Below are 72,089 nucleotides of genomic sequence, written 5' to 3' on the forward strand. Positions count from 1 at the left end.
GTTTCTGGGTTGGTTGTCTGCGGTGCCTACATCATACAACCACATCCTGGCATCACGTACACTACAAGGGATTATACTACCATCTGTCCCTAGGCTATTACCACCTGTCTCTTCTAATACCTGCACTACACCACCCGAGTACCACAACATTTTTGTCGTCACAAACAGGATACGGGTGTGAGCCATTGCCACAAAGCCACTAGTCCTCCGCCCTGCCAGCTCTTCACAGTCAAGCCTCTTTAGCCTGCAGGGAGTAAAGAAAAGTCTACCCCATGTTGCAGTGGGGAAGTATTTCTTAACCGGATCCAGCCGGAAGTTCCCCAGGTGCAGCCATCTTAAAGGCTTCGGCGGCTGCGCCCGGATCACTGTATCAGTCCACCTCTGCACAGACACTGCAAAAGTCAGCAGGGGATACATCAGGGGACCCCAGCCAAAGGTTACCCAAGCTCCTGCAGCACATCACTGGATTTCTTAAAGCGACAGCGCATGCAAAACTTCTTAAAAGGCCAGCGCGCTCAAAACGTCTTAAAGGGCCAGCGCACTCCAGACTTCTTAAAGCGACAGCGCACTCAATCAAGCCTGCAAGATTTCAGCACCCAGTTCTCCAGGACCACCGGACGAGGTTGCTACTTCAAACCCATCATCTACCCTCTCCACCTCCAGTTCAGTGCAACAGTTTAGGAGTTCCTGTAGCCGCACCAGTCTTCTTCGGGAAACCCATTCTTCCTACCTACAATGGGGACTCTTTCACTCTGTGAGATTTTAAAGAGAATATCCAAAGCCTTTTTGTTTTTTATTCTTTTCCCCCTAATCAGCAGGTGCAGTTGCTTATTGGACAGCTACAAGGACCAGCAACTCGAGAAGGCAACGGTAGAGCAGAACTTTGAGGGACTGTACCAAGTGTTTGAATCTCATTCTCCGTCAGAGGTACGCCTCCGCCTGTATGAGAGATGACAGAAACCAGGTGAGACCCTCCAGGTTATGCTGTAGCCTTACAAAATGCCCTAGAGATTGTCCAGAGACTAGATGTATAACTCCCGAGCAGGGCAACAAGGTATTAATGGAAATATTTATTAATGGGGCTCACAACAAATGGGACAAAGCCCAACTTAGAATGTTAGCGGTACAGAACCCTAGTTTGTAATTTTCCACTTTTAAGAGACTGGCCATAAAAGTTATTGAGTCTGGGGCTGAGTCCGAAGAAGATAGCACCTCTTCCTCAGAGACACTAGGGGCGTCCGCTGGGTCAGTGCCACCATCACCACCTGCCCCATCAATCCCTGCGGCCTCAGAACTTCAAAGTGTTAGGCAGGACATGGATCCTGCTAATTCCCGTAATTTTCCCTCTAACAGACCTTCAGGGACTCAGAGGCCCTTCTGTAGCCATTGTAATAAGACTGGACATTGGAGAACACAATGTTGAGATTTAAACGGGAATCCCATGAGGTCGAGGACCGGCCCTCAGGAGAATCCTCACCAGGTCCAGATTCAGCATGTTCCAAGTCAGGACTCTCCCTTTACGTCGCCCCATGCCCCTATATAAAAATTGTTGTAGAAGGGGTACATCTCTGTCCATTTCAGGAACTGTCCAGAGAAGCATATGTTTGCTATGGGGATTTTCTCCTACTCTGGACAGTTCTTAAAAGGGACAGAGTTGTCAGCAGAGAGCACTGTGCTCGTGATTCAGCAGAGAGCTCTGTGTTCCAAAAAGAAAATAATTTTCTCTGTAGTATTCAGCAGCTAATAAGTACTTGAAGGATTAAGATTTTTTAATAGAAGTCATTTACAAATCTGTTTCACTTTCTGGCATCATCAGTTCATTAAAAAAAAAAGTTTTCCACCGGAGTACCCCTTTAACCCCTTAAGGACCCTTAATGTACGCGTACGTCATGACACCCTGGTACTTAAGGACCCATGACGTACGCGTACGTCATGTAGAAATCCGGCCTCCGCCGCGCTCCGGGCGGGGATCGGACCGGGATGCCTGCTGAAATCATTCAGCAGGCATCCCGTGCAAAGGCCCAGGGGGGTCATCAGACCCCCCCATGTCGGCGATCGCGGCAAATCGCAAGTGAATTCACACTTGCGATTTGCGCGATTCCGGGTCATTACGGGTCTATGGTGACCCGGTGACCCGGAATAGAAGGGGGATCGCGGACCACCAATAGCAGATCGGGGACGGGGGGGGGCGGGGGGGGGGGTTTAACTTTCGTTTTCCCCATCCTGTCCACCCACAAAAGGTGGGGCAGGACGGGGAAACCCGACAGGGACTGGCGACGAAGATCCACTTACCGACCCGGAGGCTGCAGGCGACGGAGATCGGCGGGCGGCGACGTCGTGCGGCTGGATCCTACGGAAGCCAGTGAGTTGCCTAGCGACATCTGGAGGGTACAATCTGAGACCACTAGATAGTGGTCTCTAACTGTAACCCTCCAGATGTTGCAAAACTACAACTCCCAGCATGCCCAGACAGCTGTTTGGGCATGGTGGAATATGTAGTTTTGTAACAGCTGGAGGGCTACAGTTTGAGACCACTATCTAGTGATCTCTAAACTGTATCCCTCCAGATCTTGCAAAACTACAACTCCTAGCATGCCCAAACAGCTGTTTGCTGTCCGGACATGCTTGGATTTGTAGTTTTGCAACAGCTGGAGGACCACAGTTTGGAGATCACTTTGCAGTGGTCTCTAAAACTGTAGCCCTCCAGATGTTGCAAAACTGCAAATCCCAGCATGCCCAAACAGCATGATGGGAGTTGTAGTTGCGTACCTCCAGCTGTTGCATAACTACATCTCCCAGCATGCCCTTTGGTGATCAGTACATGCTGGGAGTTGTAGTTTTGCAACAGCTGGAGGCACACTGGTTGGAAAATAGGTTCTGTTATCTAACTCAGTATTTCCCAACCAGTGTGCCTCCAGCTGTTGCAAAACTACAACTCCCAGCATGCACGGTCTGTCAGTACATGCTGGAAGTTGTAGTTTTGAAACAGCTGGAGGTTTGCCCACCCAGGTGAATGTACAGGGTACATTCACATGGGTAGGTTTACAGTAAGGTTCTTGCTTCAAGTTTGGGCTGCGGCAAATTTTTTGCCGCAGCGCAAACTCCTAGTGGGAAACTCACTGTAACCTGCCAGTGCGAACGTACCCTAAAAACACTACACTACAAAAACACATAATAAAGAGTAAAACACTACATATACACCCCCTTACACTGTCCCCCCCAATGAAAATTAAAAACGTATTGTACGGCAGTGTTTCCAAAACGGAGCCTCCAGCTATTGCAAAACAACAACTCCCAGCATTTCCGGACATCCACTGACTGTCCAGGCATGCTGGGAGTTTAGCAACAGCTGGAGGCACCCTGTTTGGGAATCACTGGCGTAGAATACCACTATGTCCACCCCTATGCAATCCCTAATTTAGTCCTCAAATGCGCATGGCACTCTCTCACTTCAGAGCCCTGTCGTATTTCAAGGAAACAGTTTAGGGCCACATATGGGGTATCTCCGTACTCGGGTGAAATTGCACTACAAATTTTGGGGGGCTTTTTCACCTTTTACCCCTTATGAAAAGGGAAAGTTGGGGGCTACACCAGCTTGTTAGTGTAACAAAATAAAAACATTTACACTAACATGCTGGTGTTGCCCCATACTTTTTATTTTCAAAAGCGTTAAAAGGAAAAAAAGACCCCCAAAATTTGTAACGCAATTTCTCCTGAGTACAGAAATACCCCATATGTGGGCGTAAAATGCTCTGCGAGAGCAAAACATGGCTCAGGAGTGAGAGCGCACCATGTACATTTGAGGCCTAAATTGGTGATTTGCACAGGGGTGGCCGATTTTACAGCGGTTCTGACATAAACACAAAAAAATAAATACCCACATGTGACCCCATTTTGGAAACTACACCTCTCACGGAATGTAATAAGGGGTACAGTGAGCATTTACGCCCCACAGGTGTCTGACAGATTTTTGGAACAGTGGTACGTGAAAATGAAAAATTAAATTTTTCATTTGCACAGCCCACTGTTCCAAAGATCTATCAAATGCCAGTGGGGTGTAAATACTCACTGCACCCTTTATTAAATTCTGTGAGGGGTGTAGTTTCCAAAATAGGGTCACATGTGGGGGGGGGGTCCCTGTTCTGGCACCACTTTCTCCTTCTCTTCTGAGCATTGTAGTTTGCCAGCAGAGCACTTGACGTCCACACATGGGGTATTTCCATACTCAGAAGAGATGGGGTTTCAAATTTTGGGGGGCATTTTGTCCTATTACCCCTTGTAAAAAAAATTTATTTGAGGGAAAACTAGCATTTTAGTGAAAAAAAAAATTTACACATCCAACTTTCACGAAAAGTCGTCAAACACCTGTGGGGTGTTAAGGCTCACTGGACCCCTTGTTACGTGCCTTGAGGGGTGTAGTTTCCAAAATAGTATGCCATGTGTTTTTTTTTTTTGCTGTTCTGGCACCATAGGGGCTTCCTAAATGTGACATGCCCCCCAAAAACCATTTCAGAAAAACTCACTCTCCAAAATCCCACTGTCGCTCTTTCCCTTCTGAGCCCTCTACTGCGCCCGCCGCACACTTGACATATACATATGAGGTATTTTCTTACTCGAGAGAAATTGGGTTACACATTTTATGAAGATTTCTCTCCTTTTACCCCTTGTAAAAATTCAATAACTGGGTCTACAAGAACATGCGAGTGTAAAAAATTTCTATTTTGAATTTTTTCCTTCAATTTGCTGCTATTCCTGTGAAACACCTAAAGGGTTAACAAACCTTTTGAATGTCATTTTGAATACTTTGAGGGGAGCAGTTTTTATAATGGGGTCATTTGTGGGGTATTTCTAATAAGATGGCCCTTCAATTCCACTTCAAAACAGAACTGGTCCCTGAAAAATTTCGATTTAGAAAATTTTGTTAAAAATCGGAAAATTGCTGCTATACTTTGAAGCCCTCTGATGTCTTCCAAAAGTAAAAACATGTCAACTTTATGATGGAAACATAAAGTAGACATATTGGGGGATATTTATCAAAGTTGTCTATGTCCCGCATCAATATAGACCAAACTACAGAGGGTTTGGCTGGTCTATTGTGCACCTAATTTATCAAATGGCGCACAGCTCTTGATAAATTCTGTGCACAGACTGCATGATCTATGCTTTAGTCTATATTTAAACCTGCTCCAACATGGTCTGACATTTCGGCGTACTTTCAGCCTATGTGACTTGTCGCTGATAAGTCGCTTTTGATAAATTCAGCACCAATGCATTTTTCAATGCATTTCAGTCTAAAATAGACTTGCATGCATCATGTTCTAAAAATCCTCTAGAGCAAAAGTCGCAGAAAAGTCGCACATATTTAGACTGCGACTTTCTGTGCGACAAATTTAGACAAGAAAAAACTGTCTAAATCCTTTGATAAATCTCCCCCATTGTATATGTGAATCAATATATAATTTATTTGGAATATTCATTTTCCTTATAAGCAGAGAGGTTCAAAGTTAAAAAAAATGCAAAATTTTCAATTTTTTCATCAAATTTTGGAATTTTTCACCAAGAAATGATGCAAGTATCGACAAAATTTTACCACTAACATAAGGTAGAATATGTCATGAAAAAACTATCTCGGAATCAGAATGAAAGGTAAAAGCATCCCAGAGTTATTACTGTTTAGAGTGACAGTGGTCAGATGTGCAAAAAATGGCCGTGTCCTACAGTGAAAATTGGCTGGGTCCTTAAGGGGTTAACCTGTTGGGGACCAGGGGCGTATGCAGCGGGAAACTCACTGTAAATGTCCTCCTGTGTGAATGTACCCTAAAAACAATACACTACCCTAAATAAAGAGTAAAACACTACATATACACTACACCCTTACACTATGCCCCCCCCCTAATAAAACTAAAAAGCTTCTTGCATGTCTGTTTTTCCAAAACGGAGCCTCCAGCTGTTGCAAAATAACAACTGTCCAGGGAGTTTTGCAACAGCTGGAGGCACCCTGTTTGGAGAAACTGACATACAGTATTTTTGGTGGAGGAGGCAAGTGTAACACTTGCATCCGGGTACACCCCTATGAAAATCCCTAATTTAGGCCTCAAATGCGCTTGGCGCTCTCTCACTTCAGAGCTCTGTCGTATTTCAAGGCAACAATTTAGGGACACACATGGGGTATCTCCATACTCGGGAGAATTTGCGCTACAAATTTTGGGGGGCTTTTTCTCCTTTTACCCCTTATGAAAAGGTAAAGTTGGGGTCTACACCAGCATGTTAATGTAAAAAAAATTAATTTTTTTACTATAACATGCTGGTGTTGCCCCATTCTTTTCATTTTCATAATAGATAAAAGGAAATTAAGACCCCCCAAATTTGTAACACAATTTCTCCCAAGTACGGAAATACCCCAAATGTGGATGTAAAATACTCTCCGGGCGCACAACAAGGCTCAGGAGTGAGAGAGTGCCATGTACATTTGAGGCCTAAACGGGTGATTAGCACAGGGGCGGCTGCTGGTTACAGCGGTTCTGACATAAACACAAAATAAATAAATATCCCCATGTGACCCCATTTTGGAAACTACACCCCTCACAGAACGTAACATCCACATATGTGGATGTAAAGTGCTCTGTGGGTGCACTAGAGGGCTCAGAAGAGAAGGAGCGACAATGGGATTTTGGAGAGCGAATTTAGCTGAAATGGTTTTTGGGGGGCATGTCACATTTAGGAAGCCCCTATTGTGCCAGAACAGCATAAAACACCCCACATGGTATACTACTTTGGAAACTACACCCCTCAAGGAACGTAACAAGGGGTAGAGTGAGCCTTAACACCCCACAGGTGACTGATAGATTTTTTAAACAGTGGTCCGTGAAAATGAAGAATGTAAATTTTCATTTGCACAGCCCACTGTTACAAAAATTTTTCAAACGCCAGTGGGGTGTAAATACTCACTGCACCCCTTTTTAGATTCCTTGAGGGGTGTAGTTTCCCAAATAGTGTGCCATGTGGGGTGCTTTTTGCTGTGACATGGCCCCCAAAAACCATTTCAGCTAAATTCGCTCTCCAAAATCCCATTGTCGCTCCTTCCCTTCTGAGCCCTCTAGTGCACCCACAGAGCACTTTACATCCACATATGAGGTATTTCCTTATTCAAGAGAAATGGGGTTTCAAATTTTGGGGGACATTTTCACCTATTACTACTTGTGAAAATGAAAAATTTGGGGTAACATCAGCATTTTAGTAAAAAAAATAAAAATGTAAATTTTCACATGCAACTTCAATCAAAGTCGTCAAACACCTGTGGCGTGCTAAGGCTCACTGTACCCCTTGTTACGTTCCTTGAGGGGTGTAGTTTCCAAAATAGTATACCATGTGGGGTGTTTTATGCTGTTCTGGCACAATAGGGGCTTCCTAAATGTGACATGCCCCCCAAAAACCATTTCAGCTAAATTCGCTCTCCAAAATCCCATTGTCGCTCCTTCTCTTCTGAGCCCTCTAGTGCACCCACAAAGCACTTTATATCCACATATGAGGTATTTCCTTACTTGAGAGAAATTGGGTTACATATTTTGGGGGAATTTTTCTCCTTTTACCCCTTGTAAAAATATAAAATATGGGTCCACAAGAACATGTTAGTGTAAAAAATGAAGATTTAGAATTTTCGCCTGCACTTTGTTGCTATTCCGGTGAAACACCTAAAGGGTTAACAAACTTTCTGAATGTCATTTTGAATATGTTGAAGGGTGCAGTTTTCATAATGGATTTTGACAGATTTTAATAGATTTTGAAATTTACTTAAAAAATTGGAAAATTGCTGCTGAACTTTGAAGCCCTCTGATGTCTTCCAAAAGTAAAAACATGTCAACTTTATGATGCAAACATAAAGTAGACATATTGTATATGGGAATCACTGTATAATTTATATGGTATGTCTATTTTCCTTACAAGCAGAGAGCTTCAAAGCTATAAAAATGCTAAATTTTCAAATTTTTCATGAAATTTGGGAATTTTTCACCAAGAAATTATGCAAGTAACGACGAAAATTTACTTCCAACATAAAGTAGAATATTACAATACAGAAATGTAGGTGCACTACTGTGGTAGATGTATACAATGACATTGGCTAATCCCTCAACACTGATGTTAAAATTGAGACATTTGCCAGTGTATCCTTATATTAAGGACACACCAGAGCCCGCACACCAACGCCAAGGTTTCTCAGATGGCACGGGACCTAACGCTAACCTACCTGCGTGTAATAAGCAAAAAACAGGGGCCAGTGGGCAATTACAGCAGCACTAGGTCGACATGTAGCCTGCTCCCAGTTCCCTCCAGCGTGACTAAGCACACATACAATGGAAGGGGGGAGAGAGGATACAAGCCCCACCCAAGTTGGCTGATATAGGTGCATGGCCTCACAGGTGCAACCCTAATGCTGCCTGGAAAATGTTCAAGGCGCATTAACATATGGAGTTTACACACCTCCACGTATAAATTTACAAACAACAACAAAAAAACGTGGTCTCAAATGGCTGGAGGTGCTCAACCCCAAATGCAGTTGTGCATATATACTGGGGGAGCAGATCCTGCCCTTGTAGTCCGTTGCTAGGGGCGATCCCCAGCATAAAAATGCATACAATGGAGGATGCCTGCAGCGGACTACAAGTGCCACAATAGAATCCTACACCAGATAAACGGTGTGGATGTGTAACAATTAGAATAATACAATACAGAAATGTAGGTGCACTACTGTGGTAGATGTATACAATGACATTGGCTAATCCCTCAACACTGATGTTAAAATTGAGACATTCGCCAGTGTATCCTTATATTAAGGACACACCAGAGCCCGCACACCAACGCCAAGGTTTCTCAGATGGCACGGGACCTAACGCTAACCTACCTGCGCGTAATAAGCAAAAAACAGGGGCCAGTGGGCAATTACAGCAGCACTAGGTCGACATGTAGCCTGCTCCCAGTTCCCTCCAGCGTGACTAAGCACACATACAATGGAAGGGGGGAGAGAGGCTACAAGCCCCACCCAAGTTGGCTGATATAGGTGCATGGCCTATCCCAGAGTTATTAAAGGGGTTATCCAGGAAAAACTTTTTTTTATATATCAGCTGGCTCCAGAAAGTTAAACAGATTTGTAAATTACTTCTATTAAAAAATCTTAATCCTTTCAGTAGTTATGAGCTTCTGTTGTTATTTTCTGTCTAAGTGCTCTCTGATGACACGTGTCTCGGGAGCCACCCAGTTTAGAAGCAAATCCCCATAGCAAACCTCTTCTAAACTGGGCATTTCCCGAGACACGTGTCATCAGAGAGCACTTAGACAGAAAAGAACAACCTTAACTTCAGAAGCTCATAAGTACTGAAAGGATTAAGATTTTTTAATAGAAGTAATTTACAAATCTGTTTAACTTTCTGTAGCCAGTTGATATATATATAAAAAAAAGTTTTTTCCTGGATAACCCCTTTAATGCTTAAAGTGACAGTGGTCAGAATTGCAAAAAATGCTCTGTTCCTTAGGGTCAAAATGGGCTCGGTTCCCAAGGGGTTAAGCAGGCACCCCACCGACTTCGGCCATACTACCATGATAAAACAAAAACGTACAGTATGCCAATCAAGGAGAGGCACTGCCCCATAGCATCGGGCATGTACCAGACGGTCAAGAAGATGTTGGCTGATATGAAGGACTCTGACATCATCCAAGAGAGTCAGAGTCCCTGGGCAGCTCCTCTGGTCCTCATTAAAAAATGAAGGATGGGACTATCCGCTTCTGCGTGGACTATCGGAAATTGAATAATGTCACGCATAAAGATGCCTATCCTCTACCCCGGATCGAAGAGTCCTTAACTGCTTTAGGATCAGCTGCATACTTCTCCACATTAGATTTAACCAGCGGATACTGGCAGGTGCCAATGGCTGAAGAGGACCGATAGAAGACTGCTTTCGTGACCCCAATGGGGTTGTTTGAATTCAAAAGTATGCCCTTCGGGCTATGCAATGCCCCTGCTACTTTCCAACGTTTGATGGAGCGATGCCTGGGACATCTCAACTTCCAAAGTGTCCTGCTATATCTAGATGACGTCATCGTATACTTCAAAACTTATCAGGAGCATCTTAACCACCTGACAGAGGTATTTCAAGTCTTGATCTGTCACGGGCTGAAGATTAAACCCTCTAAATGTCATCTGTTGAAACCTCAGGTACACTACCTAGGTCATGTTGTCAGCTCAGAGGGAGTTCAACCTGATCCACGAAAAGTGGAGGTTGTCAAAGACTGGCCTACCCCACACCCACAAGGACATCAGGAGCTTCCTGGGACTTTCCGGCTGCTACCGCCGCTTTATTCCCCACTTCGCTCAGATTGCTGGACCTCTTACAGCTCTCCTCAGGGGTACCGCGAAGGAAAACTATAATTGAAGACTACCTGTCAAGTGGGCCGAAGAGCAAGAGACAGCATTCCAAGCTCTTATACATTTGTTGACCGTGCTGCCTATTGTGGCGTATCCGGATTATAGTCAACCCTTCTGGCTATATACTGATGCCAGTTTTGAAGGTCTTGGCGCTGTCCTGTCCCAAGTCCAAGAAGGCAAAGAGCGGGTAATAGCCTATGCAAGCCGACATCTGCGAGGAACGGAGAAGAATGACTCAAACTACAGTTCCTTCAAGTTGGAGCTCCTCGCCTTGGTCTGGGCCGTGACCGAAAAATTTAAAGACTGTATGAATGCCACGCCTTTTACAGCCTAGACGGACAACAATCCGTTGGCCTCTCTGAATACTGCTAAACTGGGGGCCACTGAACAGCGTTGGGCCTCAAGATTGGCCAGCTACAACTTCAGCATCAAGTATCGAAGTGGCAAGCCCAACGTAAATGCAGATGTACTGTCTCGGATGACCCCCGGCAAAGAACCACCTGTCAAAGACAAGTAGGAAGACTTGGAGATGCCCCCACTTTACCAGAGGTTCGTGAGTCAGAGTATCATGACTACGCGAGATGACAGTGAACCCAGGTCCGAAAGGGTTCAGGAAGACCTCTACATGTGGAAGACTCTGCAAGACTCCACTCCAAGTGGGTAGTAGTTGTGCCTGTCAAAGACCTCATGGCCAAAGTAGCTGACCAGATGTTCTACTCCAACTGGGTGCAGATCCTGGGATGTCCAAAGTCGGTCATCACAGATCGGGGAACATCCCTGTGAGGCCCAACTGTACCAAGAATTGTGTCGGTTCCATGTCTGCAAGAAACTCCCGACTACAGATTACCACCCCCAGGGGAATGGATTATGTGAGCGCATCAATCAAGTCTCCATCCACATACTGCGAGCAGCATCTGTGTCCAAGCATGAAGAGTGGCCCCGGCTGTTGCCAGAATTGTTGCAGCTCTATAACAATACCATTCATTGTTCCACTGGGTACACCCCGTTCTTCCTGATGATGGGTCGACATGGGCATTTGCCGAAAGATCGGGCATTTGGACTGCAAGTGCCCTTTAACAATTCTCCGCAGGCTTCCCAAGACTGGGTCTCAGACCATCAGAGAAGAATTCAAGAGGCGAAGAAGATTGTTGGTAGAAGAATGGGTGAGGCTCAAGAAAGATAGCAAAGAGACTATAACCGTTATGCCTCTGCCAAGCCTATACAATTGGGAGACAAGGTTTGGCTGCGGAAGTTCCCAAGGACACATAAGTTGGACTCCATTTGGGAAACGGAGCCCTACACTATCACCGCAGTGCCCTATCCAGACTCCGATGTCTATGAGATTAAGAAGACTGGTTATGAACCACAGGTGGTCCATCGAAATCGCATAAAATTGTGCCCTTAGAAAAGATCTGCCTGAACCTCCTGCACCTCTTCCAACAGCTGCTAGACCAGTTAGGGAGTATGTACCTGGAGAGGGGATCCACCTGTCCATGGATGTCCCTATGTTCTCTCCTAGTCAGCCTGCAGTCTTCTGTGCTATGCCGTTCCTTTTCTGCCTCCCGTGGCATCAGCTTGTACTCCCGATTCCAGTCACTCAGTATCACTTTTAAACTACGTGGATCCAGCTAGTCCAGGACCTATTTCAGTTCCGGAGTTCAGTCTCCAAGAGTGTACTGCTACTCCAGAAACACCAGAGTCCCAAGAAGTGGTGTTGCGTCGGTCCCAAAGGTCAGCACAAGGACAACTGCCAGCCAGATATCTAGACTGACCTAAATAGTGTACACACATAAATTCAGCACACATAAGTCTAAATCACAAAAGACAGGTACATCAGTCACAAACTTCAATCAAATATACATTAGGGACTGTAGCATTCTTATATCAGTCCACACCCCTGTTAGTCCCTAAAATGTCATATAACTATGTCATTTCTTTTTGAATTTGTGTGCCCAGGGTACTTTACTGGCCAGAAGGTATTCCTGTAGCTAACCAAATGCACGTACAAAAAGTAAGGTAACAGAATGTCAAATGTTATCAAAAGTAAAGTGTTCTAGGGGTAAGTGTGTAATGCTGATAGACCCTAGTAGCCAAGGCATTGAGCAGAAAGCCTCTGGCAACCCAATCCGCAACCAGTGTCTAACAGCAAAAATAAACAGTGGTATAATGTCAAAGTGTATGTATAAGCATTGCCATCACCATGCATACCAAGTCTAATAGTCTGATCTCAAGCAATCAGGAATTAGCCTGATAAGTGGAGAAAGAGGATTTTTTTTTCATAAGATACATTACAAAGTTTCTTAAATCTACTTGTACTATTGACTTACACAACCTTTATTAAAAGGTTAGTAAGTGTGACCATTTAAAACTAACACACAAAGTTCAATAACAATAGGCCACACAGACTATGCTTTAATGCTGGAGACTGTTCAAAAAAAGGCATCTAGTTTGAAGGTATAGAAGAATTTGACAATGAAAAAACAAAACGCTAAAAAGCATTATGCTGTTTCAGAATAGGACATTTCAGCCTAAGCATTCATGACAGAGCCATGTGCACAAAGCTTGTATGACAACACATACAATCTCTGTAGTATGGTGCTGGTGGAAACCCATTTGCTCCCCTATGGTGCCTCCATATGATAGCATATTAGATTTGTGGTCCATGTAATACCGCTGTAATACAGCACCCAATGGAACATGACACAATTTGTTTCTGACTGATTCCATATGTTTCTCGCAGTGTAAACCTCTGTGCGCCTCTGTATGGAATTGGACGTACAGAAAAGTCCAGGAGCATTGATAGCATCGAGTATACAGAGCATATGCTCTACATTTTTGGATTGGTGCCCAAGATTCCCTGGTGACAGCCAAACTTGATTGTATTCATGTCCACTGAATGTGACTATGAATGAATATTCTGTCTTTTTTACTTCACAGGCACATTTTGTGTGTAAAGGCCAACACAGGCAGTACAATACATTCACATTGCAAGTTCACTACATAGGAGTTTAAGCCACTACACTAGATGTGGGAATTGGGGTAGGTGAGTATAAGGTTTTTTTAATGACAAAAAATGGCAGTATTGTGTCCGTGTATTTGCACACTATTACTGTGAAGCACAAAGGGAATGTGATTATTTGGGGCACAATTACTTTGTGGGAGCAACTAAGAAGGTACTATTATTTTGTAGGAGCAAAGAGGGGGATTATTACTTTCAGGGGCACAAAAAGTATTACCATGGGGGCCAACTGGGGTTTTTTAATACTGTGTGGAACATAAAAGAGGGCACAAATAATGAGCAAGTGGCAATGTTATTGTGGAGCACAAAGGTGGAATTATTACTCTGTAGGGTCAACACTTACTGTGTGGTGCACAAAGGGGGGAACTATTATTTTTTGGGTGCACAAAAGGGTACAAGTTCTATTATAGGTATGCAAGCTCCAATATTTCGCAATATTTCATAAGCCTTAAAACTGTGCATTTAGTCACTAATTCATACAGTGTATAACATAACATTATAACATAAACTCTGATTGTGATGGTAAAAAGCCACTGTGGCAAAACTGTTACCCACTACAAGTACCTAAAAACAGGGATTTCATCAGTGTTCATACTGGCCAGATGACCAAAACATAAATATAATTTATAGACATTTTCTAAATGTACATTCATGAATAAGAAAGATGCTTAAATAAGAGGCTTATTTTTACTGCTTATAAATTACTCAAAGAAGTAAAAATTTCCATGCTTTGACAAAGTAGTCTTTAGCTATGAAACAGCTGTTGGCATTTCACTTTGACCAGTTATTCTCTATCCATGAGTCAATGTAATACTGTAGATCTGTTTGTTTTGCTATTAATACCACAGAGGAACATTGAATATTAATGTGTTTTTAAATGCACTGCATTTTATATTGTGGATTTTATTGACTGAGAATTTATGAAGCAGATTACCGTAAATGAAGAATTACAGTTTTTGTGGCACAGGAACACACCTGATATCCAGAATAAATTATAACCCTTGACACATTTTAAATTATGGTTAAAAAATCATAAAAAATGCAGAGTTCTAAGTAGTTAATACCTTTTAATGGCTAACTGAAATTACTTTAATAAATTGCAAGCTTTTGAGACTACTTAGGTCTCATCATCAGGTATCATTTACTACAATATCTAAAGAGTCACATAGTTATACCTCATCACAAAAAGGCAACAAGTATACCCAGGCACTACAGTCCCACTATGGCTCAATAAATTCCAGATATTTCTGACACTTCACTTGGCTACTATGATGACCTCTTTAAATTAGGAAGATGGTGTGGTGGTGCTACACATAGCAGTGTGCATGGAAAAAATCCACTTAAACAATAGCAAAAGAACGGAGCACTCACCAGTAGTCTTCAAATCACTTCATCTTTATTTTCCAGTAAGACGTTAAAGAAACATGATATGAAGAGTAAGAGAGGGGAGTGGGGAAACACGCAAGGCAGGGGGCAGACACATGGGCGACTATTGTTACCAGTTTTATGGCACTTCATCTGGCCCTTATGACAATTGTTTTGCTCTTTACGGCACCTTGTCTGGTTCATATGAGCCAGACCAAGTGCCGTACAGCCAAAACAATTGTTGCCCCCATGTACACCCCTTCCTCGTGTGTTTCGCCGCTCTCCTGTTTAACCCACCGTATCATGTTTCTTTAAAGTGTTGCCGGGAAATAAAAATTAAGTGATTAGAAGACTACTTACACGGCGAGTGCTCCGTTCTTTTGCTACAGTTCAAGTGGATTTTTTCACATAGTTATACACAGATAAGTAACTCTTCTGACATTGTGTTAAACTATTCCTGATGTAGAGATCTAGATAGTGTAGAACAATTACTATTTTTTACAAACTTTTCATCGTTTGGATGAATTGGAATTTCTTACAGTATGTGTGGACACATTAGCCTCACTCCCTTGAGAAAGTCAGCGGGAGCTGACAAAACGTTGGGATGCAAGTGGCTAACCGAGATATGGTTTTAACAGCAGCCAATTGTCAGCATAAGAAAAAACATATAACAAACATCCCTAGCAACCATAGCATATGGTGCATACAATGGCGATTTTGCTAAACTATGGGATGTAAAGAGAACATAATCTGAATATAGGCTGTGTTTTTAAGTGACACTCACGCTCAGTATATAAGACACTAATTGTTTTAAAGTGATTAAATAAAGATTGATATTTTAGGGGGGGGGGGGGATTTCTAGTTTAGGGCTTATCCCTTTGGGGGTGACCCCTAAAGGTTGTTGGTGCATTAGCTGCAAGCATTCAGTAGTGGGGATCGGCACAGATTGAAATACATCTGTAGGGGGGATTGGGGACAAATGAGTACCAGCAGAGGCATAGCTTGTAGCTTTTGGGTTGCAACAGGGCCCCATATGCCAAGTAATAATATAATACTAGTCTTTTATGGGGCAGTTGTGCTTTGGGGCTCCTTTAGGCACCAGGGCCCCGATGCAACTGCTACCTCTGCTACCTCTATAGCTACGCCCCTGAGTACCAGTGTTTATAGCCCCCCCACACACCTGGTTATAAAAAATATTTATCCTGACAACCCTACAATACTACTGTATCTATGTGTGCCATTTATTTCATATAGATATTTTTGGGTTGCATTCCATATAAACCTTGAAAAAGTTGAAACGTTGCATGCTCCATCAGAGGCTGTATGTTCATAGTTATTCTTGTCTAAGAGCATTTCTTTTATGATAATAGAAAAAAAAAACATGATTCGGTCTTGCATGGAGCATCAGATATAGACATACTGGCCCTGATTTACTATTGTAAACCTGACTTGTCATGTTTTGTGCCAGTGCGCCATAATCTGGTGCATTGCACCACAAATTGTGTCTGCGCCAGAATTTGTGGTGCAGTCTGCCAAAATAAATGTACAAATCCGACAAACCCGAAAAAGGGGTATGATCTACTGGGAAAGGGGCAAGGACGGCCTGAAAAGGAGGCATGGTTTCATAACTCGACCTATTTACTATTGAATTCACAAAAAATCTTGTGAATATATGGCTGGAAATTTCCACCATGAAAAAGCTGATACAAAATTTTTCCTTGTAAATCTGTGAATCCCCATATTAAACAAGGTCATGTGGGCCTCCACACAATCTCCTGCGCATGCCCCCACCCTGTTCATTAGCCTTAACCCCTTAAGGACTCAGGGTTTTTCAGTTTTTGCACTTTCGTTTTTTCCTCCTTACCTTTTAAAAATCATAACTCTTAAAATTTTCCACCTAAAAATCCATATTATGGCTTATTTTTTGCATTGCCAATTCTACTTTGCAGTGACATCAGTCATTTTACCCAAAAATGCACAGCGAAACGGGGAAAAAAATCATTGTGCGACAAAATCGAAGAAAAAACACCATTTTGTAACTTTTGGGGGCTTCCGTTTCTACGCAGTGCATATTTCGGTAAAAATGACACCTTATCATTATTCTGTAGGTCCATACGATTAAAATGATACCCTACTTATATAGGTTTGATTTTGTCGCACTTCTGGAAAAAATCATAACTACATGCAGGAAAATGTATACGTTTAAAAATGTAATCTTCTGACCCCTATAACTTTTTTATTTTTCCATGTACGGGGCGGTATGAGGACTCATTTTTTGCGCCGTGATCAGTGTTATCGGCGCTTGACTGCTCCTGCCTGGATCTCAGGCACGGAGCAGTCATTCGCCGATCGGACACCGAGGAGGCAGGTAAGGGCCCTCCCGGTGTCCTGCAAGCTGTTCGGGACGCCGTGATTTCACCGCGGCGGTCCCGAACAGCCCGACTGAGCAGCCGGGACACTTTCACTTTAGAAGCGGCGGTCAGCTTTGACCGCCGCTTCTAAAGGGTTAATACCGCACATCGCCGCGATCGGCGATGTGTGGTATTAGCCGTGGGTCCCGGCCGTTGATGGGTGCCGGGACCGACGCGATATGATGCGGGATCGCGGAGCGATCCAGCTTCATATCGCGGGAACCGGCGGAGGACGGAAATATACGTCCTGCGTCGTTAAGGGGTTAAAGGGGTACTCCGGTGGAATTGTTTTTTTTTTATCAATTAGTAACAGAAAGTTAAACAGATTTGTAAATGACTTCTATTTAAAGGGGTACTCCCGTGGAAAACTTTTTTTTTTTTTTTTTTTAAACAACTGGTGCCAGAAAGTTTAACAGATTTGTAAATCACTTCTATTAAAAAAAATCTTAATCCTTCCAGTACTTTTTAGGGGCTGTATACTAAAGAGAAATCCAAAAAGAAATGCATTTCCTGTGATGTCCTGATCACAGTGCTCTCTGCTTACCTCTGCTGTCCATTTTAGGAACTGTCCAGAGAAGCATATGTTTGCAATGGGGATTTTAGTTCCTAAAATGGACAGCAGAGGTCAGCAGAGAGCACTGTGGTCAGGACATCACAGGAAATGCATTTCTTTTTTTGGATTTCTCTTTAGTAAACAGCCCCTAAAAAGTACTGGAAAGATTAAGATTTTTAATAGAAGTGATTTACAAATCGGTTTAACTTTCTGGCACCAGTTGATTTAAAAAAAAAAGTTTTCCCTTGGGAGTACCCCTTTAACAATCTTAATCCTTCCAGTACTTAGCAGCTGCTGTATGCTCCACAGGAAATTATTATTTTTTTTTTTTTTTTTCTATCTGACCACAGTGCTCTCTGCCGACACCTCTGTCCATGTCAAGAACTTTCCAAAGCTGAAGCAAATTCCCATAGCAAACCAATCCTGCTCTGGACAGTTCCTGACAGGGACAGAGGTGTCAGCGGAGAGCACTGTGGTCAGACAGAAAATAAATAAAAAAAGAAAAGAACTTCCTGTGGAGCATACAGCAGCTGATAAGTACTGGAAGGATTAAGATTTTTATATAGAAGTAACTTACAAATATGTTTAACTTTCTGGCACCAGTTGATTTAAAAAAAAAAAAATGTTTTCCACCGGAGTACCCCTTTAATTTTTTTTTTTTTTAGAACTATTTCAAATATGGAAATAGCTATTGAGTTATCAGCTCCACTACTCCCATCTCTTCATACATATTTTATTCTGTGACAGGTTCTCAAACAGATACTAAGTAGAATTTTCCTACAACTGGAAATACTATAGAGGTAATAAAGAGGACTCTTCTACAAGTTGCTAAAGCTAGAAGTATTATTGGACAGGCTGTAACATTCACTGTTAGGCCTCATGTATGCAACCATATAATAAACTGATACCATTCAGAACATTGCACAGATGCACAAACTGATTGTGAACGCTCGTTATAATTTCTCTCAAATAACAATGTCCTGAACTAACAATATTTTTAATATACAATGGTCTTTCTTGACCCATTGTGACTTTATACTCATTGGGCCTCATTTACTTAGAATGGAGTGTAGTTTTCTTTGTGGGTTTTTGTTTCCAACAGGTATTTTTCCATGGAATTTGCTATTGTTTCACAAATTTGGCAATTTCCCCTACATTTCGCGCTTTATACACATGCTCTGAGCTGTTGGGTTTTCTAGAGCTCAAATCCACTACATTCATTCGTAAATTTGTAGGTTTCTTAGAAAATGTATGTTTTTTGGAGACACAACCCCTTTTTCTGATGACCACACCCCTTTGCAGAGTAAAGTGGAGAGTTAGTAGGGATTTTTAAAATTTTTGACAGAAATTCTGGTGCATGACACATTCGACACAAAAAAAAACCCCTACAAAAACTCTGAAAAGCCTTTGTAAATGAGGCCAATGGTGACCTTAAACCCTTAAAGGGGTATTCCAGGCAAAAACGTTTTTTATATAGCAAATGGCTCCGGAAAGTTAAACAGATTTGTAAATTACTTCTATTAAAAAATCTTAATCCTTCCAATAGTTATTAGCTTCTGAAGTTTTCTGTCTAACTGTTCAATGATGATGTCACGTCCCAGGAGCTGTGCATGATGGGAGAATATCCCCATAGGAACTGCACAGCTCCCGGGACGTGAGTCATCAGAAAGCAGTTAGACAGAAAACAGCAACTGAACTTCAGAAGCTAATAACTATTGGAAGGATTAAGATTTTTTAATAGAAGTAATTTACAAATCTGTTTAACTTTCCGCAGCCAATTGATATATAAAAAAAAGTTTTAGCCTGGAATACCCCTTTAAGGACCACGGGTTTTTCCGTTTTTGCACTTTTGTTTTTTCCTCATCACCTTCTAAAAATCATAACGCTTTCAATTTTTCCCCTACAGACTCATTTGATGGCTTATTTTTTGCCCCACCAATTGTACTTTGTAATGATATCAATCATTTCATCACAAACAGCGAACTCAGAAAAATAATATTTGTGGGGCAAAATTGGAAAAAAATGCCATTTTGTAAGTTTTGGGGGCTTCCGATTCTACGTAGTGCAGTTTTGGGTAAGGATGACACCATGTATTTATTCTGTAGGTCTATACAATTACAATGATACCTAATTATAGGTTTTTATTTATTTTACTACTTTAAAAAAAATTATAACTACATGCACATATTTAAAATTGTCCTCTTCTGACCCCTGTAACTTTTTTTTATTTTTGAGTATACAGGGTGTTATGAGTTCTAATATTTTGCGCCGTGATCTGAAGATTTTTTCGGTACCATGGTTGTTTTGATCAGACTTTTTGATCACTTTTTATAATTTTTTTAGGGTATACAAAGTGACCAAAAATACATAAATTTGGAATTTGGATTTTTTTTTTTATGTGTACACCATTGACCATGCAGTTTAGTTAACATTATGTTTTTATAGTTTGGACATTTATGCATGCGGCGATACCACATATGTTTATTTTTATTTACATTTTTTTTAAATGGGAAAAGGGGGGTGATTCAAACTTTTATTTAGGAAAGGGTTAAAGGGGTATAACAGGCAAAAACCTTTTTTAATATATATCAAATGGCTCCGGAAAGTTAAACAGATTTGTAAATTACTTCTATTAAAAAATCTTAATCCTTCCAATAGTTATTAGCTTCTGAAGTTTTCTTTCTAACTGCTCAATGATGATGTCACGTCCCGGGAGCTGTGCATGATGGGAGAATATCCCTTGCATGATGGGAAAATATCCCCATAGGAGCTGGACAGCTCCCGGGACGTGAGTCATCAGAAAGCAGTTAGACAGAAAACAACAACTCAACTTCAGAAGCTAATAACTATTGGAAGGATTAAGATTTTTTAATAGAAGTAATTTACAAATTTGTTTAACTTTCCGGAGCCAGTTGATATATATAAAAAAGTTTTTGCCTGGAATACCCCTTTAAATCACAGTTAATCCCTTTTTTTTTTTTACTATTTTAAATTTTTTTTTGCCTCAATAGGGGCCTATTTCTTGCAATACTTTAATTGCATACACTGTTCAATGCTATGCCATAGCATAGCATTGGTCAGTGTAATCTGCGCTTGTTGCTCAAGCCTGGATCTCAGGCTTTGAGCAATCAAAGGATGATCAGATAGCGTGGAGCGAGGTAAGGCAGCTCCTGTTGTCCTCTCATCTGTTTGGGATGCCGCAATTTCACTGCAGCGGTCCCGAACAGTTCAGCTGAGCTAACTGGCAGTGATTTCTCCTGGTTTAGACCCCGCGATCAACTTTGAGCCACATCGGCGATGTCCGGTATTAGCCACGGGTCCTGGTTGCCGATACCAACCGGGACCCACCAGATACGATGCGCGCTCAGCTTCTGAGCGCGCTTCACATTACGGGAGCGGGCCACAGACGTAAATATACGTCCGTGGTTGTTAATGAGTTAACTATACTCAGCATACATTGCTACGGAAAGTCCATACTCCTGGCACATATGATGGCTCAAAGATCTCACCAATCAGATTGGGTATTTTACTGCTAAAGCACTTCTATTACTGAGCTGCATGCACTAATTGGCTGACTAGTAGCAACTGCCCTCTACCTGTGATGGATAAGCTGATCCTTTGGAAACCAGGTGTTTATAAAGAGTTTTACAACTTTTAGAAGAAGTTTCTCACTTTTATAAATAAAGACTTACTTTAGCTATATTATATTCCTGCCTTATTTTCTTAAATCTTTAGCATCTCTTTTTTGGGTTGACATCAGAACCAATTACTAGTTTTCCATAGAGTTTTGGTCACAGTAGTTTCAACTTACAACCTAGAACCACTTACTTTTTGGTCTTTATGGTGTTTCATATGGGTACCATATAAAAGGGGTACTATAAGGGGAAGTATATATAAATATATAAAAGCAAAGCTCCAAAGCCACCACACTTCCTGGATATGTTCCCTGTAAACCCTCCGGCCTAATATGCATGGCTCCTGTTGTCTTATCTGACTGCTCAATAATCCTATACATCCTTCTCTTCCCCTTCCCTACATCTCCCAGCAATCATTACAGCTCTGCTCTGCCAGCCACCCACCCTCCTTCTCTGAGCAGCAAAGATAGATTCAGTGTCTGATTTGCTGAGGCTACACACACCTCCCAGATCTCAGCACTAAAGGGAGCATTACATATCAGTGCAGGGCAGAAACAATGTGGTCTGGATGGGGGCTGCTTTCAGAGAGGGATTTGGACAGATACAGAGTGGATGGCTGGATGATGTCATTCTCTCACTCCATGCATGTAAGGGACAACCAAAGAAGTGATACTGCTCTATATAGCTAATAAATAATATTTAGACAAGTAAATAGGTTGATGAGTGGGAAAGGATGGGCTATGGGTTTAGTTCCCAGGACTACCCCTTTAATTCTGTCTACTTCTATATGAGTTCTAACTGGTGTTTCATACAGTTAATTAAGTAGCTCTGAAGTATTTTCTGCTGCTAAACTACTCTGCTTGCAGGTAGTTTAATAAAGAAAATGGCCCTTATTTACTAAGAATAGAGTGTAGGCTTCTTTGTGGGTTTTAATTCCCTACAATTTATTTTCCACAGTATTTACTAAGGTTTCCATACCTTTTCCACTTTCCCTACACTTTACTTTTTTTTTTTTTTTTACACATGCTCTGATCTGTAGGGTTTTCCTCAGCTAAAATCCACCACATTTTATGTGGAAACCTTAGTAAATATGTTGGGTTTTTGTGAAAATGTCGGGAATATGCCCCTTTTTGGAGACCACGCCCCCTTTTTCAGGCAGGTTTTCTTAGCAAAATGGAGAGTTAGTCGGGTTTATTTATTTATTTTTTAATTCTGACGCACATTCTGGTGCAAAATCTGATGCAGACAGAATTTCTGGCGCAATGCGACAGAATCTGGTGCACAACCCGACAAAACATGTCGGGTTTGCAATAGTAAATGAGGGCCAGTGTGTATTTGACTTAAAGTTTATATATGATTTGTACACAAAGATATCTCCATTGACTTCTGTAAGAAGCAACAGGTGTTGACCCGCTGTGCTACAGAACTTGTTTGTCTCTGAGCTATATTCAGGAGTGGAGTCTAAGTACTGTCTAAGTCTGTGTTTCCTAAGCCCAGTCATCAAGTAACCAAACAGGTCATGATTTTAGGATATCCCAAACAGACAACACTTGTGGTAAAACTTGATGCACTGACCATAATTATATCACCTGTGAAAGACTATGAAAATATTGAAAACATGACCTGTTGGTAAACTTGAGGACTGTGCTTGGGAAACACTGCTCTAGGTCTTTACCCTTTATCCCATTCCAGGATGTGGAAGCTGGACTTCGGCTGCTAGGAGAGTACCAGGTAGTCATAGCCAACAGTATGGACGTATTCTGGATGTGGAAGAGACATAGTCAAACACAGGCAGATGATCGAGGCAGGTGGTACAGGTTTAAGTCAGCAATCCAGTTTATGAACAGGAAAGTTAGTACAATTTCGGGGTTTGGCAGGCAGATTTGAAATCCATTAAAGAGGCATGGGTCAGGATACACAGAATAGCAGCATCAGGAGAGCACAGATTCACAATGGGCAAAAGTAACCAACAAAGGATAGACAGCATACTAAGTGGACTAGGGCTGGGCTAGGATAAGTGGGGAGGAATTAGATATTATCATGCTGTAAAAGGCAGCTTGTTGCCCCTATGGGCCAATACTGGAAGTAACAAGTAAGGAAGTAAGGTGGCAGTCAGGAGGGTAGGGCACAAGATGAAGGACAGAGGATAGAGCAGTGCACCCTTACCAGAACCACCAGAGGGCCTGATGCACCAGCAAGCAGGGAGAGGAGCCAGTGACCAGTGACAGGGGCAAAGTCACCTATAACGTCACAACTTCTAAGCGGAAAAATGAACACCCATTTGTACACCAATTTATTTCATAAAACAATACGTAGAGTAGCTGTTTGCATGAAGTTACACACCGCTCACCACCACTCGGAATAGCCGCAACACCTGTGCACGGACGTGCCGGTCCTGCCCTTGGCCAGGTACGAAATGTAGGAAACAGAAGGATCGTCCAGCAAAGAAACTTTGCTGTATTTAGTAATCTTCAGACAATGTTCACAACAGAGCTAGTCGTCTGACGCGTTTCGCACTTGCGTGCTTAATCGTACAAGAACATTTCCATACAAACATACATAGTCATGTGGAATTACAAAGCCCGACCTAGGAGAACATTACCACCACATTGCCCACGATATGGCCCTTATAAAGGCCTTAGATTGTACAGTTTTTACCATGTCATGAGTGTCTTACGCCCTAGTGACTTTATTGTTCCAACATGTAATTGTCATTCACATTGGTTCATTCCACTCGACTATCAGCTCATGATTCCTCCTTTTTGAAGCCTCAACATAAAAAATCCCAATCAACAAAGGAGACACCATGATGGTGAATGATTTGATTATTTCAGACAGTAGCAACATTGTTTCCTTCATAGATTATATGGCTGATGCCCATATAAAATGATGGATCTGAAGTAATTCCACCCCAGCTGCAGATGAAAGGAGCTGCATTGTAAGCAACACAGATAAAAATGATGTGAATTGTGATCACAGTCATCTCATCCTAAACTACCTGGTGTTTGGTTCTTCTTTTAACAGATTCCAAGCGCTCATGTAGAAGATACTGTAAAATAAACAACCTTGCTAAAATGCAGGTAAAATTCTAGCAATATAAAAGTGTAACAGCCAAGAGTTTAATGCAGCATATGCTCAGCAGTGTTTAAAGATCATGGATATAAAAGATCATGGTCTCATTAAAGATAATAATCTGGTAATGATTCTTGTGTTGATTTTTTTTTCTTGGCAATGGCTGACAAAAGCCCTGACTTGCTTGTGTGTTGACTCAATTCTCCATTGCTGCATCAGGCTGCTGAGAAAATTAATCTGTTTAATCTAGTCATACACATAATTTTTGATACAACAAAAATAACTAACACAGCAAACTGAGATTACAATTAGTTCTCAAAGTATATTTAAAGGGGTACTCCGCCCCTAGACATCTTATCAAAGGATAGGGGATAAGATGTCAGATCACGGGGGTCCCGCCGGTGTGGACCCCCGGGATCTCGACTGCAGGGCCCACTTGTTGCGGCTTACGGTAGCGCTGGAGGCTCTCATCCTAACGCCTCCCGACCACGGTGACGTGAGATAGTGACGTCACTACTCCGCCCCGTGTGACACCAAACCCCGCCCCCTCAATGCAAGTCTATGGGAGGGGGCGTGATGGCTGTCACGCCCCCTCCCATAGACTTGCATTGAGGGGCGGGGCGTGACATCACACGTGGCGGAGTCGTGACATCACGATCTCACGTCACCGTGGTTGGGAGCCAAAGCCTCCAGCGTCTCCAGAAGCCACAACAGGTGAGTCCTGCAGCCGAGATCCCGGGGGTCCCCAGCTGCGGGACCCCCGCGTTCTGACATCTTATCCCCTATCCTTTGGATAGGGGATAAGATGTCTAGGGGTAGAGTACCCCTTTAAAGCATTTCTGATAATGAAATATGATGCTAAATCAATGGCGCTAGCCGCATCTATACAGAGGTGTTCCCAGCAACAAAAGTATATATATATTTCATTATACCCTTTCATGTGAAAACACTGAAGAAAAGAAAAGTAGTGAGAACACAACCTGTATAACAGTATTTAATGCGTGTTAAAAAAAGCTTTTCACCCTTTAAAGGGGTATTCCGGTGGAAAACCTTTTTTTTTTTTTTTTTTTTAAATCAACTGGAGCCAGAAAATTAAACAGATTTGTAAATTACTTCTATTTAAAAATCTTAATCCTTTCAGTACTTATTAGCTGTTGAATACTAGAGAGGAAATTATTTTCTTTTTGGAACACAGAGCTCTCTGCTGACATCATGACCACAGTGTTCTCTGCTGACATCTCTGTCCATTTTAGGAACTGTCCAAAGCGGCATATGTACGCTAAGGGGTTTTTCTCCTACTCTGGACAGTTCTTAAAGAATTTCCTCTGTAGTATTCAGTAGCTAATAAGTACTGGAAGGATTAAGATTTTTTAATAGAAGTAATTTACAAATCTGTTAAACTTTCTGGCACCAGTTGATAAAAAAAAAAAAAAAAAGGTTTTCCACCGGAGTACCCCTTTAACAAAATACACCACAAATTAAAATAATTCATAAACAATATATGAAGTGTTCAGAAAGTACCAGGGCATAAACAGAAGGTGATCACAATTAGAGCATAAATTCATCAATATCAATACCAGGCAAGTCATGTACCACCATTTCCTCACTAATTAATACTATATCTATATATATAAAACTCATTGGCCCTTATTTAGTAAGAGTGGAGTGTATGTTTCTTTGTGGGTTATAACCCCTTAAGGATCGGGTTTTTTCCGTTTTTGCATTTTCGTTTTTTGCTCCTTGCCTTTAAAAAAATCATAACTCTTTCAATTTTGCACCTAAAATCCATATTATTGCTTATTTTCTGAGCCACCAATTCTACTTTGTAATGACATCAGTCATTTTGGCCAAAAATCTACCGTGAAACGGAAAAAAAAATCATTGTGAGACAAAATTGAAAAAAAAACAACGCCGTTTTGTAAATTTTGGGGGCTTCCACTTCCACGTAGTACATTTTTCGGTAAAAATGACACCTGATATTTATTCTGTAGGTCCATACGATGAAAATGATCCCCTACTTATATAGGTTTGATTTTGTCGCACTTCTGGAAAAAATCATAACTACATACAGGAAAATGCATACGTTTAAAGTTGTCATCTTCTGACCCCTATAACTTTTTTTATTTTTCCGTGTATGGGGCGGTATGAGGGCTCATTTTTTCGCCGTGTTCTGAAGTTTTTAACGGTACCATTTTTGCATTGATAGGACTTATTGATCGCTTTTTATTCCTTTTTTCATGATATAAAAAGTGACCAAAAATGCACTATTTTGGACTTTGGAATCTTTTTGCGTGTACGCCATTGACCGTGCGGTTTAATTAACGATATATTTTTACAATTCGGACATTTCCACACGTGGCGATACCACATATGTTTATTTTTATTTACATTTTTTTTTTATGGGAAAAGGGGGGTGATTCAAACTTTTAATAGGGAAGGGGTTAAATGATCTTTATTCACTTTTTTTTGCAGTGTTATAGCTCCCATAGGGACCTATAACACTGCACACACTGATCTTTTACATTGATCACTGGTTTCTCATAGGAAACCATTGATCGATGATTCTGCCGCTTGACTGCTCATGCCTGGATCTCAGGCACTGAGCAGTCATTCGGTGATAGGACAGCGAGGAAGCAGGTAGGGGCCCTCCGGCTGTCCTGTAAGCTGTTCGGGATGCCACGATTTCACCACGGCTATCCCGAACAGCTCCCTGAGCTAACCGGCATGGTTTCACTTTTCACTTTAGACGCGGCGCTCTTTTAACATTTTTGTTATTTTTAAGACTCTGACTTTTAGGTAGTTTATCCTATATATTGTAGATACACTGCTCTGTAGACAGATACCTGAGGTCTGCTCGAGTCACTTGCATCATCTACAGAGTTTGCCAGCTTGCCGTCAGCAGCAAGGTCCAGGACCAAGAGTGAAGTAGGCACCATTATTGATAGACCACTGTAATGCCACTTTTCGCCCTACTTCTGTAGGATTTCTTCTCATTCTACAAACGATAACATTCAATAAAAGTGCTAAGTCTGAAGTTAAAGAGGTGCAAAAAAAATAAAACATTTTTAAATCAACTGTTGCAAGAAAGTTAAACAGATTTGTAAATGATTTATATTTAAAAATCTTAATCCTTCCAGTACTTATCAGCTGCTGTATGTTGTACGTTGTGCAGTTCTTTCCAGTCTAACCACAGTGCTCTCTGCTGACATCTCTGTCCATGCCAGGAACTGTCCAGAGCAGAAGAGGTTTTCTATGGGGATTTGCTCCTGCTTTGGACAGTTCCTGACACAGAGAGAGGTGGCAGCAGAGAGCACTGTGGTCAGACTGGAAAGAACTACATAACTCTCTCTGTAGTATACAACAGCTATAAGTACTGAAAGGCTTACGATTTTAAATATAGATAGAATTATTTACAAATTACATTTAATGGTTCTGCTCTGTATTGTGTCTCTCATTCTGCCTTCCTGTTAAGCAGAGGGGCATTTTTTTTTTATTTTACATAATGTTTTTTTATTCTACCTTCTATTCAGTAGGAAAAGGTAAACTAGGTGATATTCTGAACAATACAGGAGTGCTTCTATTTTCAACTACAATTTTTTTTAAACTAAGGTTCTTTATTTTTATTAATACGTATGCATTAAACACATTAGTAAAAGAGTCAAATAAAAAGCACATAGCAATAATCAAATAATGTGAATAACTTGGCTCATTGTCCCTGCAGTAACAACGTTCCATTCACTGAGAGGCCTGACCTAGAGAATAAAGAGTCTTTTTATTCTCAGCATTTATATTCATTTTGGCTTAACATGGCACGCTCCTCACCATCTCAGTGCTGCAGATAGTTTCTTAGCCCATTAATAACTGTATTTGTTATATAAAACCTTTTTAGATAGATCTATCTGCACAAATTCTATTTATGCCTCTATTAACATTTTTAGTTTGTTGCAGAGGTCTGCAAAGTGTTGTTTCCATTATAATAGTCCAGTGAACTGGGAGATCAGTCTCTACAACATGTATTCTTCCACCATACAATTAAATTACGGAGGACTGAAGCTGAAGACAATAATCACTATATTAGTGCATCCATTATCCCAGTGTTCACATCACAGAATACCCTGATTACTTCTGTATCTTTAAACCTCTGGCTGCACTTTTACTCTACATATGAATACAATACAAAAAAACAAAACAAAAAAACACTTAAAGTGAATGTATTCCTTTACATACCACTTTGATATCATTTCCATTGTTGGTTAATTTCTTAATAAAGCTATTATGGTGGCTTTAGCTCTATATTTCTGTTACAGGTCTCTTTATCCCCTACGTAAACAGTTAAAATGTTCTGTCTACCATTGGTTGCCACTAGGGGGTGCGTAGATGTCTACTGCATGCTATTTGTACGTTGAACCTTCACATTAAAGGGGTTATCCAGGAAAAAACATTTTTTTATATATCAACTGGCTCCAGAAAGTTAAAAAGATTTGTAAATTACTTCTATTAAAAAAAAATCTTAATCCTTTCAGTACTTATGAGCTTCTGAAGTTAAGGTTGTTCTTTTCTGTCGAAGTGCTCTCTGATGACACCTGTCTCGGGAACCGCCCAGTTTAGAAGCAAATCCCCATAGCAAACCTCTTCTAAACTGGGTGGTTCCTGAGACACGTGTCATCAGATAGCACTTAGACAGAAAAGAACAACCTTAACTTCAGAAGCTCATAAGTACTGAAAGGATTAAGATTTTTTTAATAGAAGTCATTTACAAATCTGTTTAAATTTCTGGAGCCAGTTGATATATATATATATATATATATATATATATATATATATATATATAAATTAAAAAAAAAGTTTTTTACTGGATAACCCCTTTAACTTCCTAAGCTCCCTCTAGTGGCAAATCTTGTATTATTTAAAGTGTCCCTGGCTCACAAATCCCTCCTGCTCAATCATTCTGACATCCACTGCTCAGGAAGGGGCATGTCCGAGGCAAGTAATGAGCTTTCCCTCTCTCACCATGCATTCACATGATCCCTGAGTCTGCTGTGCTGTGCTGTGCTGTATCTCTATATCAATTCACCACCCCTCCTCTCTATTTTTAGACAGGAGTCTGATGGGACAGGAGTGAGCACACAGGAATGCTAGTCCCACCTTCACTTACTAGACTTGGAACTAAGATAATGCAGCAGTCAGACAGGATTATGTTCTGGATTGTATGGGGGCCCCTAGTGGTCTTTTCTTTTAAAAATGTTTCTATAAAAAGGAGATAACATTTTTTTTCTGAAGTATATTAGAAAGGTTAATGTTTTGTCAAGATGTACAACATATAATAGGTTTTTGATTCTGAAAGTGCCTATTTAACTATGTATATGAAGGAGCTGGGCACCAATATTTAAAGAAATTCTCTAGCATTTGTAAAAGTTTGTAAAATGTACAGTACAGTTTTCTGGCTCTTACATAGAGATGTATGATGGAGGCTTGTCTACCCTACTCCGTGCACAAGGACAGCAGGGGCACCGGGGAGGTGATTGTGGGGACTTACAGTGGTAAGACCCCTATCATCTGACACTTATCCCCTCTACTTTGAATAGGGGATAAGAAGTAAAATGCTGGAGTACCACTTTAAAAGTCTTAATTTTCTTCACAAGAAAGCACACACAGGTACAGCAAGGTTGATGGTTTCAGAATACACTTAAAGCGGTACTCCGGTGGAAAACTATTTCTTTAAAATCAACTGGTGCCAGAAAGTTAAACATATTTGTAAATTAAAAAATCTAAATCCTTCCAGTACTTATCAGCTGCTGCATGCTCCACAGGAAGTTCTTTTATTTTTAAATTTCTTTTCTGTCTGACCACAGTGCTCTCTGCTGACACCTCTGTCCATGGCAGGAACTGTTTTGCTATTGGGATTTGCTCCAACTTTGGACAGTTCTTGTCATGGACAGAGGTGTCAGCACAGAGCACTGTGGTCAAACAGAAAAGAAATTAAAAAAGAAAATAACTTTCTGTCTAGAATACAGAAGCTGATAAGTACTGGAAAGATTAAGATTTTTTTAATTGATGTAATTTACAAATCTGTTTTGTTTTCTAGAACCAGTTGATTTAAAAAAAAATAAAATAAAAATTGTTTTCCACCGGAGTACCCCTTTACTGCATGAGTGTTGCAAATCAGTACCACTATTTTGTGGTTGGTTGACTTGATTTAATACAATGCTGATATGTCTAACTCTATTCTTAATTGTCTATATAGTCATGTTATATACTTTGGTTTTTATGCTGATGTTGCAAATGGACGGTGCAGATTTAACCCAGCTTTTCACAACACACTACTATTATCTTAGCTGCTATCTAGGCAGAACTTCCCAATTAGCTAAGTAATATTCAGAACTAATTGTTTAAACCTTGTTTAGAAGGAATTTTGTGTATGGATAAGTCTGAAGTAGAGAACATAGAGTTGAGTGGTATAGAGGAAAGTAGAAGGAGAGAGTGAGCACAAGGAGCATGTGAAGAATTAGCTGCCAGGGCCTACTCAGGGTCCCTTGAGGTTAAAGGGAAAACTTTTTTTTTTGTATCAACTGGTGCCAGAAAGTTAAACAGATTTGTAAATTACTTCTATTAATCCTTCCAGTACTTATTAGCTGCTGAATACCACAGAGAAAATTATTTTCTTTTTGGAACACAGAGTTCTCTGCTGACATCACAAGCACAGTGCTCTCTGCTGACACCTCTGTCCATTTTAAGAAATGTTCAGAGTAGGAGAAAATCCCCATAGAAAACATCTGCTGCTCTGGACAGTTCCTAAAATGGACAGAGATGTCAGCAGAAAGCGCTGTGTTCCAAGAAAAAAAAAAACATTTCCTCTGTAGTATTCAGCAGCTAATAAGTACTGGAAGGATTAAGATTTTGTAATAGAAGTAATTTACAAATCTGTATAACTTTCTGGCACCAGTTGATTTAAAAAAAAAAAAAAAAGTTTTCCACCGGAGTACCCCCTTAAGTCTGATTGCTGTGAGAGACTTTTACAAGCACACTGTCTACCAACTTTGTCCTGGCTTGAGGGGCATCTTTCTTTATGTGGCCTTTAAGAAGAAGAACAGCTTCACATTCCTTCAAGCCTAAGAGGGTAACATTTTTCAAAGACATCTTACCAGTCCAGGACCTTAGTGAACCTCTGGTCAGGTTCAGACCATTTCTACTGCTGAGAGCCAACCAGTGTGATCTTTGTCACCTTACTGACTTTGCACAGGTTAAAGGAGTACTCTTTTAACCGCGCACTTTTTTCCTTTTATCCCGTCCGGGCTGCAAAATAAAAGAAAACACACTTTCTCTTACCTGCCAACGAGCCCCCGGAGCTCCGGTACAGGTGTTCGGTCCCTGGGCTGTATTCTTCTTACTTCCTGTTAGCCCGGCACGTCACACGGAGCTTCAGCCTATCACCGGCCGAGGCGGGACATCGCTGCGGCCGGTGATAGGCTGAAGCTCCGTGTGACGTGCCGGGCTAACAGGAAGTAAGAAGAATACAGCCCGGGAACCGAACACCTGTAGCGGAGTGTACCGGAGCTCCGGGGGCTCGTTGGCAGGTAAGAGAAAGTGTGTTTTCTTTTATTTTGCAGCCCGGACGGGACAAAAGGAAAAAAGTGCGCGCCGGAGTACTCCTATAATTCTTTGCTACCTTTACCATTTGCAGTTATATTGGTTATTTGGAAACTGTACCACATCTATATAACATGATTGTTAATTTCAACACACATTCTGATATGCTTTGGGTGGAGTAATATGAAGCACCTATAAAGTCAAGTAATATTCATGTATCAGTGCAATGAAAAAGGAAAGTAGTTTATCAGGGGAAATAATAGACATGATTATGCAGGGACAGTCGAGTCACTTTGGAAAACATGAGAGTTCTCCCATAGGGACCAACAAGAGTGAGACAACATAATAATCTGAATATTTTCCCAAGGAGTCACGCTCAGGTAATTTATCTGCACTTCTTTTTTTCCCCTGCTCACTGCTCACCTATAGGTTCATAACATATGTTTTATATCTGCTGCCCCAAAAATCTGATCTGAAGTTGGATGTGTCTTTCATTAAAGGATACCTGTCTGATCCCACAAAAATGTTTTACTCATTACCTAATCCTGACCATGTACATCTAATTTTATGCCTCTATTTATATTTATAATAAAAATCCCTCTTTTCATTAGCTCACAGTGTTAGAAATCTTTTCAGGGGAAGGGATTTGTGTGTCTGCTCATGCAGCCTTGTCCATGACTCATCTATTGTCCATGACTCATGGACAAACTGATGCTGCTGTAGGACTGGTTAGTGTCCCAGTAGGTATGGGGACCCCTAGTGGTGGGATTTTCAGGAGCGGTTTTCTTTATTAAATATTCAAAAGTTTTTAAACAACCATATTAGAAAAGGTCTTTAATTTTCATCAATAGCAGGATATAAAAAGTTTTTCGATCTGACAGTGCCCATTTAAAAAACTTGAAATGGATAGCATTTTATTAGCAATGATTCAAGCTTGTATTCTGGCACTTAGGATTCGGATGCCAGGTGGTATTTCTGTTTGTACTAAATCAATACTATGGTGATAGGGACATCAATAAGCTTAGTTTCTAGAAAGATGTTTAGGATGAAAGACTTTATCAATAAGAAATAAAAGACCTGTGTAGACAGAAGTATAACTTAAAGGGGTAGTCCAGTGGTGAAAAACTTATCCCCTATCCTAAGGATAGGGGATAAGTTTGAGATTGCGGGGGGTCCGACCGCTGGGGCCCCCTGTGATCTCTCTGTACGGGGGCCAGGCTCTCCGGCCAGATAGCGGGTGTGGACCTCCGCACGAAGTGGCGGCCGACACGCCCCCTCAATACATCTCGATGGCAGAGCCGGAGATTGCCGAAGGCAGCGCTTCGGCTCTGCCATAGGGTTGTATTGAGTGGGCGTGTCGGCCGCCGCTTCGTGCGGGGGTCGACACGCCCCCTTCGCGCGGGCTGTCGGGGCCCCGTACAGGAGATTGCAGGGGGCCCCAGCGGTCGGACCCCCCGCAATCTCAAACTTATCCCCTATCCTTAGGATAGGGGATAAGTTGTTCACCACTGGGTTCACCACTGGACTACTCCTTTAAATGTTCTAGGCCACTTCAGAAAAAACAAGGCAGCTATTCAAATTATAGACTGTCTCACAATTTTGTTAGGATTGGCTAAATAAGGCAACCACTTTTAAAGGGATACTCTGGCCCTAAGAAACCTGTTCCCCTATCCAAAGGATAGGGGATAAGATGTCTGACCGCGGGGGTCCTGCCTCTGGGGACCCCCGCAATCTTGCATTTGGCACTCACCTCTTTGAGCTGCACGCCCCACGCCCCCTCCCATAGACTTGTATAGAGGGGGCGGTGCTTGACATCACACGGGGGCGGAGTCGTGACGTCAAGATACTCCGGCCCCGTGTTCAGCACCCGGCAGTTGGTGAGCTGGCGGCGTGGCATGCAGCTCAAAAAGATGGGTGCCGAATGCAAGATTGAGGGGGTCCCCAGTGTTGGGACCCCCATGGTCAGACATCTTATCCCCTATCCTTTGTATAAGGGATAAGATGTCTTAGGTCAGAGTACCCCTTTAATGGATTGCATATCTGCATTATAGCATTGGCTACTCCATACTGACTGTCATTACTTGGCTTACTATGGTATGTATGTATTTCTATGGTACTGTATGTATTTCACTCACTGCTATTACCATCAACCATAGAGGAAAGACGTAGCCCTTTACACTTATGAGGTAGCTGTATATTTAAAGCTTTATTTACAGTGTTGTACTGTATAACATGTTGAAAGGGGTAATTAGTGGGTTTCCCTTTAAGAAACAGTGGCTGAATACTTGCTTGATGATTGCAAACAATATTATACTGTTTAATACAGTATATCTCATATACACAAAATAAATATTCAGCAACAATTGTATAACACCAATGAACTTTGGAAGCACAAGATACTTGCAGTCTTTTTATTTAAGAGGAGGTATAAAGTTTACTCCTTTACAATCAGGAATGTACATAGAAGAAAGGGGCCCCATAGCAAATATCGAAATGGGCCTTCTATTATGGCGTCTGATATTGCCCCAGGACAGAAGGGTCTGGTGTTTATTTCCTCTTGCTTTCCATTACTCATTGATCAATACTCCCAATACTTTCCATGACCTGTTGGTCAATACGAGTCCTGACAATACAGTTACCTGGACAAAGGAGTTCTGCACAGTTTCTTACCAATAATAAAAGGAATGGAGCCAATCAGGACAGGGCCACTCTCTTCAAGTGCCCCATAGCAGTGGAATAGTCTGCCTCTATGGTATGTATACCCTTGCTAACAATGTAACCTAAATGATTAAAGGGGTATTCCTGTGGACAGAAAGTTATACAGATTTGTAAATTACTACTATTTAAAAATCATAATTATTCCAGTACTTATCAGCTGCTGTATACTACAGAGGAAGTTCTTTCTTTTTGAATTTATTTTCTGTCCGACCACAGTGCTCTCTGCTGACACCTCTGTCCATTTCAGGGACTGTCTAGAGCAGAAGCAAATCCCCATAGCAAACCTATCCTGCTCTGGACAGTTCCTGACATGGACATGGTGTTAGCAGAGAGCACTGTGGTCAGACAGAAAAGAAATTCAAAAACGAAAAGAACTTCCTGTGGAACATACAGCAGCTGATAAGTACTGGAAGGATTAAGATTTTTAAATAGAAGTAATTTAAAAATCTGTTTAACTTTCCGGAACCAGTTGATTTTATTTTTTTTAAATTCCACCGGGGTACCCCTTTAAATAACCCCCTCTTTGGTAACCTCAAGCATTCACATGTGTTGTGTGAGAGAAGTGGAGGTGGGAGGACATTAAATAACAGTAATAATATCTCATACAGCACGCTGCTGCCAATAGCCATGATGCTGAACACAGAATATTTCAGGCACACATAGTCCTTGTCGCCAAGAGATTATAGCCTAATAATTTTGGTGCCCGAAGCACAGGAAAATAAAATGATTTGACCAAAACCACATAGGAGCTGACAGTAGAAAGTAATCTGTGTAAACTTATTTCAGTGTCAGGGGCATTGCACTTAAAACCTTTTTTGTTGCTGATAGAAATGTCTTCAAAAGGAAAAGTGAATAGAAAAGGAGAGCGAGAGAACCAGGGAGGCAAGGGGCACAGTGCCAGCTATTGTTTTGTTAAGGGAATGGACAGGAAATGACAAAGATCAAGGTGAATTAACTCCCAAGATCACAGGTTCTGGTAAGAGTAAATAGATCACTGCAAAAGGCAAGTGCCCCCATGAGAGCAGTAGCCATGGTGCAGGGCTCGGAGGCTTAAAATGTGCAGTTGTCATCTACACTGTTGTTTGTTGCACTCGTATTCAGCTTCCATATGATGGAGTTAGTATTTCGCGACCTTGGTTAGAATCTTGTCTTTAAGAATGTGGTTAATGTACTATATACATGTAATTGATAAAAAAAAGTATGGTAAATCAATACTGTCTTTATTAATGTTTGTGTAATAGGCATGGTTGATTGTATTATAGTCATGTCTCTATTACTATTCCATCCTATCCTGCAAAAAATGATAACTTGCACCAAGATGTACATTTACTGGACCCTTTATTAGGTACATCCGGCTAGTACCAGGTTGTCTCCCCTTTTGCCTTCAGAACTGCCTTCGGTTTTTTTCATGGCATACTTTCTACAGGGTGCTTTGAACATTCTTTAGAGATTTTGGTCCATATGGTTTCATACAGATGCTATAGATTTGTTGGCTGCACGTCCATGATGTGAATATCCTGTTTCATCCCAAAAGTGATCTACTGGATTAGGATCTGGTGACTGTGGAGGCCATTGGAATACAGTGGCCTCATTGTCATGTTCAGGAAACCAGTGTGAGATGATGTGAGCTTTGTGACATGGTGCATTATCCGGATGGAAGTAGATGGGTCCAGAAGATGGGTCCACTGTGGGCATTAATGGATGGAGATGGTCAGCAACAATCCTCAGGTAGGATGTCACACTTAAACAATGCTCAATTGGTGCTAATGGGCCCAAAATGTACCAATAAAATGTCCACACAACATTAAACCACCACCAGCCTGAACCTTTGATACAAGGAAGGACGGATCCCTGATTTTATGTCGTTTACGCCAAATTCTGATTCTGTCATCTGATTGTCACATCTGGAATTGAGACTCATCAGACCAGGCAAAGTTCTTTCAATTTTCCATTGCCCAATTTTGATGTGCCTGTGTGAACTGTAGCCTCATTTTCCTGTTCTTAGCTGACAGTAGTGGTAACTTGTGTGGTATTCTTCTGCTGTAGCCTGTCTGATTTGAAGAGTATCTTTTTACATGTAAGGCTGATCGCATACCTTTTTTTTGGCTTCATGATCTAACTTCTTGGGGGTATACAGTCATCTATATAGGTGGCTATATACTGTATATAGTGATCAAATGTCCACTTACCCATCTCTGTTCCTGCTACAGCCTGGTCATGTGTAGCCGAACCTCTAGTGATGACCTCACTAAGGGTGGAACTACACAGGGAGATGACAGACAGGAATGAGGTTGGTGAGTAGGGCTCTGTTCGGCATTTATGGCAAACCTTTTTGTTAAAAAAAAAAAGCATGTAAAAAAGTTAAATGTGAAAAGACCCTTTATGAACTTTATGAGTGCTCTCCAGGGGAGAGCGCCTAAAATATACTAATCCATTTTTTGTGTTCTTTTTCTTTTTAGATAGGTGAATGCAGAGGATAACTTCAGATTCGGTGGACTACAACGATGACCATCTTGGTAAGACAAACTTGGTAATGGCTCTCTTACTGGTCTTCTGCTTGTTTAGAAGATAAGAAAGACCCAAAGGCAGTAAATTCATAGACTCATCTGTACCTTAAAGGGAACCAAGTATTACATTTTACCATTTATAATGATTGGCAATGTGTTATGTATGGTAAAATCTTCATTCTTCATCCCTAATATCTGCCCCCAAGGGATGGTGAGGATATGAAGTTTGCTGGTTTCTCCCACTGCCCCATAAGTAGTCCTTTGGGCAGGGAGCTACGCTTACGTAGTCCCGCCACTCCAGCCGTAGTGACACCCCCTGGCATGATTGACAGCCCTCATCACTTTTCTGCCCCCTAAGCAGACAGAGAAGAGCGGAGTCCCAGGTTGTCAATGACACAGAGAGGGTGTCTCTTTGGCCCAGAGGACTACTGTTACGATTCGGCTAGCTGGATGTGGATCCTCTGTGTCAGCGAGGGATTGGCGTGGACCGTGTCGGTGGAGCGGTTCTAGGGTTGCTACTGGTTTTCACCAGAGCCCGCCGCAAAGCGGGATGGTCTTGCTGCGGCGGTAGCAACCAGGTCGTATCCACCGGCAATGGCTCAACCTCGCTGACTGCTGAGAAGGCGTGGGACAGAAGAACTAGGCAGAGGCAAGGTCAGACGTAGCAGAAGATCGGGCAGGCGGCAAGGTTCGTAGTCAATGAGGATAGCAGGAGATCTGGAACACAGGCTTCAACAACACTAAACGCTTTCACTGGCACAAGGCAACAAGATCCGGCAAGGAAGTGCAGGGGAAGTGAGGTAATATGGAAAGGGAGCAGGTGGAAGCTAATTAGGCTGATTGGGCCAGGCACCAATCATTGGTGCACAGGCCCTTTAAATCTTAGAGAGCTAGCGCGCGCGGCTCCGCTTCTTAGGGCCAGGACATGACAGCCGGGGGCCGGGACAGGTGAGTGACTTGGGATGCGATTCGCGAGTGGGCGCGTCCCGCTATGCGAATCGCATCCCCGCCGGCAGTGTCAGTGCAGCGCTCCCGGTCAGCGGGTCTGACCGGGGCGCTGCAGAGAGAGGGATGCCGCGAGCGCTCCGGGGAGGAGCAGGGACCCGGAGCGCTCGGCGTAACAACTACTTACGGTAGCGGCAAAGGAGACTTACAAACTTCATACCCTTTCCATCTCTGGGGGCAGGAACTTCCCCCGGGGGATGGTGAGGATGAAGATTTAACCATATATAACGTGTTGCCTTACATATTTGGTAAAATATAGGGGAATAAAGGGGAAATGTATCTATCTTTTTACAGTTGTAACTATAATATCAATAAGCCGTTGTCTTTAATAAGTATTGCACCCATTCAATCTGAGCCTCTGATGGAATAATCCCCCCTTTTGCTTTGAGCTAATGCTTGTGTTCGCTCTTGTTTGTTTTTTTTATTAATAGACAAATACACAATAGTGATTTCACACAATAACATCTCTCATTTGTAAGCCTACCTCAGTGTTCTAAATGAGTGAACAAGCGACTATGTGCCAGTGGCAAAATGCAATCACAGTGAGTTTCCGAGACTCGACTCAAGCTTTATTACCAATTTATGTAAATGCAGAAAGCCTGGCAGCTTTTTGGGCCAAAAGGCATGAACCGATAAGAGACCTGTTGAAACTTTTAAGAGGGGATTGTTGAGTAGGGGGTTCTAAGTACCAACAGGAGTCCTTCTGAATGCTGAACTAGGATGTAATGCAAAAGAATGGGAATTATTTAAAAAAAAAGCCCAAGGCGGTTATGTTTTATGCTGACTCACCCTCATTAGCTTTTCTAATAGAATCAAGCAATGTGTCTTCTGGAATTTTAAAGAGCAGAAGGACACTGACAGCAGCAGATTTGCACTTAGCTGTGATCATTGAGATTAGAAAGACAGGAAAACTTTCACCAGAAACAGTGACAATGATGCATAACAAGATTTTTACCACGCTTTTATATTACATTAATGTGTTCTGCAATTAGATGTTATAACCACACACCACTGCTCAGACTGTGGCCCAGCCTGGATACCTGTGTCACTCAAAGGCTTCCATAAAGATGTACGATTATTCCATTTATAGGCTTGCTATGGGCACTTTAATACAAAACATGACATGGCCAGCAATAAAGTTTGTGTGTGGGCACAGGTGCACGTGTATCTACCGGTGGTGTAATGTAATTAACTATTTAAAATTAATGTGAGAGGGTAAAAAATTAGGGGGAGATTTATCAAAACCTGTCCAGAGGAAAAGTTGTTGAGTTGCCCATAGCAACCAATCAGAGCGCTTCTTTCATTTTTAGCAAGGCCTCTGCAAAATGAAAGAAGCAATCTCATTGGTTGCTATGGGCAACTCAGCAACTTTTCCTCTGGACAGGTTTTGATAAATCTGCCCTTTAGTGTTTGATCTGTTCTGTACTTTAGTTATAAATATATTGAAGATAGCTTTATATGGTTAAATCAATGGCTGTAACACAGTGGATCCTCTCTGGATTGCTTATTGGCTAAAAATACTTATTAAAAATAGTACACCAGATGAAGACCCTAAAGTTTTGGACTCTAGGTATCTCAGCCTCCTGCAAATTTCTGTCCACTGCCTGTGGTTAGGAGAATTCAGTTTCTAGAGAGGACAAGATGGATGTGTAAGGGAGAGTCTAGACTGTGTTAATGCAAGCTGAGCTTGTCTGCCTTTTTCAGAGGGTTCACAATTTACCTGAAAGGTAATATCAAGGCTTCTCTCTCATGTCCAACTGCCCATAAATTTCTTGGAAGCTGTCCCTCATGTAGCTTAGCAGCAGAAGCAGTTCACTGCTTAGACCAAGGCTGCTTTTTGATTGCAACTCTTTTTGCTGTAATTCCTTCTCCCTCTCTTTTAAATTGTCATCAACATCATCATCAGCAGCAGAATTTCACTACTACTAAGACTAGGGCTGCTTAACTCTTAGCCTTATCATGATCCTGTTGCTGTGATCCTCTCTGCTTATATCACACCTTTTCCAACCACATGTAATTTACAGTAGTGTACTGTAAAGCACATTGTCAGCCTGTCCAATCCTGTACACTTTTTCTGGCACCAAGTCATGACATAGCAAAGAGGAGAAGGTGCTGTCCCAAGATTGACTGAAAAGTAAGGAAAAAGAAGTACATGTATGAGTACTGATGGCAAACAGCCCAGCTCTGGTCTCACCACCCTGAAATGGAGACCATGAGAAATAGCTGTGCACCATATAGGGAACTCTCAGGGTCTCAACTACAGCAGTGAGAGCACTAAGATTACATTGTCATCACTAAAGGGAAAATGGAACAAAACTGTGCAGTCTTTGAAGAGTCTTCTAAAAGGACAGGTATGCTTTAAATGGGCACTGTCAGATTAAAAAAAAAATGTATATGTTGTACATCTTGGTAAAACATGTCATATATATATATATATATATATATAGATAGATAGATAGATAGATAGATATGTGTGTATTATAAAAAAAAAAGACCACTAGGGGTCCCTATACCATGCAAAACATAATCCAGCATAATCTTTTTCCGAGCTGAAGCACAGACTGGGACAAAATCCAGTAAGTGACTCCTCTGTACTCACTCCTGTCCTGTATCAGACTTCAGCATGAAAACAGAGAGGAGGGGTTACAGAGCACTCTGCAGTTTGGAACAAACTGTTCCAAATGCTGGAGCAGGCGCCAGGAGCTATTTGTTTAATACAGTGGTTCTTAACCAGGGTTCCATCGAACCCCAGGGGTTCGGTGAGTCAGTCCCGGGGGTTCGGTGGGGGAGGTCGCAACAGGACAGGCAAACCAAGCAATTGCGGCCCTGCGTTAAGTTTAAAAATGCAGGGCTGCCGGCACATAGCGCATGCCGGGACATCACTTACGTCCCGTGCGTGCGCCCATGGAAACAAAGGCACCGAGGACCGGAGGATAGAGAAGGAGGAAGACGCGCGCTGGCCAGCTTGGTATGTGACCAGCGGCATGTCATCTTCGGTGCTCCGACCACTGATCCTGAGCGGTGGTTGGAGCACTGAAGTGGGCAGTACACAGACATACACTGTATATGGCTGGAGGCTGGATGTCTGTGGGGGAACAATGCATACATCAGTGGTCTTCAACCTGTGGACCTCCAGATGTTGCAAAACTACAACTCCCAGCATGCCCGGACAGCCGTTGGCTGTCCGGGCATGCTGGGAGTTGTAGTTTTGCAACATCTAGAGGTCCGCAGGTTGAAGACCACTGGCCTACATAATGTGTGGGAACACTGCCTGCCTAATGTTGGGGAACTCTGTCTGCCTAATGTGGGGGAACACTGCCTGCCTAATGTGGGGGAACACTGCCTGCCTAATGTGGGGGAACACTGTCTGCCTAATGTGGAGGAACACTGCCTGCCTAATGTGGGGGAACACTGCCTGCCTAATGTGGGGGAACCCTGTCTGCCTAATGTGGGGGAACACTGCCTGCCTAATGTGGGGGGAACACTGCCTGCCTAATGTGGGGGAACACTGCCTGCCTAATGTGGGGGAACACTGCCTGCCTAATGTGGGGGAACCCTGTCTGCCTAATGTGGGGGAACACTGCCATTGTTGCAAAAATGACATGAGAGTGGCACTTGCCAAGGTAAAGCCGCACATTTCTGAACTGGTCTCTGAAAGACAACAGCAGAAGTCACACTGATTTGCAGTAAATATTCATTCTGTTTTTGTGCAAAAATCATGTTTTCATGGTTTTATTCTTTATTGGTTTTGTTCATTTTGTGCACCTATGTATAAATATATACTTAAATATATACCTCCTATGTTTTAAATTTGAAAAAATCATATTTGATTTTTCCATTAATATGAATGTGCATATGAAACTGGTGGGGTTCAGTACCTCCAACAAGGTTAGGAATCACTGGTTTAATATCTTCGTCTGCTTCTAAAATATCCCAATTTCTCCTGATCACTTGCTCTATGAATTTATTTACTGGGGTATTATTAAATATAAAGGTAAACCTTCTTGTGGTCTTATCTTCTCTTTTCTGAGTATTTTTATATAATATCTCTCCTCTATCCCTCATACCCGCTTTTTTCCTCCCTTGATTAATCATTGAATCTTGGTACCCCCTTTCCAATAGCCTCTTTTCTAATTCATCTGCTTGAATATGATAATTTTCTTCACTGCTATTATTCCTTTTCAATCTTATAAACTGGCCGTATGGTATTCCTTTTTTAACTGATAGGGGGTGGGAGCTTTTAAAATGATACTGTTTATTAGGTATACAGGTAAAACATTGCAAAGTAAAACTCTGTTCCTAGATTATTATCATTTGTAACAACACCTGCACTAATGTTACAATGGTGCCATCTGATGAGTGGTGAGGTGAGGGCATAATCTTATTCCTACCACAGAGTGCGATCTCACCTTAATGTTATGTGAGTAATAAATGCCACTTAAGGAACCTTGCGTTACAGTACATTGAATACAGGCCGGGTGCAAAGATTTTGCTACCCTAGGTGAAAGCTAATTTCCACCCTTTGACACACCCCACCTTACTACTGGGGTGACACACTGTAACAAACCTCCTCCTCATGTAATCACTTTACTACTGGGGTGACACACTGTAACAAACCTCCTCCTCATGTAATCTCCTTACTACTGGGGTGACACACTGTAACAAACCTCCTCCTCATGTAATCTCCTTACTACTGGGGTGACACACTGTAACAAACCTCCTCCTCATGTAATCACCTTACTATTGGGGTGACACACTGTAACAAACCTCCTCCTCATGTAATCTCCTTACTACTGGGGTGACACACTGTAACAAACCTCCTCCTCATGTAATCACCTTACTATTGGGGTGACACACTGTAACAAACCTCCTCCTCATGTAATCTCCTTACTACTGGGGTGACACACTGTAACAAACCTCCTCCTCATGTAATCACCTTACTACTGGGGTGACACACTGTAACAAACCTTCTCCTCATGTAATCTCCTTACTACCGGGGTGACACACTGTAACAAACCTCCTCCTCATGTAATCACCTTACTACTGGGGTGACACACTGTAACAAACCTCCTCCTCATGTAATCTCCTTACTACTGGGGTGACACACTGTAACAAACCTCCTCCTCATGTAATCACCTTACTACTGGGGTGACACACTGTAACAAACCTCCTCCTCATGTAATCACCTTACTATTGGGGTGACACACTGTAACAAACCTCCTCCTCATGTAATCTCCTTACTACTGGGGTGACACACTGTAACAAACCTCCTCCTCATGTAATCACCTTACTACTGGGGTGACACACTGTAACAAACCTCCTCCTCATGTAATCTCCTTACTACTGGGGTGACACACTGTAACAAACCTCCTCCTCATGTAATCACCTTACTACTGGGGTGACACACTGTAACAAACCTCCTCCTCATGTAATCACCATACTACTGGGGTGACACACTGTAACAAACCTCCTCCTCATGTAATCACCTTACTACTGGGGTGATACACTGTAACACACACCAGTAGAAAGGTAACAAACCCCCTCCTCATGTAATCTCCTTACTACCGGAGTGACACACTGTAACACACACCAGTGGTAAGGTAACAAACCTCCCAAATCCAGCGGATCTGTGCAACGGAATCTTTCCTAAAGCTAAATTGAGCTTACCTGATCTCAACCAACTGTCAATCGCTGTCCAAATACAAATAGACTTTTTTCATGGACTGTTATTGCTATTATCTGCTTCAGAAAATCTTCAGTAAAAGTTCCTGCAAGTTTCAGTTGACAGTGGTTGTGGACAATCCGTTTGTTACTCATTCACCTATCGTTCTTGGGAAGGGTGGCGATAGGCTCAGCACCATTACAGTATTTTACCCCCACCCTGGCGTCACGAGGGACAAGGATTAACATCCTTGTCATAGTTTTAAATTAGAGGGGCAAAGGTTTAAAAGTAATATCAGGAAGTATTACTTTACTGAGAGAGTAGTGGATGCATGGAATAGCCTTCCTGCAGAAGTGGTCGCTGCAAATACAGTGAAGGGGTTTAAACATCCATGGGATAAGCATAAGGCTATCCTTCATATAAGATAGGGATAGGTATAAGGCTATCCTTCATATAAGATAGGGCCAGGGACTATTCATAGTATTCAGATTATTGGGCAGACTAGATGGGCCAAATGGTTCTTCTCTGCCGACACATTCTATGTTTCTCCTCCTCAGGCAATCTCCTTACTACTTCAGTGACACACTGTAACAAACCTCCTCCTCATGTAATCACCTTACTACTGGGGTGAGGGGGTGTTGCTGGATGGGCAGGTACTTCAGATGTTTGCTTACTTTATTGCTGCGGGCAGAGCGGCGCCCCTATCAAGAGTGCGCTTTAGGCGGCTGCCTATTTTGCCTATGGGTAGAGCCGACCCTGATTTGAATATCCAGAATTATGTATTAAACCCTTAGCATGCCACAGGGAGCTTTGAAACTTATACTCATACACCTGTTAGAGTATAAAACACCTGGTAAGATGTGTTCTAAACAACCTTTTTACATTAATAATGAAGTCTACACAAAATATTCAGTATGCTTTTAAATACTTTCATTTTCATTCATTACTATCCCAATTGTAGATGCTGCTCAATACTAGTCTAAATTTGAATTGTGTTGATACATCATCAATCACATAACAGCAAGGGGTTAGCTTTGTTATTTAACCATCCAGACCCTTGTGTGGTGTCCCGGCACCGTATTTCATACTGTGCCTTGGTTATTAGTCCCCAAAGTCCCTAGGACTATCTGGGTTCGCTTCCCTAATAAGCTCCTAGTCAAGTAATTTGATATTTATAAATATTATCTTTGTAAATATGTATATGGTGTTACTCACTTGTTTTAGTGTCGCAGGGCCTGCAGGTCATGTGACATGGTTCAGAACTCTATGGTATGTTGAAGGACCTTAGGTGGTTCTTAAGTCACGTGTTTACCCATAATGCAATGTAACGGTGAGTGACCAATCCAAAACGGCCCGCCCCTGCCCATATAAGGGAGCTGCGGCCATTAATCGCTCTCTTGGGTTGCTGGCACTGAACGAGGTAGGACCTCCGCAACTTTCAAGTACGTTTATTAGGCCAAAGCCTTGCGGCCTCGGCCTTCATCACAGCGGTTTTAGATATATAGTTCCTCGCTACTCTCCGCAAGATCACTGGACCTAAACGCACCCCTAAATCCAGCGGATCTGTGCAACGGAATCTTTTCTAAAACTAAATTGAGCTTACCTGATCTCAACCAACTGTCAATCGCTGCCCAAATACAAATAGACTTTGTTCATGGACTGTTATTGCTATTGTCTGCTTCAGAAAATCTTCAGTAAAAGTTCCTGCAAGTTTCAGTTGACAGTGGTTGTGGACAATCCGTTTGTTACTCATTCACCTATCGTTCTTGGGAAGGGTGGCGATAGGAACAAACAACAAAAAACATGGTCTCAAATGGCTGGAGGTGCTCAACCCCAAATGCGGTTGTGCATTTATACTGGGGGAGCAGATCCTGCCCTTGTAGTCCGTTGCTAAGGGCGATCCCCAGCATAAAAATGCATACAATGGAGGATGCCTGCAGCGGACTACAAGTGCCACAATAGAATCCTACACCAGATAAACGGTGTGGATGTGTAACAATTAGAATACAATACAGGAATATGGGTGCACAACTGTGGTAGATGTAAACAATACATTGGCTATCCCTCAACACTGATGTTAAAATTGAGACATTCGCCAGTGTATCCTTATATGAAGGACACACCAGAGCCCGCACACCAACGCCAAGGTTTCTCAAATTGGTGCGAGACCTAACGCTAATCCTACCTGTGCTTGATAAGCAAAACAGGGGCCAGTGGGCAATTACGGCAGCATTCGGTTGACTCACAACTTCCTCCCAGATACCCTCCAGCGTGACTGAGCACACATGCAATGGGAGGAGGGAGGCAAGCTGCAAGCCCCACCTGAGTTGGCTAATATGGGTGCCTGGCCTCACAGGTGCTACCTTAATGCTGCCTTGTAGAGGGTGGCGATAGGCCCAGCACCATTACAGTATTTTACCCTCACCCTGGAGTCACGAGTGACAAGGGTTAACAGCGCCCTTTTATTATCCAGAACAGCAACACCCCACCTACCCTACATACCCCACCAAGGTACCACACTTGCGTAACTGGTCTCCACTCTTTTTGCACATGCACAGTGCAATGTAATGATGAAAGTCCTTGTGACGATTTATTGCTTTTTTTAGCTTCTACTGGGAAACTAAGTCTTGCCTCATACCTGAAAATACTGCTGGGTCTGGAGAGATTTAATGACTAAGAACAAAAGCAAGTTTTGCAAGCAAAATGACACATACCCAGAAGGGATTTCATTTAAGAGTATTTGGGCAATATTTATTTTCTGACCATTGTACAATCCCTGTTATTATGATTCTGATCTTACTTTGCATACAGTTGAAGGTATAAATAACACTGCTCAAAAAAATAAAGGGAACACTTAAACAACACAATGTAACTCCAAGTCAATCACACTTCTGTGAAATCACACTGTCCACTCAGGAAGAACACTGATTGACAATCAATTTCACATCCTGTTGTGCAAATGGAACAGACAACAGGTGGAAATTATTGGCAATTAGCAACACACCTCCAATAAAGGAGTGGTTCTGCAGGTGGTGACCACAGACCACTTCTCACTTCCTATGCTTCCTGGCTGATGTTTTGGTCACTTTTGAATGCTGCCGGTGCTTTCACTCTAGTGGTAGCATGAGACGGAGTCTACAACCCACACAAGTGGCTCAGGTAGTGCAGCTCATCCAGGATGACAAATCAATGTGAGCTGTGGCTAGAAGGTTTGCTGTGTCTGTCAGTGTAGTGTCCAGAGCATGGAGGCACTACCACGAGATAGGCCAGTACATCAGGAGACATGGAGGAGGCCATAGGAGGGCAACAACCCAGCACCAGGACTGCTACCGCTGCCTTTGTGCAAGGAGGATCACTGCCAGAGCCCTGCAAAATGACCTCCAGCAGGCCAAAAATGTGCATGTGTCCACTCAAACGGTCAGAAACAGACTCCATGAGGGTGGTATGGGGGCCGACATCCACAGGTGGGGGTTGTGCTTACAGCCCAACACTGTGCAGGACATTTGGCATTTGCCAGAGAACACAAAGATTGGCAAATTCGCCACTGGCGCCCTGTGTTCTTCACAGATGAAAGCAGGTTCACACTGAGCACATGTGACAGATGTGACAGAGTCTGGAGACACAGTGGAGAACGTTCTGCTACATCCTCCAGCATGACCAGTTTGGCGGTGGGTCAGTAATGGTGAAGGGTAGCATTTCTTTGGGGGCCGCACAGCCCTCCATGTACTTGCCAGAGGTAGCCTGACTGCCATTAGGTACTGAGATGAGATCCTCAGACCCCTTGTGAGACCATATGCTGGTGCGGTTGGCCCTGGGTTCTTCCTAATGCAAAACAATACTAGACCTCATGTGGCTGGAGTGTGTCAGCAGTTACTGCAAGAGGAATGCATTGATGCTATGGACTGGCCCTCCCATTCCCCAGACCTGAATCCGATTGAGCACATCTGGGATATCTCGTTCCATCCACAAATGCCACATTGCACCACAGACTGTCCAGGAGTTGGCGGATGCTTTAGTCCAGGTCTGGAAGGACATCCCTGAGGAGACCGTCCACCACCTCATCATGAGCATGCCCAGGCCTTGTAGGGAGGCCACACTCACACTACTGAGCCTCATTTTAAGTTATTTTAAAGTTATTACATCAAAGTTGGATCAGCCTGTAATGTAGTTTTCCACTTTGATTTTGAGTGTGACTCCATATCCAGACTTCTATGGGTTGATAAATTTGATTTCCATTGATAATTTTTGTAAGATTTTGTTGTCAGCACAGTCAACTATGTAAAGATGAAAGTATTTCAAACGATTGGTTAATTCATTCAGATCTAGAATGTGTTATCTTAGTGTTCCCTTTATTTTTTTGAGCAGTGTAGTTAATACCCCTAACTCTGTTGAAAGCTTCTGACATACGTTACAGTATTTCTATGCACTCATCAGGCATCTCTCAGGGCAACAGCTCAATAGAAAAAAAACACAGAAGAGAGGCCACACTTACTGGTTACTGGTACAAGGGCACACAGATGAAGTATATACAGGATGCCAGTTACATGATAGTATGTAGTGCACTATGCTGCCTTACAACCTGTGGTAGTCCACTTGAGTTAATGGCATGTATGTAGTACTGGTTGTGTGCTGTGACTAAAGTAGAGTTTGTGATGCCAGGGTAGTGTTAACCTCCACACTCCAAGGGTGGTAGCGTCCTGGGCCCTGGGCCAAAGCCTGAGGCAATAACGACTACAGATGCAAGGTTATGGAAAATACTTTACTCAAGACTTTGCAAAATAAACAGAAACCGGTCAAAATTTAGTGCAAAGTATGCTGGAGAATGCTTTTGGGATCACAGTTGCTTCAAGGCAACTGTGATGGGACTTGTAGTCCTCGCTGACTAACTGGCTTCTTGCTTGATAGAGATTTACTTTTAGACAGGTCTAAAATAGGAACCTGACCTGTGTAGCTTGTATAAGACTTAGGAGCTGACTAACACTGACTTTTCACACGGGAATCCTAAGTTAGGGCTTATTGCCAGACTGGACCTATCTCTTGCTATCCTTTCAGAATTTGAATTGCCTGGTCAGAAGGATCCTTTGAAGGGTGTCACTCAGGAACAGATTGGTGCAGCAACTGGATCTCTTAGGCCTGTCCCTATGTGGTGAGGTACAAGTCCACAGCAGAGGTCTGAAAGTGACCTCCACCCTCCTCGACTCTCTCTAGACTGACTTACACAACTCATTAGCTCCTCCCAGTCTAGCCAGACTTAGGGGAGCAGGGCAGCAGCACTAATTGGCTGAAGCAGATATGTGACCCCCTCAATATCCTCCTGCACAGACAAGTTAACCCCTTAGGACACAAGAGCATAAAAGTAAATTAACAGTACATGCACAGTACAATAAATCATAAGACATTACAAAGATAAACTTGAGCAGTGGGCCCGTAGCAGACACGCTAGATGACATCCACCTGACAGGTCAGGAAGACAGGTGTGTTGCACATCGGAACACCATAAACCTATTGGTGTTGCCCATACTATTCGATCACACGGGCTTCCCAGCATCCTATACGTGCATCCCACAAAGCACACTCGGGCTCCCCCCACATCACAAGGCCCAGCCAAAATACGCAAGCTCGCAACTCACGTCAAGGGTCCTCAGTCTCTTGCAAGTCCCCACACTAACATCACAGAAAATTACGGAAAATGCGACAAAAATCACTCAAAAAATCATAGAAAAGAGTCCACACTTACTGTGTACTGGTACAAGGGCAGGTTAGACACCTGGTTTCTGTAATGTTAATGTAGGGACTCGCAAGAGACAGAGGATCCTTGATGTGGATTGCAAGGTTGCATTTTTTTGCCAAAATATCAACTAATACCTGTTGTTTATTACATGGAGTATATGTTTATTATGATTTGGTCTGGCCTTATGATGCTGTATGACCTCACCTCTATAGCATTGTGGCTGATCTGCATCATAGTGGGAATAGGATTCTAAACTGCCCTTGTACCAGTATGTGAGGCCTCTTTTCTGTGATTTTTTAAGTGATTTTTGTCCCATTTTCTGTGATTTTAAGATCTCAATAAAGAAAAAGAAAATAGCATAAAGTAGTATGAATATCTGTTCGTACAAACTCCAAAATTCTTTGTAAATGTTTGCAAGCAGCTGATAAATATAAAAAACTTCAAACTTCATACACTGCTACAGAGCCCTGATCTTAATGCACAGAATGTTCAACCTCCTAGGAGCTCTAAGTTTAAAAAAAGTGAAATAATAAAAATATTGTAAAATGTTTCTGTAACACTCACGTTTCAGTAGACTGGAACAATGATGATAGTGGAGCCGCTGGACCTGTGTGGTAGATGACTTGGACTGGACCAGGGAGTGGAGTCTAAGGTACCGCTGGTTTTCACCAGAGCCTGCCGCAAGGCGGGATGGACTTGCTGCAACAGGCGGCACCCAGGTCGCTTCCCCTGGCACGGCTCGACCACACAGGCGGCTGAGGAGATTCGAGGCACAGGTGGGATAAGGCAACTCATGGTCAGGATAGCAGTAGGTCAGGACTGGCGGCACAGTAGCGTAGTCAAGAACGTAAGTGGTCAGTAGGCAGGCGGCAAAGGAGCAAGGTCAGGTCATGGAGCAAAGGGTATGATACACGGCAAGGCAACTCTCAGGAATGCTTTCTCTCAGGCGTTAGGGCAACAAAGAGCTGGCAGAGAAGTGCGGGAGGTGGAAGAATTTATCAATGATCCACAGGTGTTACTTCACTAATGGGCACACTGGCCCTTTAAATCTTAAAATTCCGGTGCGCGCATGCCCTAGGGACGGGGACACGTGTGCCGGAGCAGAGAGGCAGAGGCGGGGGTGAGTGACGGCCCTGGATTCACACGTGGGTGGTCCCGCGACTCGAATCCCAGCCCCGCCGGCAGCAGCAGGTAACAGACCATACGCTCACGGCCAACGTGTGTGGCTGGAGCGCATAACGTAATTGGTATCCCCCTCCTTTTACGATTCAGAAAAGTCCTGAGAAGGTCACGGTCCAGGATATTCTCCTCAGGCTCCCAAGATCTCTCCTCAGGACCGTAACCCTCCCAGTCGACCAGAATTTTTTTTTACCTCTCACAGTTTTAGTGGCAAGAATCTCATTAACTTTGTAGACATCAGAAGAGCCTGAGACAGATGTGGGGGCAATATTCTTTTGAGAAAACCGGTTTATGACAAGAGGCTTGAGGAGAAAGAGGTGGAAGGAATTGGAAATTTGTAACGTAGCAGGTAGACGGAGTTTGTAGGAGACAGGATTCATTTTTTGTAGAATCTGGTAACAGGGTATCTTGAAGCGGATGTACTTGGATGAAAGCCAGACCATGTCACCAGGAGAGAAGGATGGGGGAGGTATTTTACTCTTATTAGCTTGCACCTTCATGCGTGAAGAATGCTTGGGATAACGACTGTTGGGTCTGTTGCCAGATGGTGGAGAAGTCATGGACCAGCTCATCAACAGCAGGCACACCAGAGGAAACTGGGGGAGGAAGAGGAGAACGGAGATGGAGCCCGTAGACAACAAAAAAGGGAGACAACCTCGTGGACTCAGAATCCTTATAATTATATGAGAATTCAGCCCAGGGGAGAAGGTCGACCCAATCGTCTTGGCGAGCTGAAACAAAATGCCGAAGATAAGTCTCAAGAATTTGATTAGCCCTCTCCAACTGACCGTTGGACTGAGGGTGGTAGGCCGAGGAAAAGTCCAGATTGATGTCCAGACGGTTAAAGAGGGCTTGCTAGAACTTAGAGACAAACTGCACACCACGATCCAAAACGATATGCTGAGGAAGACCATGTAAACAAAAGACATGCAACAAGAAGTACTTCGCCAGCTGTGGGGCAGAAGGAAGACCTGTTAGAGGAATAAAAAGAGCCATCCTGGAAAACCGATCTACAACGACCCAAATGACAGCGTTATTATGAGATGGTGGCAAATTGGTGATGCAATCCATGGTGATATGGGAGTCTCCGGAATGGGTAAAGGCTTAAAGAGTCCTGAAGGTCTCTGTCGAGGGGTTTCACAGGAACGAACAAAATCAGAAACATCACGTTCAAGATGGGGCCACCAGTAGTGCCGGGAGATTAGAAGTAGAGTCTTGCGTATACCAGGATGACCTGCTGTCAAGGAAGAATGACCCCATTTCAGTACCTTGGGTCTCAATCAGGCAGGCACAAAGGATTTTCCCGGCAGGAATCAAATGGTCAGGAGGAATAATATGCCTAGGCGTGGAGTCCAAACCAATGACGTCAGAGGACCTGGAGAGAGCATCTGCCCTGATGTTCTTATCTGCCGGACAGAAGTGGATGAAGAAGTTGAACCTAGAAAAGAACAGTGACCACCTTGCCTGGCGGGGGTTCAAACGCTGAGCAGACTGAAGGTATAGAAGATTCTTATGGTCAGAGTAGATTCTGACCGGATGAGAAGAATCCTCCAATAAATGTCACCATTCCTCCAAGGCGAGCTTGATAGTGAGGAGTTCACGATCTCCAATGGAGTAATTCCTCTCAGCAGGAGAGAAGATCTTGGAGAAGAACCCACAAGTTACAGTCTTGCCCTTGCCGTTTTTCTGAGTAAGAATGGCACCCGCTCCAATAGATGAGGCATCAACCTCGAAAGCAAAAGGGCCTCTCAGGATCTAGTCTTGTAAGCACAGGAGCATAGGCAAACGCAGACTTTAAATGGGAGAAAGCCTCTTCAGCCTCTTGAGGCCACAACTTAGGATTAGAAGTCTTCTTAGTGAGAGATTCAATTGGAGCAACCAAGGTCAAAAAATGTGGGATAAATTGACGATAATAGTTAGCGAATCCCAGAAAGCGTTGAATAGCACGAGGAGGAGTGGTACCAGGCAGAAGATATATAGGGCAGTCATAAGGACGATGTGAAGGCAGAGATTCAGCCTGTTTCTTGCAGAATATGTTAGAGAAATCTTGGTAAGGTGACGACAGGCCAGGTAAAGGAGGAAGACAAGAAACAACTTTATGCTGAACTGGTTGGAGGCAAAGATTTTGACAGGATTGTCCCCAGCTAATTATTTCTCCAGTTATACAGTCCAGTTGTGGAGAATGGCGCTGCAGCCGAGGAAGGCCAATCAGAATCTCTGAAGTAAAGTGTGGCCGAACATAGAATTCAATCTTTTCTTTATGCAATACACCCACTTGCATGACGAGAGATTCTATACGGAAGTGAACCATACAGTCCAGATTTTGTCCATTAACAGAGGAGATGAACAAGGGCTTGGCAAGCCGAGTGACAGGAAGATGATACTTGTGGACGAATGAAGCATCAAGAAAGACACCTGCTGATCCAGAATCCAAAAAAACTGTAGTACTGAAGGAAGAAGTGGCAGAGCGAAGACTTGTACTGAAATAGTTAAGCGAGCAGAGGTATTATTCACACCCAGGGACGCCTCTCCCACGTACCCTAAGTGCAGGCGTTTCCCGGACGCTGTGGGGGAACTGTACAGTCCTTGAGGAAGTGCTCCTGTCAGCACAATACAAGCACAAATTCTCACTGCGTCGTCGTGACCTCTCCTGTTGTGTAAGACGAGAACGATACACTTGCATAGCCTCTTCGGCAAGAGGCGCAAGAAACTGAAGAGGTGGACGTTGAAACACGGGTGCCAGGTGAGGATATCTCCATGTTTGGGCTGGTTCCCTCTCTAAGCGCAGTTCCTTCTGACTCTCAGCAAAAGGCACATCAATGTGTATGGCCAAGTGGATAAGTTCAGTCAAAGAAGATGGAGGATCTCGTGCTTTTAGGGCATCTTTAATCCTGCTTGACAGTCCTTTTTTGAATGTGGCACACAAGGCCTCATCATTCCATGCAAGTTCTGAGGCCAGAGTGCTGAATTGAACTGCGTAGTCACCAACGAAAGAATTTCCTTGACAGAGGTTCAGCAAAGCCATCTCAGCAGAAAAGACACGTGCGGGTTTCTAAAAGACATTGTGAAATTCTGCCAAAAAATTGGAGGATCCCGGATCATGACGGTCTCAAAGGGGTGTAGCCAAGGCCAGGGCTTTTCCGGACAGTAGGCTAATGACAAAGGCCACCTTTGCACGTTCCGTCGGAAATTGTTCAGACATGAGCTCCAAGTGCATGGAGCACTGTGTGACGAAGCCTCTGCATAACTTGGAATTGCCATCATCTTTAGAAGGTAAAGGCAGATGTAGCTAGGAGCCAGAAGACACTGCAGGAACTGGTGGTGGGAGTGGGCCAGGTTGCGGTACCTGCTGCTGTTGTTGCTGCAAGGCCAATAGCTGTTGCATCATAGACAATTGGGTAAGTTGCTGCACCTGTCACGCCAATTGCTGAGACTAACGTACCACAATGGAGGGAAGATCCGCCACTTCAGGCAGTGGTACCTCAGCGGCATCCATGGCTGGATCTTATTGTAACACTCACTTTTCAGTAGACTGGAACACTGATGATAGTGGATCCGCTGGACCTGTGTGGTAGATGACTCGGACCATACCAGGGAGCGGAATCTAAGGTGCCGCTGGTTTTCACCAGAGCCTGCCGCAAAGCAGGATTGACTTGCTGCGACAGGCGACACCCAGGTCGCTACCCCTGGCACAGCACGACCACACAGGCAGTTGAGGACATGCGAGGCACAGGTGGGATAAGGCAACTCGTGGTCAGGATAGCAGAAGGTCAGGGCTGGCGGCACAATAGCGTAGTCAGGAACGTAGCAAGTGGTCAGTAGGCAGGTGGAAAAGGAGCAAGGTCAGGTCATGGAGCTAAGGGTATGATACACAATAAGGCAACTATCAGGAATGCTTTCTCTCAGGCACAAGGAAACAAAGATCCGGAAGAGAAGTTTGTTACTTCACTAATGGGCGCACTGGCCCTTTAAATCTCAAAGCTTCGGCGTGAGCACACCCTAAGAGAGACAGAGGTGGGGGGCAGGAGAAGCACCAGGTGAGTGACAGGCTGGGATGCGCATGCAGGCGCGTCCTGCAATGCGAATCCCAGCCCCGCCGGCAGCAGCAGGTAACAGGACCATGCGCTACAAAAAATAAATACATTTCCTATTTATCATATAAATAAATTTAACAATTCAAAATAACTACCCTTTATTCTGCTAATTGAAAACAAAAAAAATTACCATGCCAGAATTTCATTTTTTTGGGTCAAAAATGCCCCACACAGATAAAAAAAAAAAGAAAAAGATTTCAATTAGCATACCTACTAAAACCAGATACATTTGGTACCATCAGTACAGTGATCCACAGTACGAAGTTAATACTGCACAGTAAACTCTGTAAAAAAAATAAATCCAAAGAATACTTTAGAAATTTCTTACATATTTTACTATACTAATAAGAGAATCTAAAATAGTACTTTGAATACATTACTTGGGTTATTCAACCTTTTAAAATTGATGGCTTGTCCTCAGAATAAGCCACCAATATTTGATCAATGTTCCAGCACCAGTTAGCTTTTGAAGGGCCAGTGTTACTTATGCAAGTGTTGCAGTGTTTACATAAACTCCAAGCTGGTTCATACATGCAAAAAGTTTAGATATGATTTTTAAAAGAGAGTGTACATGACATGCTCTGTGACCTGTGCAGAGGTCACTGTGCAAGGAGGGGGAGGAGGAGAACTGTGATCCTGTGTAATGTATACTGTAGGTAGGTGTGATGACTGTGATGATAAATCTGTCAGCTTTAATTACTGCTACACCCTTGGGTAGCTGTTAGGGTGTGAGAGCAAACTGTACCTTTCCTACAGTCCATGGCAGTTGCCAAATTCATAAAATTGCCTTTTTATTTCTCAGCTAAGTGTCAAGGGGGTAGGGCTGAGCTGCTGGAGTGTCACAGCTTGGCATACCTCTTCGCTTGCCCTCACCTCCCAGCACTTCCTTAAGTTACGTGCAGGACTCTCTACATCAATCACAAAAGGGCCTGGGATGTAAAGGTGATCAAAGAAGCATGCCAGGCTGTGAAAATTGAGCAACTCAGCTCTGCCTCCTTGACACTTGGCTAAGAATAAAAAAAATGTTTTATTTATATAGGTTTGGCAGCCACCATCAGCTCAAGGAAAGGTTCAGTTTTCTTTTATACCCTATAACAGCTATCCAATATTGTCTGCAGCTCTTAGCAGCAAATAAAGCTGACATATTTCCATGACATTATAAAACATTAAGTATGATGAGTCCTATTTAACATTCAGTGTATGGTAAAAGCTGATCTCTCGTGTGTGACCTTTCACTGCATGCTTGACACAGAGAAAAGCCTTTCATTCCTTTATCCTAGTGTGAGAGGTGGTGTTAGAGTATTATGTAGTTGTATAATGCTGCCTCATTATAATGCTGCTTGTGTGCTACAGATCCGGTGTAAAGACATTTAGGAGTTATTCATTCCAGCACAGGCCTTGGCTGATCTAGAGACACTTAAAGGGGTCATCCTCCATAAGGTGATTTTAGTACGTACCTGGCAGACAGTAATGGACATGCTTAGGAAGGATCTGCACTTGTCTTGGGACTAAATGGCTGTGTTGGGAGATTACCATAACACTGTGGCTAGCCTTTTGTGAACTGGTATTTCCTGTTTGAGTTTCCTTTTTTGACTACAAATCCCATAATTCCACTTTCCTCCCTCCCACACATCAGCAACCCCACCCATTGAAACCTAAATTAGCAGCATCCTTTCAAAAGACCTGTGGTTTTCAATCAGGGTGCCTACAGCTGTTGCATTAGTTGCAGATTGATCCCTCTCCCACCAAGCGATCGCTCCACCCATTGAAGCAGACAGGCTCCCTGTCATCAGCTGACTAGTGAGTCAGGTCTCGGTCACATTGCAACCTGGGAAAAATCTGAGACAACAGTAATTTTGTATGCTGATAAAAATAAATATTGGGGTGTAAATCAGATAAGAATTGTGAGAAAACCGTCACTCACAGGTACAGACACTATATTATGAACTACACTAACTTTACAGCCCCTGTAGCATAGTCAAATGAAAAAAATTCCTTGAATACCCCTTTAATATCTCTCCATCTCCAGTGTGTCTCCAGGAATCAGTAGTATAATGCGCTGATGTTAAAAACTCTCCTAACATGTTTCGTCACATGAGTGATGTCCTTAGAGGTCATTGCCCCATAACCTCTGAGGATGTCACTCGTGTGACGAAACATGTCAGGAGGTGCTTTGTAGATTGTTTTTAACATCATCACATTATGATTCCTGAACACACACTGCAGGTGTGCCAAGGAGATAGAGAGATACTAAGTGTATGCTGACATGGCGACAATGGATGTGAATACATAACAATGTAGAAGTGCTGGGTTTTTAACTTTCCCTCTTTTTTTTTTTATATTTAATTTACACATTTCAAAATAGTTAAGTTTTATGGTATAGTAGTGGGGGAAATAAGTGGATTAGTGTACTCTGTCTTAGATAGAGTTGGTTCAATAATCTTTTTTAGGAGGGCACCTATCACTCCCATGGGTGTTCTTGCTTAGTCCCAGTGGCGTTGCTAAGGTTGGTGTCACCCGATGCAATATAAAATGGTGTCACCCCATACCTCCCCCCCCCCAGTAAGTTTTTAGCCTGTTGTGACAGGCGCCACTGATGTAGAGCAGTGTGAAAAATTCCAGTATAATAATCAAATATACCAATTGCCAAAGAATGGGAAAGCGCTAAAAAAGGTTTCACCAATTAAAACTACAGCTCCTAGTATGACCTAAGCAGTGGTGAGGTTATGCTGGGAGCAGGCCCGGTGCTGTCATAAGGCAAACCATGCGTCCGCTTGAGGGCGCATGGACTCGCAGCTGATGGGTGCGGAAAAATGAAGACTTTTTTTTATACTAAGACCCCCACCTGTGCGCCCCACCGCTGCACAGCAGAGGTCACTGCTACCACTCCACCCTCTCTGGTTTTATTGCTGCGGCCCACCGAGATTCCCGAAATGGAGCTTCGCTTGTGTAGGCAGAAATCCTTGCACCGGCCCTGGCTGGGAGTTGTAGTTAGAACTTACAAGTGACGACAGCTCTGATGGGACATAATGAGGAAAATACACAATAATATCAGTGACTACAGGTGACTTCTCTATAGTCTTTCCTTATGCACCCTCATCATACATAAGGAGGATCATCCTCCTGCCAGTGGCACCCCCATCATCCTGGAGGATGATCTGCTGATGGATGATGGGGGTGCAGCACCCCCATAATTCATCAGTAGCACCCTCATCATACATAAGGAGGATCATCCTCCTGCCAGAGGCACCCCCCATCATCCAGGAGGATGATCCTGCTGATGGATGATGGGGGTGCTACTCACAGGAGGATGATCCTGCTGATGGATGATGGGGGTGCAGCACCCCATCATTCATCAGTAGCACCCCCATCATACATAAGGAGGATCATCCTCCTGGCAATGGCACCCCCCAGAGCCTCTCAGCACCCCCTTTCTCCCTGTTACATTAAAACATTAAATCAGTGTTTCCCAACCAGGGTGTTTCCAGCTGTTGCAAAACTACAACTCCCAGCATGCCCTGACAGCCAAAGGCTGTCTGGGCATGCTGGGAGTAATAGTTTTGCAACAGCTGGAGGCACCCTGGTTGGGAAACACTGCATTAAATACACAGTTTTGCAGAGAGGTCTCACCAGTCTCTTGTCTTCACTTTCACTTTCTGCCGCTCCAGGTCCAGGAATGTCCGGGGGTTGGGGAGGAATTCATCACCCATGAATCCTCCGAAGACGCGGAGCACATGAGGCAGGGACACGTCGGGGGAGGGAGCAGACGTGCGCACGGCACTTCTGTTCCCAGAAAGCATTACAGGTCTTAAAGAGGCAGCTTCCTGGGGCTGGGGGATAGGATTGTGTCGGGGGCTGAAACTGGAGTGCGGCAGCCTGCAGGTCATGAAAGAAGCTTCTTCTGTCTGGGGATGCTGCAAATACCGGCTGATTTGAGTTACGGTGTGCAGATGCGGGGGGTGCTGCCGGCCGTGGTGTCACCCCTCCAGGCTGGTGTCACCCGGTGCGCTCCGCACTCCCCGCACCCGGGTCGCAACGCCACTGCTTAGTCCACTTGTTACTCTGATTACCCTGATTACACAGAACATCTATACATGTTGTATGTAGGCTACTATGTTTAAGCAAGAATACTTTACTGTCATGAGTGACTAAAATAAATGGTGTCACTACTACCAATATTTATTATATACATGGGCATAATCAACAAAGTAGCTTGAAAGAGGGGTCAAAAGAATGTGGTGATAAAACCCAGATGGGCTTGTAATGGTTATGGGATGGTGGGGACTGTCTCTCTGGAGGACATGGTGCAGCAAGAATTACAACTACTCAGTCGATTACATTGCTGAAGTCAAGATTTCAATGTAAGCTAAATGTCTGCGCACAGCTTCAAATCCTGCGCAGAAACTATGTGCAGGATACTGTATGTGTACATAACTCTTACCAGGAGTTCTTTTTGCTGGTACAATGACTGTGTCTATTATTAGACACATTCACTAATGTTCCTGCACTGCTTTCCTGACTTATACAGGTAGGCGCACAGCACCATCTGGTCCATGGCCCAGAGAGCAGTCCTCACAGGTTCTTGGTTTGTTGGCTCCTACTGTAGCCACAGCTTAAAGAAGATGTCCAGTTGCAAGAAATGTATCCCCTATCTGCAGGATAGGGGACAATGTCTGATCGCGGGGGGTCTGACCGCTGGGACCCCCTGCGATCTCCTGTTTGGGGCCCCGGATCGGCCCTGGATCTGCTCTGCGAGTTTCATACTCAGCAGGTCGAGATAGGAGGACGGGATAGGAGGACGGGATAGGAGGACGGATAGGAGGTTGAGATAGGAGGATGAGATAGGAGGATGAGATAGGAGGTCGGGATAGGAGGTCGAGATAGGATGTCAGGATAGGAGGTCAAGATAGGAGGACGGGATAGGAGGTCGGGATAGGAGGTTGGGATAGGAGGACGGGATAGGAGGTCAGGATATGAGATCGAGATGGGAGGTCGAGATAGGAGGTGGGGATATAAGGACGGGATATGGGGTTGGGATATGACAACAATATATAAGGACGGGATATGAAGTCAAAAAGCTTCCTCCTTTGATTATTTTCCTCCCCAACAAGGATTAAGAACAAAAAAACGGGCAACGCCGGGTACTCAGCTAGTGAAAAATAAAAATTAAACCCTGTCTGTATTTTCATTTATATTTTTATCAGTTTTTGTTGCAATAAATTAAAAGTATTAACGCCCCGATGTTTTCCTTCTTTTCTATATTTTTCTCCATTATTCCATTGATGTTTCTTCTTCTCTAGATATTCCTTCCATGCTATTATTTCCTACGCCATTAATTCTTCTTTTCTGTGATGGTTATTTCTACATATTCAGGCTCGTCTCCTCGAGCTTCTATAAAATTCAGTAAGATTAGATGTTAGTTCTAACATTCTAACATAATCTAACAAAATATTCACTCTTACTCCAGTACCAAAATCCATAAAACACAGTTCCATATGATAACATAGTTATTATTACTAGAGATGAGCCAACTTTTCAAAGATTCGATTCGGCCGATTCGCCGAATTTTCCCCAAAAAATTGTTTCGATCCAAATTTTTTCACGGCGAATCTATATTAAAAAAAGGCTATTTCTAGCCTACATACAGCTTCTATAGAGGTATAGAACACTTTGCTGTGTTCTAAAACGCATGTGGAGTGTGCTGGGGAAGTGAAATAATACTGTTATTCAGAATAACATGCAGATTACAGGCATCGCTTTTAGAATCACTGCCGCACAGCAGCACAATGACAGAGCCTGGTGGTGGCATCAGTGTCAGGAGACCATATAGTGACTGAATGACATAGCATGGAGGTGTTGGGAGCTTGAGGAGACCATATAGTGGCTGAATGACACAGCATGGAGGTGTTAACAGCATGAGGAGACCATATAGTGGCTGAATGGCACAGCGTGGAAGTTTTGGCAGCATGAGGAGACCATATAGTGGATGAATGGCACAGCCCGGAGTTGCAGCATGAATAGGCACTAGGCCTTCACAATCCCTAAGATTAAAAGATGAATTAAGAAATTTAAACCAAACATTTTGGATAGCGGGAGCTACCTATTAGAACATTTAAAATTCCCAGACCCAGGCCCCACAGCGGCATCAGTAACCCATATATTGCCTGAATGACACAACCTGGAGTTGGCTGATGCACGAGTACACACCAAGGCTTCACAATCCCCCCCAAAAAACAACACAATTTTAGAAATTTTTGAAAAAGTTATTGGATAGCGGGTGCTACCTATGAGAAAATTTGAAATTACCAGACCCAGGCCCAGAAGCTCTTTATTCGAAAATTAAAACAAACTTTGAGTGTCCCGGACCCCATCGTGTGGGTACGAAGGACCGAATCCAACAAGCCCCCACAGCAACATCAGTAAAGCATATATTGCCTGAATGACACAGCCTGGAGTTGGCTGATTCACGAATACACAGCAGGGCTTGACAATTCCCCCCAAAAAACACAACAATTTTAGAAATTTCTGAAAAAGATTTTGGATAGCGGGTGCTACCTATTAGAAAATTTGAAATTCCCAGACCCAGGCCCCACAGCGGCATCAGTAAACCCTATATTGCCTTAATGACACAGCCTGGAGTTGGCTGATGCATGAGGAGACCATTGAAATGTTGGATTTTTTTATTTGAAATTTAAATCAAACTTTGAGTGTCCCGGACCCCAGCGTGTGGGTACGAAGGACCAAATCTCACAAGCCCCCACAGCGGCATTAGAAAACCATATATTGCTTGAATGACACAGGCTGGAGTTGGCTGATGCACGAGTACACAGCAGGGCTTCACAATCCCCCCCAAAAAACACAACAATTTTAGAAATGTTTTAAAAAGATTTTGGATAGCGGGTGCTACCTATGAGAAAATTTGAAATTCCCAGACCCAGGCCCCACAGCGACATCAGCAAACCATATATTGCCTGAATGACACAGCCTGGAGTTGGCTGATGCACGAGTACACAGCAGGGCTTCACAATTGCCCCCAAAAAACAACACAATTTTTGAAATTTTTGAAAAAGATTTTGGATAGTGGGTGATACCTATGAGAAAATTTGAAATTCCCAGACCCAGGCCCCACAGCGGCATCAGTGAACCATATATTGCCTGAATGACACAGCCTGGAGTTGGCTGATTCACGAGTACACAGCAGGGCTTCACAATTCCCCCCAAAAAACCACACAATTTTAGAAATTTTTGAAAAAGATTTTGGATAGCGGGTGCTACCTATGAGAAAATTAGAAATTCCCAGACCCAGGCCCAGCAGCGCCATCAGTAAACCATATATTGCCTGAAGGACACAGGCTGGAGTTGGCTGATGCATGAGCACGCACCAAAGCTTCACAATCCCTAATAAAAAAGACAAACATTTTTGACGAAAAATGTTAACGAAAATTTAGGACAGCGAGTGCTCTCTATACATTACCAGAATGACGCAGCCTGGAGTTGGCTGCAGCATGAGGAGACCATTGAAATGTGTGATTTTTTTTTTTTATTCTATCAAAATTTGTGTCCCAGACCCTGCCGTTTGGGTAAAAAGGATCTAATCTGACAAGCACCCACAGGGCTCATGTGGCCGTAAGATGTAGGCGCAACGTCTCCATAGCCATGACTGGCCATTTTTGGTTTTTGTACCTTTGTTTAAGAACAAGCGCATATCCAAGAGTCCAAGACTGTATAATAAAGGACGGTGGACCATCAAAAGACATTCTTTTATAAAATAATTTTTTATGAAATAAAGAAGCAGAGTTCATCCCTCTCCGTATTTTTTTTGAAAATTTTACTTAAAAAATCACACCCAACAAGCGTTCACTGGTGTAATGGTTATAATTCTGGAAAATTCAAGTTTATTACTGTGATAATTGTGCGAAAATTTGAAAAAAACACTACCCAAGAGTGTTTAATAACCCCATACATTGCACCATAAATGTTGAAATTTTAATTAAGCATGTATGTAAGTATTTCAAAAATACTAAAATTAAAGGCCCAAGCCCAGAAGCCTCATGAAGTCAAGTAGTTCCAGAAAGACACAGGAGCAGTCAGGAGTAGGCATCAGCAGTACCCAAGAGGCTTCAATAACCCCTTACATTGCACGATCAATTGCGAGATCTAGCAATAACACGTGTGTTATGCCCTCAGATGTCCTGGGCTGCACGCGCACAACACTGAATGGCGTGTGTCTATCTTTCACCGACAGGTGCGGGTAACCCGCTTAACCCCGTTCGCGATAAGGATCAGGGATTGCAGTTATTTGCCAGGAAAGAAGAATCACAACTAAGTACGGGTCATGAGCTCGGGTTCATTAAGTCCCTGCCCTTTGTACACACCGCATGTCTCTACTACCGATTGGATGGTTTAGTGAGGTCCTCAGATCGGCCACGGCGGGGCCGAGAATTTAAAGATCATTGTTGAAATTTGCATTAAGCATGTTTTAGCTACTGCTAAACTTCCAAAAATTAAAGGCTCAAGGCCAGAAGCATCAGTGAGGCAAGTAGTTCCTGAAAGACACAGGATGAGTCAGGAGCAGGCATTCGCAGTACCCAAGAGGGTTTCATAACCCCTTACATTTAAAGATCAATGTTGAAATTTGCATTAAGCATGTATTTAGCTACTGCTAAACATCCAAAAATTGAAGGCCCAAGGCCTGAGGCATCAGCGAGGCAAGTAGTTCCTGAAAGACACAGAATGAGTCAGGAGCAGGCAATGGCAGTACCAAAGAGGGTTTCATAACCCTAATTGATAACCCAAGAGGGTTTCATAACCAACCATAATTGGAAAATGTTGGTGTAGCAGCATGGTCAATCTACTCTGAGGCATCTGGCATTGGTGGCTGCAAATCCTGGCTGATCCATCCCTGATTCATCTTGACAAACATCAGTCTCTCCACATTTTTAGAGGACAGACGAGTTCACCTTGGGGTGACTATGGCCCCGGCCGCACTAAACACCTGCTCTGATGGCACACACTGGCTGGGCAGGACAGCTTTTCCAGGGCAAACTCTGCTAGTTGCGGCCATAAATCAAGTTTGGCTGGCCAGACGTCCAGCGGATCTTCAATGGTTGTTGGCATGGTCATGTCAAGGTATGCCGCCACCTGCTGGTTCAGGTCCTGCTCCATGTCTACCTGCTGCTGATGAGTTGCTTCACTATGCGGGTGAAGAAAGCTACTCATCAGTGACTGTAGACTCAGGCTGCTGCTGATTGAGCTGGTACTGCTCCTGCCACCCCTCCCCTCCCCAGCAGCCATGGCAGTGGAAGGTGAGCGCAGAGGGCCCCCCGAGTCAGACCTGCGAGTGGATGGACCATGTGGCCGATCGGCCAACTGACTACGTAGAATCTCTCTGTAGTAGGTCAGTTTGTCCTCCCTCTCAGTGGGTGTAAAATAGGCCCCCATTCTGGGACGGTAGCGAGGGTCTAATAAGGTGGAGATCCAGAAGTCATCCCTCTGACAAATTTTGACAATTCGGGGGTCGCTACGCAAGCAACTGAGCATGCATCGTGCCATTTGCGCCAGTGACTGCCACGGTGTGTCTGGGTACTCTGTCTCGCCTTCCTCATAACCCTCCAGCTCCTCTGGCTGCTCCTGCTCCTCCTCTCCTGTCTGATGACTAGAAACACCGGCCATCTCATCCAACCTAAACTGTGCTCCGCTCTGCCCCTCATCATCCTCCTCCTCCAGTTCTGCCCCCACAGGGCTCATGTAGCCTTGAGATGTAAGCGCAACGTCTCCATTCCCATGACCAGCCATGGTTTCAATAATTTTTTGTAGGAAATGTAGGAGTGGAATAACGTAGTTCATGGCGTAATCCAAGCGACGTGTGAGCTGCCACTGGTTCACATTGAAGTTACACAGGGAAGTACTCCTATCTGCTTGGATCATCAACAAATCGGCGATGGCTTTTCTTTGTTAGTATAGCCTGTCCAACATATGGAGGGTGGAATTCCAACGTGTGGCAACGTCACAAATAAGACTATGTTGTGGGATACCGTTCTGACGCTGCAGTTCAAGGAAGGTGTGCTTGGCGGTGTACGAGTGGCTGAAGTACGTGCACAGTTTCCTTGCCATTTTCAGGATGTTTTGCAAATAGGGTGAAGACTTGAGGAAGTGCTTGACAACCAGATTCAACACATGTGCCATGCAGGGCGCATGTTTCACACTTCCTTGTGGCAGCACGGACACGATGTTCTTCCCTTTGTCGGTCACCAGGGTTCCCATTTCCAGATTTCGTGGCGTATGCACTGATGAGGGCAGTAATATGCGTATCTATACGCAGAAAAAACTGTGTATTTTTGTAAAACACCAGCCGGTGAATACTATTGTTTGGACTTTTATGGTATGGAGCACCTTGACAGCTTAACAGGTACTAAATGGTACAATACTTGGATGTACGTATGCGTTATGCACTGATGAGGGCAGTACTATGCGCAACTATAGGCAGAAAAACTCTGTATTTTTTTAAAACACCAGCCGGTGAATACTATTGTTTGGACTTGCACAGTATGTAGCCCCTTGACAGATTAACAGGTACAAAATGGTACAAATGCACTACAGTCCACTGAACAATCACATATTTCTGAACAGCAGCAGGACCCTACAGTGCAGCACCACAAAAAAACAAAAAATACAGGGATTAAATCCTAAATTGCACTCTGCCACACAATTCTGAGCAGCAGAAGATTTGGGGAGCAAAAAAAAAAAAACTCAATTGGGCTGAAAAATGAGGAGATAAGATGCTCCAGAAAGTTCAGGCAGCTTGGAGATCTGTATGAGGCAGCTGACAGCTATCTGCCCCTCTCTGCTGCAATGCTCAATAATGTGAATAGGAGGTTTAGCTATCAATGATCCTTCTCAGTGTAACAGCATAGCACTCTGCACTCCTGTCTTTCCCTAATGCTGATGTGACTAGCAGTTGCAGTGTAACTCTGTGGTATGAGCTATTCACACACACACAGTCCCGTCCTCTCTATCTGAGTGCATAGATGAAATGAAGAGAGGCAAGATGGCCGCCGATTATATAGGGGCTGTGACATCACAGGGGTCAGTGAACACTGATAGGCTGCATCTCACATGTGATTCAGGGTCAGCCCGCCTACCTTCATTCCGGCCGCTGTTTCCCACCCTCCCATAATCCCCTGCCCCATGTACTCACATGTGAATCCGCCATTTTAGGTCTCCAATAGCCTGGAACGCTGTAAAATGGAGTTTAATGAAGCGATTCGTGCGATCGAATCGCGGCGATATTCGCATTCGTTGCAAATCAAATTTTTCATAAAATTTGTGACGAATTCGGGTTCGTCAACTTCGATTCGCTCATCTCTAATTATTACCTATTGTTACGCCGAGTGCTCCGGGTCCCCGCTCCTCCCCGGAGCGCTCGCAGCATTTTCCTGTTCGCAGCGCCCCGGTTAGACCCGCTGACTGGGAGCACTGCGATAATGTCCCTAGCCGGGATGCGATCCGCGATGCGGGACGCGCCCGCTCGCGATTCGCATCCCGGCCCGCTTACCAGACTCGTTCCTCGTCTGTACTGTCCCGGCGCGCGCGGCCCCGCTCCCTAGGGCACGCGCGCACCGACTCTCTGCGATTTAAAGGGCCAGTGCGCCGCTGATTGGCGCCTGGTTCTAATTAGTGTATTCACCTGTGCACTTCCCTATATAACCTCACTTCCCCTTCCCTTCCTTGCCGGATCTTGTTGCCATTGTGCCAGTGAAAGCGTTCCTTGTATGTCCCAAGCCAGTGTTCCAGACCTCTTGCCGTTGCCCCTGACTACGATCCTTGCTGCCTGCCCTGACCTTCTGCTACGTCCGACCTAGCTCTTGCCTAATCCCTTGTACCACGCCTATCTCAGCAGTCAGAGAGGTTGAGCCGTTACCGGTGAATACGACCTGGTTGCTACCGCCGCTGCAAGACCATCCCGCTTTGCGGCGGGCTCTGGTGAATACCAGTAGCAACTTAGAACTGGTCCATCGGTACGGTCCACGCCAATCCCTCTCTGACACAGAGGATCCACCTCCAGCCTGCCGAATCCTGACAGTAGATCCGGCCATGGATCCCGCTGAGGTCCCGCTGCCAGTTGTCGCTGACCTTACCACGGTGGTCGCCCAGCAGTCGCAACAGATAGCGCAACAAGGCCATCAGCTGTCTCAACTGACTGTTATGCTACAACAGCTTCTACCACAGCTTCAGCAACCATCTCCTCCGCCAGCTCCTGCACCTCCTCCGCAGCGAGTGGCCGCATCCAGCCTCCGCTTATCTTTGCCGGACAAATTCGATGGGGACTCTAGACTTTGCCGTGGTTTTCTCTCGCAATGTTCCCTGCATTTGGAGATGATGTCGGACCAATTTCCAACTGAACGGTCGAAGGTGGCTTTCATGGTTAGTCTCCTGTCTGGGAAGGCCCTGTCATGGGCCACACCGCTCTGGGACCGCAATGATCCTGTCACTGCCACTGTACAGTCCTTCTTCGCTGAGGTTCGAAGTGTCTTTGAGGAACCAGAACGAGCTTCTTCTGCCGAGACTGCCCTGCTGAACCTGGTCCAGGGTAATTCTTCTGTAGGCGATCCAATTTCCAATTTCGTACCCTCGCCTCTGAATTATCTTGGAAGAACGAGGCCCTCTGCGCGACCTTCAAAAAAGGCCTATCCAGTAACATCAAAGATGTGCTGGCCGCACAAGAAATCCCTGCCAACCTGCATGAACTTATTCATTTGGCCACCCGCATTGACATGCGTTTTTTCGAAAGACGCCAGGAGCTCCGTCAGGATATGGACTTTGTTCGCACTAGGCGGTTTCTCTCCCCAGCTCCTCTCTTCTCTGGTCGACTGCAATCTGTTCCTGTGCCTTCTGCCATGGAGGTTATGCAAGTAGACCGGTCTCGCCTGACACCACAAGAGAGGACACGCCGCCGCAATGAGAACATATGCCTGTACTGTGCCAGTACCGAACACTTCCTGAAGGATTGTCCTATCAGCCCTCCACGTTAGGAAAGACGCACTCCGATTCCGCACAAAGGTGTGACAGCTCTAGGTGTGAACTCTGCTTCTCCACGTCTTACTGTGCCTGTGCGGATTTCTTCTTCTAACTCCTCCTTCTCAGCTGTGGCCTTCTTGGATTCTGGATCTGCAGGAAATTTTATTTTGGCCTCTTTTGTTAACAGGTTCAACATCCCAGTGACCAGTCTCGCCAGACCTCTCTACATCGCTTCATTTAATGGAGAAAGATTGGACTGTACTGTGCGTTACCGCACAGAACCACTGTTAATGTGCATTGGACCTCATCACGAAAAAATTGAATTTCTGGTCCTCTCTAACTGCACTTGGCTCCAAAACCATTCCCCTACCCTTGACTGGACCACCGGGGAAATCAAGAACTGGGGTGCTTGCCACAAAAAATCCCTCACGTCTGCTCCCAGTCCTGCCAGTCAAACCCCTATGGCTTCTCCTGTACCAGGTCTCCCCAGGGCCTATTTGGACTATGCTGATGTTTTTTGCAAAAAACAAGCAGAGACTTTGCCTCCTCACAGGCATTATGACTGCCCTATTGATCTCCTTCCTGGTACTACTCCACCCCGGGGCAGGATCTATCCTCTGTCAGATCCTGAGACACAAGCCATGTCGGATTACATCCAAGAAAATTAAAAAAGGGGATTCATCCGCAAGTCTTCCTCCCCTGCCGAAGCGGGGTTCTTCTTTGTCTCCAAAAAAGACGGTTCCTTACGGCCATGCATCGATTACCACGGTTTTAATAAGATCACTATAAAAAACCGCTATCCCCTGCCTCTTATCTCGGAACTCTTTGACCGCCTACGTGGCGCAAACATCTTCACCAAATTGGATTTAAGAGGTGCATATAATCTCATCCGCATCAGGGAAGGGGATGAGTGGAAGACCGCATTTAATACCAGAGATGGACACTTTGAATATCTGGTTATGCCCTTTGGGCTCTGCAACGCCCCTGCTGTCTTCCAGGACTTTGTGAATGAAATTTTTCGTGATCTGTTATATACCTGTGTTGTCGTTTAATTGAACGACATTTTGATTTTCTCTTCTAACCTCGAAGAACACCGCCGTCATGTCCGTCTGGTGCTCCAGAGACTCTGTGACAATCAATTATATACCAAGATGGAGAAATGTCTCTTTGAATGCCAATCTCTTCCCTTCCTAGGATATTTAGTCTCTGGCCAGGGACTTCAAATGGACCCAGACAAACTGTCAGCCGTGTTATATTGGCCACGCCCCTCCGGACTCCAAGCTATCCAACGCTTCTTGGGGTTTGCCAATTACTACCGACAATTTATTCCACATTTTCCACCATTGTGGCTCCAATTGAGGCCCTAACCAAGAAAAACGCCAACCCTAAGTCCTGGCCTCCCCATGCAGACGAGGCATTCAACCATCTCAAAACTGCCTTTTCTTCTGCTCCTGTACTCTCCAGACCTGATCCATCTAAACCCTTCTTACTGGAGGTAGACGCCTCCTCGGTGGGAGCCGGAGCTGTACTCCTACAAAAAAACTCTTCTGGACATAACATTACTTGTGGCTTCTTTTCTAAGACCTTCTCTCCGGCGGAGAAAAATTACTCCATTGGTGATCGAGAACTGCTGGCCATAAAACTAGCCCTCGAGGAATGGAGGCACCTGCTGGAGGGTTCCAAATACCCAATTATCATATACACAGATCACAAGAATCTCTCTTATCTTCAGTCTGCCCAACGGCTGAACCCACGCCAATCGAGGTGGTCGTTATTTTTTGCCTGTTTTAACTTTGAGATTCATTTTCGCCCTGCTGACAAAAACATCAGGGCTGACGCCCTCTCTCGTTCCTCTGATGCCTCCGAAACGGAAGCCCCCCTGCAACACATTGTTCGTCCTGAGTGTCTGATCTCCTCTTCCCCAGCTTCCATCAGACAAACACCTCCTGGAAAGACTTTCGTCCCTCCATGCCAGTGCCTCAAGAACCTCAGGTGGGGGCACTCCTCGCACTTCGCCGGCCATGCTGGCGTCAAGAAGTCCATCCAACTCATCTCTCAATTTTATTGGTGGCCTACCCTGGAAGCAGATGTTGCTGATTTTGTTCGGGATTGTACAGTCTGTGCCCGGGACAAGACTCCTCGCCAGAAGCCTGCCGGCCTCCTTCATCCTCTGCCTGTCCCTGAGCTACCATGGTCTCAGATTGCCATGGACTTTATAACGGACCTGCCTTTATCCCATGGCAACACAGTCATTTGGGTGGTCGTTGATCGTTTCTCCAAGATGACACATTTTATTCCACTTCCAGGCCTTCCTTCTGCGCCACAATTGGCGAAACAATTTTTTGTGTACATTTTTCGCCTTCACGGGCTTCCCACGCATATCGTCTCGGATAGAGGCGTTCAATTTGTGTCGAAATTCTGGAGAGCTCTCTGTAATCAACTAAAAATCTAATTAAATTTCTCATCTTCCTATCATCCCCAATTCAATGGGCAAGTAAAGAGAGTTAACCAGGTTCTTGGTGACTATTTGCGACATTTTGTTTCCTCCCACCAGGATGATTGGGCCAATCTTCTACCCTGGGCTGAATTCTCATACAATTTCAAAGTCTCTGAATCCTCCGCTAAATCCCCGTTTTTTGTGGTGTACGGCCGTCACCCTCTCCCCCCCCTCCCCACTCCCACGCCTTCTGGTGTGCCCGCTGTTGACGAGGTTACCCGGGACTTCTCCACCATCTGGAAAGAGACTCAAAAATCCCTCCTACAGGCCTCATCCCGGATGAAGAAGCATGCCGACAAAAAGAGAAGAACTCCTCCTGTCTTTGCTCCTGGAGACAAAGTGTGGCTCTCCGCCAAGTATATCCGCTTCCGTGTCCCCAGTTATAAACTGGGACCACGTTATCTTGGACCCTTTAAAATCAAGTGCCAAATCAATCCTGTCTCCTACAAACTCCTTCTTCCCCCTTCTCTCCTTATTCCTAACGCTTTTCATGTTTCTCTCCTTAAACCGCTTATCCTTAACCGCTTCTCTCCCAAGGTTGTCGCTCCTACTCCTGTCTCCGGGTCCTCAGATGTCTTCTCGGTTAAAGAAATTCTCGCGTCTAAGACGGTCAGAGGTAAAAAAAAAATTCTCGTAGATTGGGAGAATTGCGGCCCTAAGGAGAGGTCGTGGGAACCCGAGGGAACCCGAGAATAACATTCTCGACAAGGACAAAGGGGGGGGGGGGGGTACTGTTACGCCGAGCGCTCCGGGTCCCAGCATTTTCCTGTTCGCAGCACCCCGGTCAGACCCGCTGACCGGGAGCGCTGCGATAATGTTCCTAGCCGGGATGCGATCCGCGATGCGGGACGCGCCCGCTCGCGATTCGCATCCCGGCCCGCTTACCAGACTCGTTCCTCGTCTGTACTGTCCCGGCACGCGCGGCCCCGCTCCCTAGGGCGCGCGCGCGCCGGCTCTCTGCGATTTAAAGGGCCAGTGCGCCGCTGATTGGCGCCTGGTTCTAATTAGTGTATTCACCTGTGCACTTCCCTATATAACCTCACTTCCCCTTCCCTTCCTTGCCGGATCTTGTTGCCATTGTGCCAGTGAAAGCGTTTCTTTTATGTCCCAAGCCAGTGTTCAAGACCTCTTGCCATTGCCCCTGACTACGATCCTTGCTGCCTGCCCTGACCTTCTGCTACGTCCGACCTTGCTCTTGCCTAATCCCTTGTACCGCGCCTATCTCAGCAGTCAGAGAGGTTGAGCCGTTACCGGTGGATACGACCTGGTTGCTACCGCCGCTGCAAGACCATCCCGCTTTGCGGCGGGCTCTGGTGAATACCAGTAGCAACTTAGAACCGGTCCATCGGTACGGTCCACGCCAATCCCTCTCTGACACAGAGGATCCACCTCCAGCCTGCCGAATCCTGACACCTATATCATAAATGATCACTCTCAGCAGCTCCTCCTCCTCTTCCTCTTCCTCCACCTTCTACATTTTGCTCTTGTTGATAGAAGAAAGAAATCAAAGACCTATATAGAAACACTGGTCAATGACATAACAAAAATCCACAGAAATCCTGGGGGGAGATTTATCAAACCTTGTTTGATAAATACCCCTTCCCCCCTCCTCCCCCACAT

The 72,089-nt window shown here is 43.8% G+C and overlaps 1 long non-coding RNA gene across 1 annotated transcript; it reads right to left on the bottom strand.

The window, feature by feature from the left end:
• Nucleotides 1-24,518: 24,518 nt before the first annotated feature.
• Nucleotides 24,519-58,705, bottom strand: LOC130356774 (uncharacterized). Its single transcript, XR_008888987.1, has 3 exons — nt 58,586-58,705; nt 27,316-27,467; nt 24,519-24,695 (listed from the first exon to the last, which is right to left on the bottom strand). It is a non-coding gene; the product is annotated as an uncharacterized LOC130356774 (long non-coding RNA).
• Nucleotides 58,706-72,089: the final 13,384 nt, after the last annotated feature.

Source organism: Hyla sarda, chromosome 2 (assembly GCF_029499605.1).
Source record: "Hyla sarda isolate aHylSar1 chromosome 2, aHylSar1.hap1, whole genome shotgun sequence".
In the NCBI taxonomy this organism is placed as follows: Eukaryota; Metazoa; Chordata; class Amphibia; order Anura; family Hylidae; genus Hyla; species Hyla sarda.